The following is a 60,948-nucleotide window of genomic DNA, read 5'->3' as shown; positions in this document are numbered from 1 at the left end:
TATCCCATCTGTCTTTATTAGTTTTCATTTACTTGGAATTTTTTGTGCAGTTGTTTCTGTTGCTGTGTTCATATTTGTTTACTGGAAGACAGGCTGGAATATCAAAACCATATGAAGCCTTAGCAGAAGAAAGTACAAGGAATTAACATATCGCTAATTGCTGAAAAGAGCACATTGATGCATTTAGGAAAGCCACCAAACGAGACAGCTATAATATTGCTGCATGTTTGCACACCTAGCATGGAACAAAACGCATGGTACTTCTTACGCTTTTTTACCTTCTGTGATGCTTTCCACTGCTTCTCAAGTGCAGTGGAAAGACTCTGGATAGATCACTGTATCACGGTCTTGAACAAACCAAAATTAGATCATTGCTTTACTATGTGACTCCAGTAAGAAACTGCACAATGTTACGCTGCCCTCGACAGAAGATTTAACCTTTTCAGAATCACAAGCAACCACTAAGTTTCCTTCCTTGTCCCAGGAGGGACTGGTATTATCCCGTTGTGTTAATGGCGACAACAGTGCAGTCCAATACTGAAGTGCCATTGTGAAACCAAGTTTCCAGTCGTCGCCTCGATCTCTGCTTCTGCAGGGTGTATGGCAGCTCTGCAGAGTTTGCTTCCCTTCCACGCCGTGACCTCTCTGACGGATGGTCTATAACACCAGTATGGGACCTTGTACAGCTGGGGGTTAGGAGTCAGTCGAGCTTTTACAAAACGTAACCAATTGCATTAGCCATTAAAACTGGGCTTGATCAAATTGTTTTAGCCACTTAGGCACAGAAAAACACACTACTTCCTTCTTTACAACCTAATTAGCAGCACTGCAGAAATGTATGCACGTTGTTTGCACCAGCATGTATTGATATGCATTAACAATAAATTCTTACACTGTTGTTGTAATGGAAATTACAATTTTTGCTTAATTTTGAAGGGGCACCAGACCAGATTCATTCTCAGCAGTAGCAAGAGAAATTAATCAGTTGCTGGAGCGTGTCCAGAGAAGGGCAGAGAAGCTGGTGAAGGGTCTAGAGCACAAGTCTGATGAGGAGCAGCTGAGGGAGCTGGGGTTGTTTAGTCTGGAGAAGAGGAGGCTGAGGGGAGACCTTATTGCTCTCTGCAACTACCTGAAAGGAGGCTGTAGCGAGGTGGGGGTCGGTCTCTCCTCCCAAGCAGCAAGTGACAGGACAAGAGGAAACGGCCTCAAGCTGCGCCAGGGGAGGTTTAGGTTGGATATTAGGAAAAACTTCTTCACCGAAAGGGCAGTCAGGCACTGGACCAGGCTGCACAGGGAAGGGGTCGAGTCCCCATCCCTGGAGGTATTTAAAGAACGGATAGATGTGGCGCTTAGGGACATGGTTTAGTGGTGGACTTGGCAGTGCTGGGTTAATGGTTGGACTTGATGATCTTAAAGGTCTTTTCCAACCTTAATGATTCTATGATTCTATGAGTTATTGCGTAAAAAAGATGTTGTGCTGAAAAACAATTACTTCTACAGACAATGCTGTTGCCTTTTTTAAATTCAAACTACCTTTTAAAAATAAAGGAGAAGCACACGGGTCTCAGACCAAAATATCACTTTAACCAAAGATCCCAGAGTCAAATCCAGCTACATGTCAGACATTCTGCTGTGGGTTGGACTAATTTGTCTGTTTTCTCCTTCTCTTTATTCATAGTTCCACTTTCCAAATGTTAGGACCCTGACATGAAACAAAAAATGATTAGGGTGGTATGAAAAATGGAATTTCAAAATATTCTGGACAAGAAAAAATTTAAAATTTCATTTGGACAGTTAGGAAGTGTTCTTAAGTCTGTCCTGGCACCTGAGAGGCTGCATATCTAGAAAATGGTTATTAGGCAGCATTTTCTGGCCAAAGGTTTTGTCAAGAGCCTTCCATCCTGCTCCAGTATGCCACGAAGCCCAGCTGTGTTTGGGTTGCATGGGACTGACAGCAAAAGACTGTTGCCACCCTGGCGTTATCTTCAGACAGTGTCTTCAAAACAAGTTTTCCTTGCCGTTCTGGGAGAGCATTGTTTAAACAGAACTACACGTGCATCTGTTGCAACCAAACTCAACCTTTATTTCAACCACTGGTTCGCCTCACACCAGATACTGTCCAGCAAGCCAAACCCCCAGCCTTCACTCTTCCCTCCACCTCTGCCACCCAGCAGTGCCTCGCTTCCAGGCTTCTACCGCAGCCCAAGTTGTTGTGGGTCACAGCTCTGCGTCGGAAAGATTTCCCGAGTTTTCCTAGCAGAACTGATCACTTTGTTTATTTGTTCCCATCGACGGACTTTGGAAGGATCTTCTAACACTGCGTTAATCTCGGCCCTGGAGAGCTGAAGTTAAATCATGCCAAGTTCCTGGAAACTGAAAAATTCCAGCTGGAATTTAACCAGGAATGCCTCAGAGCTGGTCAAACCACTCTATGACAAAAATAGAAATACTCATATATGCCACATTAATAAACCACATTCTTCACCAATTAAGGATAAATGTCCATTAATTGTTAGCCGACCTTCTAGAACTCTTGAAGCTTTCCACGTATGAAGACATCTTCCTACTTAGAACTTCTCTAATTCTCACAGAATGAAAATAATTTAAATGATAATGTTCTGTTCAAAAGGAAGTATAACCATGGCTATGAAGTTGTTACCTCAGTTTTTAGAGCACATCGCTTCATTTTTATGTTACCTTCCCTGATCCCTGTCTTTTCAGGCTCATCAGGGACAGAACCAACCGGTTTCTGCACATAGCACAAACAGTAAAGATTCTGCACACAGAATCAAGGGAAGGTGAAAGCAGAAAACCATCTTCCTGTCTGCTGCGTGGACATCCCAGCAGCGCTCTGCCCCCTACTCAGCTCACATTATTTGCAAAGTTCTCAAAACCAGACAAAGCAATAATAAAGATTACTGGGCCTCTAAATTGCCAACGCGAGCTAAGAAATGAGCAACCTGAATACCTAAGTTCCTGGTATTTGCTGTGAAGAGTGAGTGTAAAATTCCTCGGTGTTACAGGCAAGGCTGTTCCACTATCTAGCTCCATTTACCCTTTGAATAAGAGGCTGTTCAGTAATTTCCCCAACAGTAACTCAAAGCCATAACCTTTTTGATTTGAAAGGCCATCTGATAACCGCACCAGAGAACCTGAATGTAACTGGAGAAGGCAGAACAACAGGGAAAGGATATGAAAGATGGAAAAGCAGCAGTACTTCATAGTTTCTCTATGGACTGGTCTGTGACAGTGTAGGAAAATAAAAGAAAACTTCTCCTTGCTAGCCAGATGCTGTGATGATTCCCTAAACACACACGTTTTCAATGGTAATTTTTGAATGAAACGGGGATAGACATTAGATAAACATTAGGAAGTAGCGCGCTCCCAGTGCACTCCAAACTACCTTGGGGAATGACACTGCAAAATGAATGAGGTAGCACTGGAACAGCTGCCCAGTCGGATTACTTGGGATCCAGAGGGAATTCTGAATGAAGTACCACACTATGCTACAAGATTTCCAGGCTGCAGGACCAGTTGTTCGTACACCCCACAGCACTGTTTTAGACTACTCTTCAGCACCCGAGCCCATCCACTTCAACTGAGTGTTTTGGACAGTACTTGGGTGCCTGCAAGGGGGCAAAAATAAAGAGGATTAGGAAGGAACTGACAAGAAGCCAAACCAGCAAATATTAGAGCTTGCATTAGAAGTGATAATTGCAAAGCAAAGTTTCAATCCAATTTGAAATGGATTTAGAGAAGATGGAACAAAGATAGAAGATTAGAAGTAGATTAAAAGAAGATGGAACAAAGGATATATAAACAAGATTGACTTTATTTTTATTTAAATTTTACATACAGTAACTTTTATTCCGGCTACTGGGGCCAACTGACCATCTTGCAGAACAGTAAATTTTAAATTCATTACACCTAAAAATGCAGAGAGAATCTCTGAGAACAGTCTACACTTGTTTTAATCCCGAAAAGCATATTAGGAACGACAGTAAGGAAAAAGCATATAAAAAGGTATTTAAAAATGCAGGTTCATTTGTAATAATATGGTTATAGATTCTCCAAGAATCTCCCCATTATCAGCATTTTAATGTTTCTTTCAACTACAGATTAGCCATTACAGCAGACATTATAGCTTAAAAAACAGAAATAAGCAGTCTTGCAAGTAGCGTGGCAGGCTCAGTGTCAGAAAGTGAAACGTCACAGAATACTGGAAACATTCACGATGGAACCCACATATTTCCATGTGTATCGGGGGCATTAGTGTAAGGAATATTCCAAATCCATGGTTGATCTGTAAACGAAAACAAAACAGGCTCATGACAAACTCAGTTATTAAATGTAAAATTTTGATCCTCCTCTCCCTTTGGAGGAAGAGGAAGGTCAAAATTCCCACTGATTTTCACATAACCCCATGCGCAATTTCAGTTTACTCGAAATTTTTGTTCAGCTATTTTTTAAAATGGTAAGATTCACAGGTTTCAAAAGGCTGTGCTTTCCCCCCAAATATTATTTTAAATATAATTACCATAACCCAAGATACTCCTCACCAGCTGTAGAAGATCTGTATTTCAGACAGTATACAAGAACAGTAATGCAGCCAAATTTGGTTTGGCCCATAGGCAGCAAGTTTTGTGCTGCGTATCTCTTAACCCAATGGAATTATAAATAAGTGCTGTAACATATTAATATTTTTCACACGGACAGTAAGAATTCAGTATCTAAGAACGATGCTGCCTGAACTGATGTTCACGTTCACACCTCACTTCTTCAAACATCACATCTTTAGATGAGCAACAGGTTTGCAGCAGACAGTTCCCTCCCTCCACTTCTCGGAATACAGCAGCTATTCCCACTCGTGGGAAGGAGAAAAGGCAATGCAGCAGGAGCCAACTGCTAGCTCTGCAACCTGCTCCAGGCTCTTCCTCCTACCACATACATGTTGCAGAAAAGCAGCTGGCCTATGAAGCCAAGCTATTATTCTATTTCTCTCAGGCTACTCCTACTGAAATACAGAGAAAACTCCTTCAAACCTTCCAGTGATTTTTCTCAAATAAGAAGTTTATATAAATCTAGCCTGCTTCTTCTCTCCATCTACAAAATGAGCCCTGAAGGAAGACAGTGACATTAATCTGTACAATGCATAGATTAAACTGAGTTGTACTGAGGATGATGAGTAGTTCATTTATCAAAACCAAGCTACTCATCTACATGCTATACTATGTGTACTTGCTGAAGAAGATTTGCTACATGCTCGCCAATTGAAATTTTAGATAAGCTATTATGATTACTGTTGTCCAGTTTTAAGTTTACAGGATCCAATGCCAGCTCTCACAATATATGAAGGGAGAATTACTGTAGCAAGAAGAGGAGAGTAAGAAAGTGACAGAAGCAATAATGAAAGGACGTATAAATTACACAACAGCACACTGCGACAAGTACCGCGCCAGTTAAACACGGGGCAGGGAGAGCATTCCTACCAAGTGCTCGTTACTACTTGCCACTAGAGTGCGTTTGATTCTAGTACTGTAGTTCGTATGTCGCAGTGAAACATATCCCAGCTATGCAAATGTTTTACAAAAGTGTCTGTTTAGAGTAGTAAGAGGGTAATAGGAAAATGTTTTAAATTACAACAAAATTGAATCTGCTTGACCTGAAAAAAGACTTTACGTTTAGAATTTATGAAGACTGATAGGGATGTTACAAGTCGCAGGAATGTGATCACCAGAGAAAGAACAGGCTGTGCAGTAAATGCCATCTTTCACATAATGTTATTACAAGAGGACAATAAAAGCAAACATCCATGTCTTCCCCTAATTTAAAATCATGATACAGCTTCTAGGTGGAAGAAGTAGTTGGCTAGCTTTTGGTTACAATGGATATGTGATTTCCAAGCACAAAAAAATAAAAGGCATCAGAAACCAGAAGAAACCATAGCACTTAACTCACAGTGCACTGCCAAAAAATGTCTCTAGGTTTCTGGGTCAACTGCAGGATATCCAGACTTTGAGTGATCTCTTAAAAAAAAAAAAGCACCATTATTTCCCTAAGCTGCTTGTATCAGTCTCCTGCTTGAGCGCCATGTGTACCTTTTGTATTTTAGGTGAATACCTTACCACACAGTAAACATTAATAGTTATAAGAATGAGTAGAGAATAAAGCAAATGTTGGAAAAAGCATTGAGGATTTCAAGCATACATTCAGATTTGATCATTGACCTCTATCCATGACGTCAGAATAAACCCAGTTCCACTCAAGCGCTGGAATCTGTCACTTGGAGTACATTATGCAGCTTGGACCTATCCATCTTCGCTACCATCTGCAGTTACTCTGTTTAATTCAGCAAAACATACAGGCAGAGGAAGACTTGGATGTACAGAAATAACTTCGGGCACCCCTTAAAGCACCCTGAGAGGCCTCAATACCTAATTTAGTTCTTATTTATTGTGGCTGTCTTAATAAAATTTTCTTAAGGTAGCTATTAACGTACTTGAAACTTTGTTCTATTAATGGGATGCTGTTGGTTTTATAAAACACCTGATACTATTTTAATAAGCCATGTGTAAAACTGTTGCTGAAACAAATTATAATTCAGTTATTTTTAAAATGTCAGATCCAATTTAAAATCATTTATCACTTTTAAAAGGAGCTATAGCAGCAAGAGAAAGACAATGACTGTGTACAAACACTGTATGACCATAGCTGCTTACTGTTGCACACTAAAATGATTACCAAACTTTAGGAAGTTAAATCCTTTGATCTTCTGGGGGGAAAAAAAAGTTAACTGCTCCCTGTTTATATAGCCCCACTATATATTTTTAAAGTGTGCTCAACACACCTACCTTCCACACCTTTCAAGTTCAGTTCTTCATTTCTGATACCCTAATTTGTCTCCACTGGACCTTATTGGAATGAGTGTTATCTAGTGACCCGGTACCACTGCTTCCGTCTTGCCTCACTTATAAGCAGCAGAACTCTAGCACTGTCGTTAGCGCACAGTAACATGAACGGGGCCATTCCTACCCAATGCTACTTTACGATTACCTGAAATCTCAGACAAAGCGCTATCGCAGTTATACTCAGGCACTTTTGAAGATTCTCTCACAACTGCGTAGCCTATCACATTTCATTTAAAGACAGAGAGGCCCTGAAGAAAAAGACAAGTTTTTTAAAAAGTACACCTGATTAATTACTCTAAGAATCCCTCCCATTTTGAGACCATGTTACAGAATATGAAATCCTGAGCTGACAATGGTACAACAAGGTTGTTTTGCAAATTTTAACAATAGTATTTTACAAATGCAATATATTGTGTAGGTCAAAAACATATCGGCAAGCCATCTCAAAACCTCATGTTCTCATAAGTATGACAGATGGCAGTACAGTATGTACAGCCAAACCCAGAAAAGTTTGTGAATTACAGGAACATGCAATTGAATAGTAAAGTATAAAATACAATTAAAGCATCTTTGTGATCCTCTTCCTACAGTTTAAAATATAAGCGTCTTTTGCACTGTGAGTGGAGATCTGGCTGAGAGCTATTCCTGGTTGGTTTCTTAACACAGAGACTGGATTCTTACATCATCTTTCACAATACTTCATGGGTCTTCCAACTGAAAAATGTAGCTTTGAAGTAGTAACTGTTCACATATACAGAAAGGTTGCTCACAAATAGCCAGAGTTCTTCAAGTCATTCTACATATACATTCGAACGCGGCAAACTTACTCCCTGCTGCATGAGGCTGGAAAGTTCTCCCTTTCAGCATCTGCAGGAGGTGCACACTGTACTTCAGTCCCTTTTCTCCCCTCCCTCTGGATGAGCATGGCATTTAAAAAGGAACTCATCTTGTTCCTCTCAATGCAAAAATCATACCTGAAAGATCTCAAGAAGGGGGAAAGGCAGACGGGGTGTAGATGTGGGATCTATAATAATATTCACAAACAAGGTAATAATTCCTGAAGGCCAGGACAATGACCACTCGTTTGGGAAAAAAAGAAGAAAACAAAACCCAGTAGTGCAGTTTAAAAGCAGGATCTGCTTTGTTTCTCAAAGTATTGATGTGATGAGAAAAAAAAGTCCTTTGCACTTTTCTGAGGCCTTTCCCAAGTTGTTTTAAAAAAATCCCTTGATATACTTATGTATTAAAGTTTCAAGGTCCTCCCATACAGCAGATGATTTCCTTAGTCAGTAAACTGTGTAATATCTAAATCACAAATTAAGTGATATTCCTCAACTACAGCAAGCATCTTGTACCTTTTCCCATGCAAAGGTAGAAAAAAACCCTGGGGCTGTATCCCTTTGTGTAATGTAAGTGTTGTAAGAAACTTCTCAACAGGGTGAAATGAAAGCGATCCGTCCTCAAGCACTCTAAATGAAATGCTGTGCCTTCATGAGAGGATCAGGTCAACTTGTATTGGTAAGGGAGATAATAGCAATAATGCAACTGAGGTGTGACAATGGAGCTCAATGAGAAGATAATTTTATACAACAAAATAGAAGTACTCATCTGAAAGATTCTAGCGGGAAATAAAAATCTGAATATTATCAAAGGCACAAAGAAATTTTATTTATAAAGATATCTTGCTAATAAGATTGGCTGTTGTGTGCCTGTTTCCCAAATACCAGACTGGATCACTTTCTGTTTTCCTTCCAAGGAACTCTCAAATTATATTGCTGCTCTATAGGTTTCTTTTATCTTAGTATCATCAATACATTCAGCTTTGTCATAGTCTTTTTGGTTATGAATGCCTGAATCTGTTGGTTAACAACAGAGGAGTTGAGGAGATTGTTTATCTGTCAAGATATTAAGTACTATCAGCCACCAGATAATTTTATTTTTTAAAATTCTTTAAATGTTTTGCCCTGAAGATGCATCTGCTGCCCACAAATGGCCTTCTGCTGTTCAGCTGACTATTGGAGGTGAACAACTGCAATTGCTCAAAACAGCAATTTGCAAAGAGTTAATAACGTACACGTTGCACACAACAAATGTTATCTGCTAAAAATTAATGAGGTCCTTTGTCACTTCACAGTAGGAATGATCTTAATCTTTATTTTAAAACGGCCAGATGTAAAACATGCATGTTATTCCCTGCAGCAAGAGAAAGATGCAAGCTATGTATATCATGCATAATAAAACTGTTTTGTGCTGGTAATTTAAAGCAGCTGGGAAGAAATAGGCTAAAGGAAAAATGACCAAGTAGAAGTTCTCTGTGCAACCTTAACTCTGATCTGTTAGGATGACATATTGTTACATTTCCTCAGACAACAAATCTTGCACTCTGCACAAGATGGATCAAATCACATATAAGTTCAACAACTAGACCGGGCATCATACATCTATCCTGAAAAAGAATAACCAAAATAAGGTGCTTTTTAAAATTCTTGGGTTGACCAACTATTGAAGCAAAATATTGACCATCTGGTAAATTGGCCATCTCATGATGATGCTCTCAACTAACGATCTGAAGCATATTTTGGAAGATCCCTCTTAGCCAGACACAAGCTTTGAGCTCAAAGAAATTGGCTAGTAATACGTGGCAAATCAGATCAGACAATCTAGTGGTTCCTTCTGGTCTCCAGGTCTGTAACTCTATCAAAAGAATATATAAAGGTGGTAATTTAGTAATGGTGACTCCGTAACTCAAGTTTCCTCTCGTACAAAGTGTTAATTTCTTCACAGTCATTATAAAGAGCTTGAATAAAAACAGGTTTTGCCGTGTACTCAAATGTTACACTTGGACTCTGGGAGGCCATCTGAGGAAGCGTCTGATGTCAAGCTGTCTTAAGAAAGTTTCAACCTCAAATTGCAGGTTTACCAGTCAATAGTAACGCTTTTGGTTCCACGTAGGAAGGAAATGGATGCCAACACAGACTGAGATTGGTTCCAACCCTCACTCCCTGCCACGGAATATGAACTACAATGACAATGTATGCTTGCTGCTTGAAAAAATTGAAAACTAAACTTCTAAACATACTCAGGTTTATATTTACCATTGCTTTGAGTGTTAAATAAGTGAAATATTTTCTATTCAATATTTTAGTATCACTAGGAACAGGACTAGCTTCTAGTTGTCATCTTCTCAGAAGAAAGGGTATTCTCCTAAGAGTTTGTATCATATTGAGCATGCTGAGAGGACCTGAAGTCTAAAAATTCATACAGGATGCTGCCAGTTGAGTTCTTTCAACCTCTAGAAGGTACACAGATTCCATGTAGCTATGCAATATTAATTAGAAAAAAAGAAGGTTATTGAAAAACGTCAATGACTTCCCCAGAAGTATTCCTTCTTAATTTCTTCAAAAATATTTTAATTACTTGACAGAGAAAGTGGAGAACTTTGGACAGAAAACAAAGGTGGAGAAAGGTAGAGACCACATACAGGGACATTTTCCCAGAACTTATCTGACCTCCTGAGGATACAGCAGGTCCCTGTAAGGGAGCTCAGAGTAATAAAGGATTCCTCTAGCTTAGCTGGACAAAACACTGTCACTAGCACAGGGCAGGATAAATGACAATTATCCCCACTCTTTAAATAATAGGATAAACACAAATATCTAAACCTGCCAGAGCTGAAGGCAAATATGCCATGAAGTTTTTCTTGTTTTTATCCAACATAACAGCAGTTTACGTGTAATCAAGGAGACGGAGTGTTACTAGTTTCCTGAAATCACTACAAATATTTGCCAAATGTACTTTCACCATACTCCCAGTTCCCACTCATTGAAAACCAGACAAAATATCAAGCACTGAATATGTGCAGTTACAAGGAAAAGGTCAATTTGCTCTTCCATGTAAGTGTGGCAATGGAATATTGGACAGTGAGCAGGGCCCTTCACAAGGGAGAGAGCTGTTCTTGTGAGATATGTTACAGATCCCTTTGTGCGTCCTTAAGAAAATGAAATCACAGTTGTCAGAGGTTGAAAACTCCAGCTAGAGAACTAATGAATTGTTAAGTGGACTGTTCATTTCTCCACAATGCTTCAACTTGCATTAAAGCAAATTTCCATCTCATTTGCCCACCATTCTTCCAGCCTCTCATAGCATGAGATTTGACAGCTTTAGCCCCCAGTTACCAAGGGTAAAATAGATTTTCCTGCTGGAAAATAATGAAATACATTTTAATACTTTTTTTACAAATTGTTAGAATGGCTCAGGAAAGAAATCTTCAACAAAGAGCAAAATAACCAATGACGAATGTAATTCATATAACTGGCATATAGAGTAATATGTAGTTTCACTCTAACTTTAGATTAATCTGAACTGAGCTGGAACCTATCTTATTTTCTTGTACATACATATATTTTCTGTACACTATTAGTCAACTGAACAGCCAGTTTCTTTCCTTGATTTAAATACATACACTGAGGAGAAAACTGAATGAGAAATAACTTGTTTATCAGAAATTACTTACCCCCCTACTTTACGGGGTTCTCTTCCAGAGGGTTTAAGCAGTTCCAGAGCATTTTGAACTAAGAGCTCAGAAAAAGCTTATATAACTTCCTACCTTGTAACCCAGTCACAACTCAAAGAACTGCTGATAGATATATTTTTAGCTCATCCTCTTTTCAGTAGCATTCTAAGAGAGTTCTGTAACAAGTGCATGAGATTAATAAATCTGAAATTTGGCAGAGTAACAATGCAGAGAAATGTTTCAGTAATGTTTCACCTGCTGAGGTCTCCCTAAAACCGCAGAAAACAGAGCCAATCAAGCAGAAATCTAATCTCACTTAAATGTAATTAGAAAGTTAAGTGCAACTCACTAGGAAAAGCAGTATATGAAGTAGCCCAAAATACTGAAGCTTACTATAATACAACAACAATATGGTTTACAATACATGTAAACCATAGATTTACTGATTCATTGAGCTAATCAATCACATAATCATTACTTTCTGACAATTTTTAGGTCCAGAAATATTTTTTTCAAGCATTACAGTGTCATTTGTTGGTGGCTTTTTGTTTGTTTGTTTGTTTTGGGTTTTGTTTTTCATTTTTTTTTTAAATCATCCTATGTAGTTAAAATGAGCTACTTGACCTGAAAATATTTCTGGTACGATTTCTCTCACAGAAGAAATCTTATAAACTCCTCATCTCAACTTGAAGTGACTATGCTGCTACCAGCTATGGTTTGAGACCCAGTTAAATTTCATTCTTTGTTCCCTTCAGGAAAATCAAATGACTCTGGTTGGCACATGCAGATGGAGTTTATCTGTCCATGTATTATAAAACGTGGCTCTGAAAGCTAAATGAAAGCAATGGGAAAATTCTAAATATGTTATGTGTCACAGAGGTGATATATCATAATTACCCTACCAGCAACATCTTAAAGCGCATCAATACATCCTTCAGTGACTACAGCTTAGTCTATGATTACATTTCAGTGAAGGATAATCCATCTCTCTAGGAGAGAAAAACAGTGCAAAACCAAAAAGTTATCTGTCTCACCATGATCTCAACTTATAATCTTTAGAAATCTTTGGAAGAAGAGGAAGAAGAAAGTCTTCATGATTGTTTCTCCAAGAGATCCTATTTTTCTGTTTTGCCTAAACTTGAGTTTTAGAATGAAACCCACTGACTAATGAGGCAAAGCAGGCAAAGGTGGACAAGTCTTCTGCATTTTTTTTCCTCCCTGTTAAATGGGGTGAGAGAAAAGTAGGACAGGGACTAAATTATTTCATTCTTATTGAACTTAATGGACTTTAAAAGACTGCAAATCAACCTCATGAATTATTATAGCTGAAACTAGACAGATTATTTACATCATTTACCAATGAGTTTATCATTGTATGTCCTGAGATGCATTTTATCGCTTTTCAAGATGCATTTACTTCACTGTAACAGTTTTCACGCTGGAAGTCCAGTCTCATCTGATAAACACCAATTAATATGACAGAAAGCCATTGTGACAGAATGACAAAGAATCTCTGCAATTAAATTATTTCCACAAACTAAGGAACTATTTTTGTTTCACTTTGTTACATTATATAATAATATAATTCTGTAACATTAAGCATGCCTGATCCAAGATTCGAATTTGCAGAAGTACAGGAAAAAACAATGTATTTTGGTATACCTATCTTCTACTTAGAACTTTACATGGCAAATGTATGGTCCTGCTCCTGACCATCTGCTCACTATTCCTGCCGCTTCTCCTCCCTCCTGCTTGTATTAGGATTTTTCTGATTGTATGAAAGTGACATGTACTTTGTTTTCCCACAGTTAGAGAATCTGAGTTCGTGGAAAATCCCCCAGAGCCTTTTTCCCTTCATTTATAGGGATCAGTCAATATGGTTTCTTTAGGGAAAGGATAATTACTTGCATTTCTGCTTCTCAAGACTTCATTAAAATAAATCTATTTATATCACTCTCCAGAGACTTTGGGAGTTGATAACTGTATTGTTAAGGAACAGATTATTTTATGAATCCATCCCATAACATGGGAATTCTTTAAACATCTTTTCCACCGGGAGGCTGAGGAACTGAAACAGAATATTCAGGAAAGAGATGTAAAAAGGCACAGGCAGCTGACTTTGCTTCCATTGCCAAAGCCTAGACAACTTGAATTCTGACATCTGTTCATATCATGGGAGAAAGCTAAGACCCAAAAGCTGAACTACAGACAAACGAGTTCTCTACAGAAATAAGCTTTCCTTGAGAAAAGTAAAAAGAGTTATTTGGAAAAAAAATTTTTACATTTAGTTGAAATATGCATACAACTCACTGACACAGTAGGTTAAATGCATGAATTAAAACAATATTAATTATACAACTACATTTTTGCACAAGGAAGATAATATATGTAACGCATTTGAGAATACACACGGATTCTAATTTTTAATCTTTAAAATTTCCAAAAATTTAAGTATGACCTTTTAGAAAAACCTTCCAAAAACCATCAGTTTGAGCATTAGTTAATAAGCAGACAGTGCACACACGTCCCAGAGCACAACAGTTGGTTGTAGTATATTCTTACCCTTTAGTTAGCTACTAACCCAGACACAACCCCTGCCGCCACTCCCCAAAACAACATTAACAGTACTTAAATGGACAGTGTGTTTTATACTAAATAAAACAGTATAATAGGTAGTATTATCATTTCTACGTTAAGCCAGATTTTTTTCTCTGGGAAAACTAAAATACCATTTAAGAATTCTTTTAGGTAAGCAGTAAGCGCTTGAAGCAGAAAAATCATCTTTGCAACTTACAAAAGTAACATGCATCATATTGAACAGGTGAATGCCTGGTTGTGTGGTGGGGGCGATACTCAAGGTTTTGGCTTCTATGATCGTGGATCTACCTGTGAGAAGTAAGGTTTGTTGGGAGCTGGTGGGATTCACCTCACCAAGTGGGGCAAGAGCCTCTTTGCCAACAAGCTCGCCAAACTTGTAAGCAGGGCTTTAATCTAGACTCAGTGGCGGAAGGGGATGGAGTTTTGAGCAACACAGAAGAGCCAGGGGCTGCTGATGCATTAGGAACCAATAGGGAAACACCTGTGAAATGTTGCAAAGGAATTAGGGCTTGCTCCTCTAAAAAGGTGACACTGTCAACAGCCCAGCTGACATGCCTCTATACCAATGCACACAGCATGGATAACAAACAGGAGCTGGAAGCCACTGTGCAGCTAGAAAGCTGTGATCTAATCGATATCACTGAAACTTGCTGGGATGAATCACATGAGTGGAGCACTGCAATCGATGGCTATAAACTGTTCAGAAGGGACAGGCAAGAAAGAAAGTGGGGGGGGTTTGCCCTCTATGTAAAAAAAAACAGTGGATTAACTGCACAGAGCTGCGTTTGAAAAACAGTGGTGAACAGGTTGAGAGCTTATGGGGGAAAAATCAGAGGTCAAGCCAACAAAGGAAACCTCATGGTTGGTGTTTACTACAGGCCGCCTGATCAAGAGGATGCTGCCAAAGTAGTCTTACTTCAGCTACAGGAAGCATCATGCTCGCAGGCTCTGATCCTGCTGGGGAACTTCAGTCACCCTGAAATGATGTGTCTTTACTTTTATTTACTATGTAAGACTCTGGAAGTCTATTTACTTCTTTGCTTTTAAACATTCTTTCTCCCCACATCGTTTGTTAGTTCAAAAATCTACAGAAAGATTTGAATTGCTATAAACACTATCTTTCCTGAACTCTTTGTTACTCTCTGTTATTTCAAGCTCTGTTGTAGATGACATCTTTTTTAGATCATGGCTTCTTAAAAAAAGAAGTTAGTTACAATCTTTTGACATTAGTTTTAAGAACAAAAATATAAAAATTTACTCTTCCTGAATATTGCAGGTTGCGCATCAACATCATTATCCTCAATGTATTTTTAGGTTTTCGAGCCATCATCACCCCATAGCAGCACTTACTTATCACTTTCCTGATTTGCATATTCTAGAGATAGTCTTAGAAGCTGAGAAGGTTGAGATTTTGTAAATCTCTTTAAGTGTTATGAAATATATATCCCCCTCCACCCCTCCAAGGAGGATTCCAGCACAGATCTTCAAGAAAATGAAGCCTGAAACTGTGAAATATAGAATGGACCAAAAGCAACTCTTCTTTCTTCTGATTTGCAGCAGCTCTTTCAGATTTGCTCTATGGCATTTCTTTCACACCCCACTTCCAGAGAATTGTTTTTTCATCACAGTTGTTCTTTTCCACACATTCCTCTTTGAACACTCCTCTCCCCATTAGTTCTGCAGAAAAACATTTTGATTCCATAAAGAATATCTATTTTCCTAATATATACAAGAATCCCAGAAGAGGAATAAAAAAATAATACTTAGGTTGTTGATCCAAAACTTAAGCAACAACAACGAAAAAAATAGAACCAAAAGACTTTACAGTTGCTTTCTTTGAAATTGCAAGCAGAATGTGGGACTGGTATCATCTCAAATGCAGTCATACCACAAAAATGTTAAAATAAAGCTTTGGAACATAGCAGTGTTCAAATGACTCAGAGTGACTCAAATTAGTTTGCTCCATATATAATACACCTACTTTTCTTCTGTAGTCACACCTTACCTTTGCTTCCATACTGTTCTGGTGGCAGGTCATAAGGTACAGGAAAATATGTTGCTGAATCATTACTTTCTGAAAGCATTTTCCCTCTCACGTGAAAGTAACCTTTATCCAATCCCTACAAAGGAAGGGAAATGTAGAGAAGAAAGACTTATTAGTTTGGCGGGGGGGAAAGACAAACCTAATCCACAATAGATTCTTTCTCAATAAGAGTTATTTTAACAAACAAAATGTTTTGCCTCCATTACTGAGATTAGATACTTCCTAAAGCACCTTTCTGTCTTAAGAACTCAGCTTCTCTTATTACTACTATTTCAGGCTCTTCCCTTTCTTTTACATTCATTGGTTTGGCCCCACAGGTGGGTCCACATTAGATACACTCTACATCCCCAGTCCCATACACATATACCAATTTATTTCCATGTTCATTAGGTAAACACGCTTGTGACCTTGCTTGTGTGAGCAATTCTACCCAAATTGCCTACGATCTTTGCTAGTACCATATGGACAGCATATCTCAATACAACAAGATGGTGCTTCTTTTGCATAAACGCTTACAGACATTGGAATCAAGTTTTAATTATTAAACATAATATTAATACCTATGGTGTTGAATATTTAACTAAAGGAAAAGCTGTAAAAATTTTCTCTTTAGTTTCATCTTGACCCTATTAGTTAGATGCTCAGTGTGTTTCATGAACTGAATTAAAATTCAACTTGTGATACAGAAACAAGTCTTCAAACTTATGCTTTTCGGATATCTTGGGTAACACCATCCATGTACAGTAAAAAAATTTAATGAAGATTTGAAACCGCTTGCATAAAAGTTTCAAAGACTACACTCATATTAGAATGACAGTGGATTTCAAACAAGGTTAAGGACTACAAAAAAAAAAGCTATAATACAATACAATACAAGGGCAGATAGATTTAAAGCAATTCAAGTAACTCTGGCAGATAACATTGCTTAGCCACTTCTCCAGCAAAATTGGATCCGTTCATCAATTATAATGAGTTATACAACAGCAAATCTCTAATACTGAGATTTCCAATAGCCTATTGTCAATTAAGTACAATTTGATTACAATAGACTAAAAGTTTAAAGGCTATCAAGCTTTTATTATTTATTTCTAAGATATTACTGAACAACTGTATTTTTCTTTCTAAAAACATAGAATAGTTTGGGTTGGAAGGGACCTTTAAAGGTCATCTAGTCCAACCCCCCTGCAATGAGCAGGGACATCTTCAACTGGATCAGGTTGCTCAGAGCCTCATCCAACCTGACCTTGAACGTTTCCAGGGATGGGGCATCTACCACCTCTCTGGGCAACCCACTCCAGTGTTTCACCACCCCCATCATAAAAAATTTCCTCCTTATATCTAGTCTGAATCTCCCCTCTTTTGGTTTAAAGCCATTACCCCTTGTCCTATTGCTACAGGCTCTATTAAAAAGTCTGTCCCCATCTTTCTTTTAAGCCCCCTTTAAGTACTGAAAGGCTGTAACAAGGTCTCCCCCAGCCTTCTTTTCTCCAGGCTGGAACAGCCCAGCTCTCTCAGCCTTTCCTCATAGGAGAGGTGTTCCACCCCTCTGATCATTTTTGTGGCCCTCCTCTGGACCCACTCCAACAGGTCCATGTCTTTCCTGTACTGAGGACTCCAGAGCTGGATGCAGGACTCCAGGTGGGGTCTCACCAGAGCAGAGGGGCAGAATCACCTCCTTTGACCTGCTGGCCACACTTCTTTTGATGCAGCCCAAGACATGGTTGGCTTTCTGGGCTGCGAGCATGCACTGCCAGCTCATGTACGAATATTAACTTATACTTTATCCAAGCTGTAGGATCCATCAGTCCAAGTTTTACTTGATTACTGTTTTGTGATAGTACAAGAAAGCTTCTAATTACCACTAAATAATCCCGTTTTATTCAAACATACATGCTGGCTGAATTGATAGTCCTATCTATATACAGTGCTTTTACAGTACTGTAAGTTCTTCTTTACTGAAGTTTTACTTCATCAAATGTTAGCATAGTTAAGTTGGAGGAAGCAACATTCACATGACCACACAAAGCATGGGAGACAAAGCAGCCTTACACCTTTTTCTTTGATATTCAAGAAGCATAGTAACAGAGAAAAGGGATAGCTGACAAAGAAAAGGTCAAGCTGTGTTACAGCTGTTCTGGCAAGTCAGTTCAATAAACTTCTTTAGAATATAGATGCTGCTTTTGTCTCGTGACCCAAAGTAACAAGAAACTACTAGTTATGATGTAAGAAACACTGTGTATTATTTCAAGGACTAGGTAAAAGCCACTGCCTTTTAAATGAAAGAAGAGGGGAAACCAACAAACAAGGTCCACGCTAAAGGACTGTGTGAATGAAAATCCATTTTAAACTTTGCCGCCTTATACCATTAAAGTCAGTAGAATTTTGATAAAACTTCAGTAAAACCAGGCCACAGATTTTTGTAGAGCTTAGCCTTTAAGTAACAAGCAATATGTTCAAAATAAACCAATGCAAAGATATAGAATTCTTTTTAAAAGCTCATAAATATCTAAGGGTTTGAAACTGACAATCAAATTGTACAGCTTTACTTCCAATGAACTTTAATCACTCAGGGATTGATAGAAATTTCATGTAAAAATGCAAATAACCATACTTATGTCTGTAGTAGAAAGAACATGAAATACACCAGGGATGCTATAGCTCACAAGGAACGGGAACTGTGTGGTGGTGGCGGTAAGAGCTTTTTTCACAACTCACAGTAGTCGGGTCTCTTTTAGTTTGCAACTTAAATGTCACCTAAAATGGCTTGTATGAGGTTTGATTGCCCCAAGCACCTGTGAGCTTTTCTCATCTTCTACATTCAGCTATTAGAGAAACGTTGAATGGCAGAGAAGGCTCCTCTGCTGTATCATGAGTTGGTTCTTGTTCTACAGCGAACTTCATATGCATGCCTGATCAAGAGCGCTGAAATTACACAGCTGTTGCCTGGTACCATCCGAGTTTGAAAGTCATATAACCATTACTGTCAAAGCACATAGTGTAGAACAACACCTACTTAGGCCTCTACATGCATACATAGTAATCTCAGTTTAATTCAAGTATCAAGAACTATGCCACATGTATTCCACTCTGAAGTTCACAGCAGCAGGTGCTTTTCACGCAACATGAAAGAAAAAAGCACCACTTTTAGGACATTTTAAAATTAATTTTCTTTCCTGTTATCCATCTTGTTTTCAACTCAGTGATGTTTTTGTTTCTGCTTCATTTCTTCTACCCTCTGTGCGCTGTTACTACTTCAGTGTGTTTCTTTTCAGGCATTTTGCTTCCTTCTCTTGTTCTACACCTTCACTTTCCTCTTCCTTGTTCTTCCTCAGTAGTCACCAGTTATATTTTCCTCTCCTCTGAGAGTCTTATTTCTTCTCTGATGCTGTCCTCCAACCCTGCTGGACTCTATCAGTTGATGCCAAAATTGTTTTACTTGTCCATCAGAATTTAACCTGTAGACATCTTCCATTCAGGAAATACTTATCTAAGAAAAGATATTTACTTTTCCTCAAAACATCCTGGAGTAAGAGTCTAGGTTATGGAATACATTCTTTAACAAGGCTCTCTGAGGAGATTCACATGCTTTTAAAAATAACTCTCATGTGTCTATCTTCACACAGAAGATCACACAGAAATTGAAATAAGTCACACATTTTGTCTGTTTTGAGCATTTCCTGGATGTTGACAGCTCTCACTGCCGTTTCCAAAAAAACCAGCAGCATCTTGCCTAAAAAAATTCTGCCTGCCTTGTAAATTTTCCTCAGCCATATTCTATTCTTTCAGAACTTTGCCCTCTGCAGCTATATTTTGTTCTTTGACTGCTGCTCACAGCAATACATTTTGAAATGTCAAGAAATATATTTCTCAGTTGGGAAAGCATATTTTTTTGGTACTTATGAAACTTTAGATGCTGTTGTGCGTTCTATTAGTGTCTTAGCATCGTACATTGTAAAAGTAGCCATTGGGAGGAAGAATGGGAAAAGGAAGTAGAAGAACTTTTAAAATTCTGCTTTCCAGCCTTTTGCCCCAAACACAAGGCAGATTGCAGACTATAAAAAAAAATAAAAATCACACAATATAGACGTAAGAATTGCTATCCCTACTTGAGTGAGAATTAACACTGATATCAATACAGTATTTTGATACTACTGAAGTAACTCCTACAAGAGACAGCTGATTATTCCACTGGATGATTTACAGGAATATCCTTTCCCATGCCAGTAAACAGAAAAAAAGCCTGCTCTTTGGCAAAACTATTTTAAAACTCTCTATTTTGGGCAATAAAGAATTGAGGATGCACAGAAACTTTACAGTGACCATGCTCCTCTGGCCAGGAGAATACACAATGAAATCCTTCCTCAACATTGAGGCACATTTATTCAAAACAGATTTCCTCAAGTGTATCAGAACATTTCTTTGTAAGAAGCCCACAGTGACAAATTCAGGTAACTAAACCCAAAGTTCCTTGACCCGGAAAACGTGTCTCTGGGTGTCTTTACCACTGGAGTTTGAAAACCTTGTAGCAGTTCTGTGAACACTAAAAGCAAAGTTTAACATCCTGAAGTCCACATATAAAATCTTGTTTTACCTACATTGTATTTATTTCCCCACCCCCACTCCATTTCATACAGGATAAAAGACTTCATCTGAAACTAGAGAAATCAAAGAACAAAGTGGTACTACATTAGTTTGGAAGTTAATGTAACAGTCAAAGAGCTTAAGCTACTTCATTTTGGTTCTGGTCTAAGTTGAGCTATGACTGAAGGTGCTTGGTGCAGTTGTTTGAACTCAGCAAAAATTTAAGCAGTTCAGTTCTGATGATCACACACATGTAACGTGCTGCTCTCACATGTTCAGCTCATACACCCATCCCCACAGACAACTGTAAAAGGGTATTTTACTCATTACCAGTGAGTATTTACCATCAAATACAGCATTTCAGAATCTGAAATACTATTGTTAGTTGTCTGTGACTGATTATCTAGATATAATTGCAGCATCTGATAGCACTAAGTAGGCAATCATGGGTAAGTTCTCAGTTTAATAGCAACTACTCTATTTCTCTGAGTTTGTATTTTCAAAATATTTTGGTATTCCACAAGCTTTCATGCCATTTTACAGGTCAAGCTCAGTTTATCTTACAACCTTATCACACACAGCAGCTGTGAAGAACTATTTATTCAAAAATCTTTCCACTAGACACTTCCAGGATTTTTCAAACAAAATAATTACTGCAACATGCTTCCCAGAACTCCATACTGTTAAGCAATGGGGTTCTCTCAACATGTTTTACATGTTAAAGATGTAATTATTTCAGCCTCTGGAAAGGAATCCCCAGCAGCTGAAAGAGCAAGCTGAACACAAGTGAGAGTAAAGATGTAGGAGGTGAGAAATAGAAACAGAGATAGAATGGGAAATGCAGTTCAAACGCAGGACACAATCTTTTTTTATAAACATTATTTTTTAATCAAGAGAAGCTTTTGATCTAATGTCAGCATCAGCTGATTTTTCCCTAAACACTAAAATTGTAAATGATGACAGCTGCTGCTATGTTGAGAACAACCATTCAACATATTTCTAAGAGTCTGTATTAGCACTCCAGGCCAAGACCCAGCCTCAAAGCATAAGTTCTGGAAGCATTTTAAAAACCAGACAAAAATTGGCAGTCAACAGATGGCAAGTGAGGAACAATCCACTTCCAAATTTGTATTCAGCAGAGAATAGAAGGCACAAACCGCAGAGCTAGTGGAGTTTTTAACATTAGGAACATTAAGTGCATGCTATGCAAAACCATCAGGGTAGCGTGGCCGAGCGGTCTAAGGCGCTGGATTAAGGCTCCAGTCTCTTCGGGGGCGTGGGTTCGAATCCCACCGCTGCCAGGAATGTTTTAACAGCTGAAGTTGATGATATTAAAGCTCTCTTCCAACCTAAATGATTCTACGATTCTCAGTCTTAACTTCTACCAGAATAAGTGTCATTAACTTTGTGAGCAAACTGCATGAAACAACCCAAAGAAACAGAACTATCAGAAATTGGCAGTATTAAATCGGCATTCCAATAGCTAGAGCATACCAAGTCTCTTGAGGCCTAGGAATACTCAGTTATGTTTCAAAGCACTTCATCTAGTTTGTATTCTGCACATTTTTAATTGCAAACAAACTTTAAAAAATTAAGTTTCTAAAAATTACTCTATTCCTAGTTCTCCATTATCTTCCCTTAAGATTGATCTGCCACATAGTATGTTAAAACTGAACCAACAAAAGTCTTGACAACCAGATTTAAGTTTGCATAAAACGTGTTTCTTTGATGAGTTAACTGCAGGGCATACACATAAGAGAGATTCACAAGCTAAGCATTGCAACTTGAGTATCAGACGACCGCATGTACATAAGGCAAGCGTTAATACGGGTCTCTCTGGCTACCTCCTTGTTATCAGGCGTCTCTGCAGGCACTTCCCCATGAAGAACGGAAAGAGCTGCAGTCCCTCTCCCCACTTTGCGCCCGTATGCACCATATCATGCGACTACTGACAGGTGACTTGGGTTTGTCTGGTTGCCAGTCTTCACCATGAAGTATCAATATTTAGGAAACTGGAAGGAAAAGCACTAAGTGTTCTCTTCCAAAATATATATTAAATGTAACATTCTCACAAGTTTTAGATGAGCTTCAATTAAGTTGTGTTCCGAGAGGTCTGAACCTCAAACATAAGACTACCTCATGCACACTGGCAGATTTCAGTACAGCCACCTGTATAGGAGCACATATTTGCATGCTTTCTGTAATTTACAAAAGACAAATAAGTTGTGAGGGCTGTGGAGAAAGCATTGTACTTACATAAAGCTTGTTTATATTGCATACGTTTTAATTATGGTATTTGACAAAATCAAACTAAACTTTATCATGAAGTGCAATGTATTTGAATTACATTTCTCATGTATATACATTTCTCTCAATTCTGAATGAAAAACAATCAGAAGCTATCCTATTATGTATCACTTCGAAAAATACAGCAGGCCAGACTCATCAAGTGAGGAAAACCTTGAGAACATCATTGTGTCACAGATTATATCTGGATCTGTTTCTCCAGATTTATACCTGCATCTCGCATGCACCTTTGTCCCTCCACTCACTACCCTCCCAACCCAACTGATACAGAAGGAAAAAAAAACAAACAAACCAGAGAAAAGCAGTAAGAACGATCAGTCTCCAACCTAGGAGCAACTGAGCAGGCTAAGGACTCTTCAGCCTAGAAACACATTAAGGTCTATAGAAAGAGTGGTATGGAAAAGGTAAGTAGGGATCACATCGTTATTGTGTCTTTCAATGCAATAAGGGAAAACTATCAAATGAAACTAATTTTCAGAACACTGTGCTTCATGTGACTTTGCTACTTGTGGAACCCAGAGCAGACTGTGAATGATAGAATTTAGGAGAAGACAGAGATGTTCACAGAAGACACTATAGCCTCTAAGTGAAGAAATCTTCAGGGATAAACTACGTACATGCCTGCCCATTATACTTTTCCATAAGAATCTGCTTTGAGTTTTGAGATGTGCCTTTTATATGACAAAGTAAAGCCTTCTACTCCCCCAACAGTGGCTACTTTAGAGTAACCAATGCAACAAAAAGGGAAACATCTTGGGGCTTGGCTCTACCGTTTACAGTGCACAATACATTTTCCTCAGCCAGGTCCTAGCCATTTACGCCTCTTTTCATCCAAAACTTCACTGATCAGCCTTCTCCATAGGCTCTGGTTCCAAAACCAGGCCAAAAGAAGGTTATCTCAATGTGATCCTACACTCGCCTCCCTGCTTTCTGCCCCCTTGAACTCATCCTTCCCGTTTCTTCCCTGCATTAGCACTCACCTGATCATGTTGAGCTGGTTCATGGAACAACAGTTTGAAAACTTGTGCAATTTGGTTTCAGCCAGTCTGAGATGGTTTAAAGCACAAGGAATCCACTGAGCTCCAGTGCCAGATAAAACTAAGGGAGTGAAGACAGCCTCGGACAGGCTACAATCGCAGTAGGGCCAACTGATGTAGTTCCACATGTTAAGCTAATCTATTGCTTCAACATGTTTGAGATAAGCCAGATTCCAACCTACCTTATCAGGTGGTTAATTCTCTAATAAACTGATCTGCTGAGTCAGACAGGTCCAGCAACCTATTTGTCACCAGAAAATGATCTTGAGTTGCAGCAAAGCTTCACTATGTATTCTTCCTAGGCTGAGGGCCTAAGCCTGCAGCAGTTGGAGGTTTAAGGAAGAGAGGCCTTGAACATCAAACAAAAATGACTGCCACAATCCCAAGATTGTCAGCATCCTTTCTGCAAATCTGAACTAGCCCTACAACTACTCAGTGAGATCAAGATCTTGGCCACATTTGTAAGAGTAACTTTTGTTGTTTTGATCTGCTGTATGTATAGAAATTGGATTAATTTACTCTAACTACTTCAATTCCTGCTGAAGGCTTCTTTTTTACCAAATACAGTTACAAAATTTCCATAGACTTAGATGACAAAGGATGGCCCAACAGACTAAAATCTCTGAAGGTTAATAACCCCTTTGAAATGAATGATTTTTGACAGATTGAGATGCCAAGGGTCAGATCCTATCACTAGAAAATCTACTGCAGAGTATCATTAGACTGAAACACAGCCTTAGAGCAAGTTATCTCAAGTTATGGATGCTAAATTAAGTCTCATTTAAAGATATCTGGAATCATCTTCTTGAGATGCTGACTCCTAAAGCTGCATACAGGAAAAACTTTGCCAAAAGCATTGATGTCTACTAAAACATTACAAATGTAATTAATGAAAGGCATTTCACTGTAATGACAGCAGCTGTACAGATGTGCCTGAGGAAGCCTTAAACTAATGTGGACACTGCTAACGCAGTAATTATAACATACTTACCATGGCTCTGTATTCGCTCCAGTTCTTGGACAGTTTTGCTAACTTGTACTGAACTCTACTGCTATAATCATCAACTGGTAATTCTCAAGAAAGAAACATCTTGTGTGCATTAAACTATTTTTGGTTTTCAGATATAAGATTACATTATGCATGCATCATAAGGATAAATTTACACTGCAATAAAAAACATCAGCCATTCAAATCCTTGATGCCTACAGTTAAATTTGATTTCAGCAGTACTTATTCACTTGTTGGCAGTGACTCATCTTCCCGATATGTATGTTTCTGCACTCTCCGAAAAGCCCTTGGGTTCCCAAACAACCCCACTCCACACCCCATCCCCACTACAATGCGGTTTACTTGTACTTCTATAACCATGTTAGGGGTACAAGTGAAAGTTCAGTTTTGAAAATACTGGCCCCTAGCTTTGCGTTTGACACTGACTATAAGTTGTGTTTATTCTCAACTTCAAAAAGAAATCACAAAGTAGCACAGAAAATGTGTTTTTCATGGCAATTTTTTCTTAAGAGAGAAGGTGGACACTCCCAAGATGAAAACTAGAACTTCATTATTGCTGTAAGGTTGACAATTATACAGGTGTTGGATAAGGCAGCACAATAACACTATTACAGTCAAAGCCTGCAATCTTTTTCTAGGGGATGGTCACAATAATCAGAGTAGGGAGCAGTGTAGTAGACTGGCAGCAGCCAAATACTACTTCTCTCATCTATTATCATCTTGCAGGCATACTATACAAGATAACAGCTCTTGCTCCCAGTGTATGAAACATATTAATACTCCCTCCTTTTTGCTACTACAAATATTAAAAACAAAATAAACATTTTTCATCTCCTTAATAGTCAAATTTTCAGCAGTGACTCTTCTGAACTGCGGGAAGTTTCCACACTGCTTGCCGCTTCAACTAATATAACATAGACACCAAAATAACATAGAGCTATATAGCAATAGGTGAATTTGATCTTTTCCTGAACATAGTGGGGATTGGAACACCCTGACTGCCTTTTCCAGAAGGCTGATCAAAAGGAAAAAACAGAATGCCTAACACATTTAAAAATCAAGTGTTCTCTCGGGTTCATTTCATAAACAGATTTAGAGTGTGCATATGAATGTAGAATGCAGCAAAAATTACTGAAAAGCTTTTAAGATTCAAAGCAATGCAGCCCCCTCCCACACCAAGCAGAATTACCTCTGGTCCCTAAACAGAGGTTTGGCAAAGGAGGGAGAGAAGAGGTCAAATTTTTGCAATGTTTCAGTGAAACTTTTCCTCTCGTGAGAGCAGACCCAACCAATGTCTTTTTTGCTTCTCATCCTGATGACCACAAGGCTTGAGCTTCATTAGGAATTGTTTACCCAACAGTGTTTACCAAAACTGTTATTTACAGTTGTCCTTGCTAGTAGAGTACTCATATTTACAGCAGAATCTATCTCTAAATTTTCTTGTGTACACAGGCCTGCAGGCTTCTGCTAAAGGCTGGAGCAGATGCTTAATAAGTATCCAACACGTTTTTAATCGTCAATAAATTTAGCTTAGACACTGCATTTAAATTCCGGTTATTTTGATGACACAGAATTATAAAAATACACTTCCATTTTTAATAATTCTCCATCTCTTAAATGGCTAAGTGGATTTTACTCCAACTGCTAACAGTGGACTGCGAGCAGAAACAAAACACATTAATAATTTTTGTCTAAATCAACACCCAGAATGATGAAAAAGTCATTAATAGCAGAAAGGTCTAACATAGTTTGCAAAAAAGGTAAAGTTTTAACTTCTGATTGCTGAAATTTTCTAAGGTTCGAGTGCTTCAGAATCTTTTATATTTCTGATAAATAAATGCTCGTGAACAAGTAATTCTGTTGATCAAAATGAAGTCTGATTTTGGAGTGAAACTTAGTTATAGAAAAACTCACAAGAATGAGACAATTTCAGGTGTGGGGAAGAAATTTCAAGATCTTTTTACGTAAGTTCTGGCCCTCTGAAAAATGTTCTGGTGATCCCCCTCCCCTGCTCCACATGCAAGAAATCCTGTGTAAAATGCAAGATTCAGGATGGAATGCAAGCCAAATGTTCTCACAGGGGGTGGTGGGGGTGTTACTTTTTTTTTTTTAAAGTGAAAATTTTGCAGATTGCTCAGATCTGGAACAGGTATGGTCACTCTAGGCAAAAAGACTAACTCAATTATTCCTGATTTTCCACCCATTTGAAGTATGTTTCCAAAACTAGCAATGCATAGAAAAGCCAGAGTCAGAACAGGAATATTCAAATTATGTAAAATGACTGTGCAATCTGGTGATCAGTTATGTTCATACAAAAAACTTTAACCACTAAGTACAATCATACCAGCACCATACGTAAATTCTTTGCTTGGCAGCATCTGGAGATAACAGTAGCCACCTTCTCAGAACATTATTTCATCCCTTGAGGTCAATTGCTGTTAAAAGTAAAATCTTTTTGCACAATTTTTTCGCCCAACACTTCATTATTCTGTTATTAATAGTTTACGCAAGCAATGTTTGCTTTTTTTTTTTTAGAGTGCAGTGATATCAAAACCAATGCTTCCTACTATAGGAAGTTGTAGGATTTTTCTTGTTTCAGTCTCTAATCAACACATTTTCTCTAAAAGTTTTCTTCTGCATAAACCATGCTGGAGAATGATGTCTGAGATTGTCTCTAAGGTTCACAAAATCAGAGACCACACTACTATGTAAACTCCTTAATAAATGTCAAGAGTGAGACATAGGAGTTCTTTAGCTCCAGCCAGAAACGATCAATCTTAACATTGCAGTCTTAGGAAACTGCAATTATAGTTATTGTAGGTAAACTTTTTTACGATGTCATAATATCAGTAAATACTCATTTGGGAGTACATTACTAATCAACAGAAATGATGAGACATTATGTGAACATCTGTGACCATTATCTAGGAAAGATGTGGTCTTCATCAGAATAATATTTCTAAGGACTTTTAGCTTATAAACACCTGGAATTTCTTCTCTGGAAAAGAAATTTCACACAGGAATGATTTGAATGGTTTCTGATCATAGACTAACTGCTGTTGATAACATTTTGGTACTACTAGGTTCACCAGAGAGAAGGAGGAATCAACAACAGGAACAAGAAACTCACATCTCCTTATTATCAGGCAGTAGATCTAAATAACAAAAAACAGTCTAGACAAAGAGAGAAAGCTTTTTTCCTTAAATACAATGCACAATTAAGTCACAGGACTCACTACCACAGGATTCTGTAGAGAGCTAAAAAACAGCAAGAGTAGTTCAATAAGGAACCTGATGTGTTAAGAGAATAAGCTGAGTCGTGGCTACTAACCATCATGGTCTGGACACAATTTTCATCCTAGAAAGCCTTTAAAATAAATCATAGGGAACATACGCTAAAGAGATATCACATACATCCTGTTTATTGTGCTAATCCCCATGGCATCTGCTACAACTGCACTAAGACTAGACTACAAGCTAGATGGACCTTAGTCACCAAGAAAACATTTTACATCTAGTCCTCTGCTCCACACGCTACAATAATACTTATTTTGGGTCAAACTTGCCTTCTCCATACCTAGACTGCTGTCACATCGGTTTGGAAGATACAATCCTTCAGCTTTTAAACAGCCTTTTATGAAGATGTCCTTAGATTTTTATCGGAGATTTTAGAAGATGCATTTAAGAACTCATTCTCAAAGCAGAAAGTTTGAGAAGAGACAATCACATGACTTTGCAAATGCATTTCAGGGAAAGAGCAAGAACAGCAATCAGTGCAACATCAGGAACTGTTTTTCAAGTTACAACCCATACGCATCAATTCAATGTGAACATGCACTCACAGCCTAGTTTTGAGAAGCATAAAAGAAGAGATTTGATCATCCTTTCCGGCGACACTAGTATATATTACAATTTTAAACTATTATTGCCTTTCAGTAACACAAGAGTCACATCAACACCAAATCCATACTTGCTGTGTAGGAAAACAGACTGTTGCTATTTTAAAGAGTATCTTGTGTAAACTCCACTTGCTATTAGCTTTCTAACCTGGCAACACAGAACCCAGTAAGCAGATTATTCAGTCACATTTGTATTCATCAACATTTGCAGATTCTCAAGGTATTCCAGGATTTGTACTTGAACTACAAACTTACAAACGCTGAAGGCAAGAAAAGGACTCCAAGTTCATAAGAACGAATCATCAGTTGGGTACCATTTTTCTCCAGAGCTCCCCAAGCTGCTTTAGATAGATTGGCACTGCAAAGAGAAACAAAGCATTTCAGTAAGGCATAATCTTCACAGCAGAAAATGCTTAAGTACCACAGCTGTAGCAATGCACTTCTAGCAGGAGAACTTCACTTCAATCAGGACAGTCTTTTCATAAAGAGTGATTTGCGTGGTATTCCTTATTACTATTTTTACAGCACAGTGGGAGTGTCGGAGACAATATATAGAAGGGTATTCATAACATGTATGGATAACTACACAAGCCTACTTGTGTCATACAGATCTACAAGACGAGTTCAGCCTTTTGCATCTTCTCTGCACATTTCAGAAAGGAACTTAGTATTGGTAAATAGCTTCAATTTGATGACTTAGGAAGATTAAAGGCTAGCTCAATTATAACTAGTTACATTATAACACATTTAGTACTGAGCATTTTTACAAGTGTTAAACAATATCTTTTGCTCCTGGCATTTTGTTCTTTGCTATATTTATGAAAACAAATATTTATCAAAGAGGCATTTTTGTTTTCACATGCTGTTCAGCACCATACTGTAGTTGATACTTCATCAGTATCTGTTATGAAGTACATCAAGCTGGGACTCAAAAAATAAGTGCAATTCTGTTGTAAAAACCTACTTCTACAGCAAAACACAAAGCTTAAACATTACGTTTTAACCAACAGAGTTACTGGATGCTTTTTGATAGTAGCAAGTGGTGGAATAGAAGAAACATGAGAAAAAATAAAAGCAACCATGAATTTCTGTATTAGAAGGACTCAGCATCACATTTGAATGACTTAAATCCTTTAAAAAGCACCTTAATCACTACTACTATTGCAAGTAACAGTATCAATGAGCAATGAAATCTAAAGAGCCAGAACCTAAAGCGGAAAAAAGATTCAAAGTAACTGAGTATTTAAGAGTAAGGATACAAAGATCATGATCTATAGTATATAGGGTTGCAGAAGAAACAGTTTTGGCAAAACAAACATATCTGTATTTCTCATTCACAAAAAAGACATTCTCCCCTCATACCAAGAAATTCCTTGCTCCCTCTTTTGACTTCTTTAAAAACCAAACCATAGAAATACAAAGCTCAGACTACAAGCTAGACTGCTGAACAACTCAATCTGACAAAAGGTCAGATTCCAAATGTTAGGTATCTACATGTTCTGTAATAAGGCAGCACAAGGATAGATATGGGTTAGGCCTAATTTTATTTTGTACAAACCAGCACATTCACATACAGCACATGTTAAAGAAACCCAGCCCAAGGTTCAAAAATACTCATCACTTCATTTGATTCTGAACCCCAAAATTGGCAGTTACAGCTCAGACGAGATTTTGGTGCAATTGCCAACAGTTCCTGACATAATCACTTCAGCTTGCAACCCCAAAAGGGGCAATGCAATGAAGAAACATTAAATATGGACAAAATTTCATATCGCTACTTATAGTAATATGAGGATTACGGCAGTAATTCACCTGGGCCTGCAATTGACAAGAACTTTGTATGACTGTTTTTTAAGCAAGAGCTGTATGGTTAGTTGTTTACCTTGTAACTAAGAACCATGCAATCTTCTGGAAGTCAGGAGAGGGTCTCATGTATGTCTTAATGTGAGGTATAGCATGACTTCGACCCGAGATTTCTGCTGACCATTTGCTGGAAAAAAAACCAGGAATTCTTTTCATATACGGTTTTATTTTGAGGTCTAAAAATACTCACCATACTACAGTGCCATGTTTTTGGTAACACTACCCTATACTTGTAATATTTTATACTTTTTTCCCCCCTACAGAAAGGCTGAAAATACTTTAACTGAATTTTTAATCCTGAAATCCAATCTTACTAGAAGCCAGAAGGGCAGGATTTTTTTTTTGTTTATGAGCAAACCAGACAGATATTCTCAGTGTATCAGGCTCTCCTAACAAGTTTTTCCATCCCTCCACTCCAGCTAGCACTCAAGAAACTAAGTCCAAACTTCCAGCCAATATTTCTTCTTTGAAGACTACCAATGGTTATGCCTTTAAGCAAAGGAACTTGGCACCAAATTAAACCTCGCAAAATTCCCCAAGCTCATTACAATTTATTATGCATGAAGTACAGACAGGGAGCAACTGATAGATTGTTGACACAATCCTTCCTCTTGCCTTTTCTGTGCCCCTAAGCCACGGAGAAATTTGAGGGCTTAAGAGAGTAGAGGTCATATCTATGTATATACATAAAAACTAGTTCAAAGCAACAAGCCATTGCCAGGGTAATTCAGCATCAATGTTACAGAACTAAACTGTAAGCAAGCAGTAAATATATGTACATATCTGAAGGTATGTAATCATGGTATTTAGAAGCACTCTCCACTCACAGCTATTAGTCCTCATTCAAATACAGGAAGGCTTCCAAATACACCTTCCTCCAGCCAGAGACTTTTTTTTCCTCAGTTTAGAATATAATAGGCTCTGGTTTTGGTTATCACAATCTTGTTTCCCTAATTTAACATTCTCTTTCTAAAAGGCAAATAAAAAAGAATCGATCAGCTCCAGAAAACCTCTTAAGTGAACTGTGTTCATTTAAAACCCAAGAAGATTGAAGTGGAAGGGCTGGAATTATTTCCCTAAGTTGCCTTTCAGGCCTTTCACATGAGTTAAATCAAGAGACTTTGCAGTTCAGGGATCAAGACCTACTTTAACAACCCTATCCTCCGATTAAGGAAAGAAAACGGTTTGAGAACTGGTCCTATATTCCTAACAGCAAGAGCTGAACACTGTATGCATGTTTGGAGCAAACTAGACATCTTTATGTTTAGATGCAAGCCACACTGCAGTCTGTTTTTGAAGAACAGACTAAGATACATATGATACAGAAACAGCTAACTAAACTTGTTTTCTCCTACAGAACTCTACAGATACAGGTTGTAAGGCTACACCATAACTCAACAATTCTTGTTAATAGCTTTTTCTCTCACAACTGACATTTAGGCAAACACTATCTTTAAGTTTAAGGCACAAAAATAGTTATGTAACTCCAGTAACATTGTAGAAATGAAAAACAGGAAAAATAGTAGAATTGGGAATTGAACGGATTTTCTTTAGATCCATCTCACTGCCTTATTTGAGGACAAACTTCTCCCCCCACTACAAACTGCAATAATTGAGATACTATCGCAGCCTACTGCCTTTTTGCCTCCTTATCTTTGACAGATACAATTAAGTACTGTGTTTTAGCAAGAGTACTACTGCTTCTCTTCCATTTACATTCTACAGTAATCTAATTGCAGTTAGTTTCAATTACAAGTGATTGGAACTGGTATTCCAGAAAGTTAAAATCAGAAAAGGGAGAATGCATTTTGGCTGTATTTTCTGTAATAGGACAGCACAAATATGTAACGACAAAAAAAGGAAAGAAAGTGATTATATTCTTCAAATCAGCTTTGGTTGTTTTGGTGGTGTTTTTTTTTTTTTGTTTGGGGTTTTTTGTGGGGTGGGGTTTTTTTTGTTGTTTGGTTGGGTGGGTTTTTTTAAAGTAATTACCTCATTGAAAAACTCAGATGCTTTTAGTAAATGTATTATTAGCAAAGAAGTATTTAAGAAATGTTTTCCCTTCAGCCTAAAAGTCAGCTTATCTCCAGACTGCATAGTGGAATGATAAAACCCAAGAACTGGAAGGGGTTTCACATGCATACAATACGATTTAATCTATTCTTAATAAAGCTAAATTTCAACTTCACCATGGAACTTTCCTGACATATTTTAGGAAAAATAAAAAAGCCAAAACAGATTACAAAAAGCCTAAAGTAAAATACAAGTGCAGTTGCTTTGCACAGCAAGGATGAGAGCCTATGTCAATAAAACAATTTCAGGCTACTTCTAGTCCAATTGGCTTAACACATTTTAAGCTGTAAACTTTTCATCAGAATGCAGCTGGCAAAGGATGTACACAGGACTGATATTTTGCAGTAAACTCCAGGCATATTCAGTCTCATCAGAGATAAATATGGTAAGTGAAATGAAACTAGCTTGGAGAAATTTTATGGAGCAAAACCACAGCTTGAAGTAGGTTTGGTTTTGGTTTTTTTTGACAGTTAGAGGTCATGGTACCATGTAAACTAAAAGCTCAAGCATAGGGTGAGGAAAGAGTTCTGTGAGTAGGTATTATCAGAATTCGAACAGTGAAACATGAAAGCCTTTTTGCTATTTTTTTATTCTTTTATGCTCTTAGGACTAGAACTCCTTATTGCTAATACAGCTTAACTGACTTCAGACCACTAATCCTGACATTTTTACCAGTAACTTGCTGCAAAAGACTGGGAGGGAGGAAGTAGCAGCACTTCAGTCAGCAGCTATTCTTTTTTCTTTTTAATTACACAGCTTCTAATGCCATGATTAAGTACATTGCATTAAAGAAGTAATCTACTTTCCAACTCTTAAAATGCAACAGCTTTTGCCCCTCCTACCCCTCAATTTTTCCAACAGCTATTTCAGTTTCACATAATTTGGGGTTTTTGGGAAAGGAACAGGGAAATATGTTCTCTACCATGAATAAGGTATCTTTTGCAACATAGAAAATACTTTGCACTCACCTGCACTGCACTACAAACGTGAATGTTTACAAGTTGTTTCTTTTATATGTACTTAACCACTTCCAAAATTTCAAAAGTAAGGTTTTTTTAAATGTGTGATAAATATTTATTTTACTCTGCAATGAATTTTGGGTTTGAAAAGGAGACTACACTGCAATCACAGTGCATTTAGCTGGAAGACATACAGCAAGTATCAATTGCCAGCAATGTCTGAATTTCAGGCATAAATGAGGTAAAGGAGCAGATACAGGCCCCTTTACAAGTGGAGCTACTGAGACAGGGAAGCCAGATAATCCTAACATCCTGAAAATTAATCTGTGCAGACACATTCAACCCATAAGCAGAGCTAGGAATAACTCATTTTCTGTACCACCAGAAATCATTCTGGTTCTGTACCACCAGAAATCATTCATCATTTAGTTCTTACTTCAAATACTGAATGGGCTCTCCATCTCAAGATACTGGCAACAAGGCTTGAGCATAGATAAACAACTCACACCATTAGTCTCAACCATAAGAGAACAGTAGGTCCTCTGTGTAAATGCTCCATCTCTCTCATCTTTTATGGTGTTAGGGGAACAACACTGTAGTTCTTCGAACTGAGAAGAAAGATAATTATTCTTCAAAACTCTACAGGCCTAAAGAACACAATGTGCTAATACAACTACAATTATGGACTTGTCAACAGCAAGTCAAACAAACTCTTGTCAAAACAATTTCTTCCATTCTTTGAAAATAAAAATTTGACAAACATAGGGCACATGGTATTAAAACGCAATCAATTAAAACGAGCATTAAAATACAATGTTTTATGTACTTCTAAAGCTGATCAACTGTTTCCAAAGCAGCAATTAACAGAAATCATTAAGCATTGCAAATGTCTCCTTATGAGTAATACTGAAAGGAAAAAAAAAAAATCAGCAACCCTACCAGAGAGAAAACTGAGCAGATTGCACCATTTACACAGTAGCTTATCTAACAAAGCAGTCTAGCAATCATTTGCTATGATCAGAAAAGTGAAATCAATATTAAGTTTAGTCATCTTATTTTTTTTTTTTTTGAGAAATTACTTCAAGAAATTTGAGAAATTACAATTCAGCGCTGCATTACAGGTTAGTTAAATACACTCAACTGGCAGAAGAGAGAAAAGCAGGCCACAAACATTTTAAAAATGATATGCCTGGGGCAGAGGTTCTGCCTTTTTGGGGCGAGACTATAGGACACCATTTTCCAACTCCATTGATATCTCTCTACTTGTAAAAAGGAGCTATTCCTTCCCCTTTACAGTAAGCATGAAGTATTTCTCTTCTTTCAATTCTGGTAGGATCTCTAGGTTCTTGCTGGTTTTGTGTTATTTTCCAGCGATGTAAAGACAAATTCCTCTAATGCTTCTACTGCCAAAGCTTTGCATTATGGCAAGTCTTTAAAATAGCTCATCTTATATTTAACTCTATTGAAACAGAACCCACCATTTTCTGTGTCTCTTGGGTTACCACGGATAAGAAGCTGCTATATGTCATCTGCTCTATGGTAACAGCTTACATGCAGGCTCTCCTCAAGGGCTAGTGTCTTGTATTACTGCAGGGTAAGAATCTGCATCTGGGTAGTCACTACAGAGCAACTGCAGGGCCACTTGTCATCTGCAACCAATTCGACAGATGAATTTAAAACAGCCCTTTTATTGCCAGAGCAGGACCCTGATATGCCCAATGAGACACATATGTGGGTGTTTTCTCATTAAACAGGAATTAAAAAAAATGAATGGTCTCATTATCAAGTAATGTTCTGTGCACTAAGAGACTAACTGGAAAAAAGGTTACTTTTTTTTCCAATAAGATTCTCATGAGATATATGCTTATAGAAACCTGAATTAAGGCTGCACAAACACCCCCAGTTTTATGACCTCCTCACTTTCTGAATCATGACTGAACAACTTTGAAGTCTTGAAGGTGTTTGTAGCTTTCTTCCTTTGCTGAATGTGCTCAGAGGGCACACTTCAAAGGCAGGAGAGACAAAGCCTCACAAGCTTTGTGTTCCAGTTCCATTCCGTGGACATTGACCAGCAAGGCTCACAGCAGCAATCACGTTCACTCCAGAATGGAGGATGCTCTCTGCAACTAGCAATTGTATTCTCAGCCCTCTGAATACATACACAACTTTACGAACTCTTACTTAAAGTATCTTACCACCACAACTTCCACCTGGAAGAGTTAAAAGTTACTGGTGAATGGAATGGGGAGCTGTGGTCTTGTAAGAGGTTACCGGATTTAATTTTTTTGTTGATCTGCGCAAAACAACTTTTCCGACTGTTCTCAAAACACGCTTAAGTTTTTAAAGATCCAGCCTGAGGGAGACATCTGGCACGGAATGTGTTAGACTGTTAGAATTTGGCAATATTAGTAGCAAGTGAAAATAGAAGTTCTTAATGGAAAACATCAGGCACCTTTAACAAAAGATATTACCAAAAGGGACTGAGAATTTTTGCAGGAGGACTGCTGCACTCGAAAACAAACAAACAAAAAAAGCCTTCCTAACACTGTTGTGGCTCAGTTGAAATCCTGTTAATGCTGAGGCACAAGTGGGAAAGAAAAATACAACTTTAAAAAAAAAAAGAGGAGTAACATTATTCCAGTTCAGAGAAGGACAGTTTAAATAGAAGTTTATAGAATCTAAAATCTGATAGTGTCCTCCATTAGCAACAGTATCCCATATAATTTTTACAGGTAAATAGCATGTTTTGACTATGTTTGGAGATAAGGCCAGCAGGTAAAGAACTAAAGGCTTTTTTTTTTTTTAAGGAGTTTAAGAATATCATGTTTCTGACCACTTCCCCTTAATTTGCTTTTAACACTCAAACATTACAACATTGTAAGTTTAAACATACAGTCTAAGAAAAAAAAAAAAAACAAAAAAACCCAAAGAATTGAGTTCTACTTACTGAAAATAGGAATGCAACCACAGCTGTTTCTGTGCTGTCTGTATACTGTATGGAAGTGAGCCACCAGCTTAAGGAAAAAAAAAAATAGAACATGTACATTTGTTTTTTGAAAGACATTCTAAAAGCAGCAAGCCTCTTGGGGAATAAGTTATCTCTACTATCCTCATGACTTATTTTCAGAAAATGGTTAAATGCTCCAGTAGTATAAGATGGTATATATGTTTGGGTTTTTTTCATTCTTATAATTTAGCAAGTTGTTAAAGACTACATAGCAGATTTACACTAGGAAAAAGAGAAACAGTATACAGGCTATAGAATTCAGTCCTCTTAGAAGACAGGGTAATTTTTTGTTATGATACCACTCGATATCAACAGATTAGAATCATTACCCATACAAGCTAGAGGGAATAAAACAAGCAGCTTTCAGGAAAAAAAAAACAGCAACACCACCACCCCACCACCAAACAATATTATTTTAAAGAGCAAAAACTTCTCTGATGAAATTGTATTTGTATTGATTTGGTCTTTGGCTAATGCATATTGTGATTTTTTGAAATTAATTTAACAAAGAAGAATCAGCCATACAATACTGAGTTATATTAGTGTTGTGTATTAGAAACATGATGCAAAACCTACTGCATTCAACCTGTTCTAGAAGACACCGTAAGGACCTGTTACAAAAGCTTTACTACTCTCAGGGATGCACTAACTGCAGGAGTCCACGGAGCTGTTCATTTGCACAAAGTTATTTCAGAATACAAAAGAAATGACAGAAGTCATTGCGCAGATTGCATCTCTGACTTTCAAGAGTATAAACTTTACTAAATAAATGCTGTAGACAAGCAGAAGTATTTCAAAAGACCCTGATTTACTTGTGAGAACCACAGATACCTATAAACTCACTGGCTGCAGTTTCTACATATGTCCAAACACTGCTCAATTCAGAGGAAAGCGAGAGTTGAAAGCATTCCTGCTAGTCCTGTGTTCAAATTGCACCAACTGTTAGAAGAGCTCAACAGCTACTCTACTTCATACTACGTGGGAGCATAGGTATCCAGCTTGGAACAGGAACACGTTTATGGATTCAGCAATGCCAAAGAATCACTGAATCATTGAAGTTGGAAACACCCTCTGGAGATCATCTAGAATAACACCCTGCTCAAAGCAGGGTCAAACAGAGCACACTGCTCAGTACAGTATCCTGTCAGGTTTTGAGTATCTCCAAGAACAGAAACTCTACAACCTCTCTGAGCAACCTGTTCCATTTAAACATCAGAAAACATTTTTGCTGTAAGGGTACACTGGAATCTCCTGTATCTCAATTTATGTCCATTGCCTCTTGTTCTTTCACTGGTCACCATGCAAAGAATCTGCCTCTACTTTGCATCCTCCCATCAGGTATTTATACACATTGATAAGATCTCCCAGGAAAGTTGTCTTCTCCAGCTCTCTCAGCCTCTCCTTGTATGACAGGTGCTCCAATCCCTTATTTGTCTTTGTGGCCTTTTGCTGGACTTAGTTCAGTATGTCCATGTCTGTCCTGTAACAGACATGTAACCATGGAAGCCAACAACTGAACACAGCACTCCAGAGGTGGTCTCACCAGTGCAAAATAGAGGGGACAGGTCACCTCCCTCAGCCTGCCGGCAACATGCTTCTTAATGCAGCCTAGGATGCTGTTGGCCTTCTTGCCACAAGAGTGCATTGCTGGCTCATCTTCAGCTTAGTGACCACCAGCACTTGCAGGTCTTTCTGGAAAGCTGCTTTCCCCTGGTCAACCCCCAGTGTGTACTGGTGCCTGGGGTTATTCTTGCCCCAGCACACCACTTTGCATTGCCCTCTGTTGAACTGCATTAGGTTCCTGCCAGCCCATTTCTCCAGCCTGTATAGTCCCTCTGAATAGCAGCACAATCATCTGATACATCAACCACTCCTCCTGAGTTTGTATCATTTGCAAACTCACTGAGGGCATACTCTGCCCTGCCATCCAGGGCATTAATGAAGATATTAAACACGTGGCCCCAGTATCGATGCTTGGCACACACCACCACTAATGGCTGACCTCCAGCTGGCCTTCGTGCCACTGATCACAACCACTGAGGCCTGACGGTTCAGCCTGTTTCCAGTCCGCCCCACTGGCCCCTCATCCAGCCTGTACTTCATCAGGTTGTCTGTAATGGTGTTTCAGGAGACTGTGTTGAAAGCCTTATTAAAGTTAAGATAAACAACATCGAGTGTACTCCTCTCATTCATTGAGCCAGTCATCTTGTCACAGAAGGACATCAGGTTAATTAAGCATAATTTCTCCTTTATAAATCCATGCTGACTACTCCCTATCACCTTTTGTCCATCATATGTTTGGAAATAGTTTCCAGGATTCTTTGTTCCATCATCATCCCAAGGATCAAGGTGAGGCTGACAGGCCTATAGTTCCCCAGATCCTCCTTCTTATCCTTCCTGAAGACAGGAAAGAATTCCTTTCTTTCAGTCCTCATGAAGCTCTTTCAATTGCCTTGACCTTTTGAAGACTAATCAATAGCCTCGCACAGACATCAGCCAGCTCCCTTAGCATGCACGGGTGTAACCCACATAAGTGCTCGCTCTTTCAGGCTGGCTGGGGCTATGCTTTCTATACAAATATACTGACTTCAGGAACACAAACACGGGAAGACTGAACAGAACAATTACATATTACAATATTAATAAAATGACTAATGAGTAGTGAAACTCTTATTCTCCATTGTATCTGATGTGCAGGATGACATTGCAAAGAAAACACAAGGAGAACTTGGCACACTCAAAGCTGAATTTTCTGCCAAAGTGAAAATATGACTGGAGTTAGAACAGTGGGCAAGACCTGTTTTTTCCTATACAGTGACATATGAACATGGCTACACAGACTTAAACATTATATACCAATGCCCACAAAGCTTCTTCTATTCAATCACAATAGGAGAGCTGGAATCAGAGCTCCAGTAACAGTAATAAAAGGATTCTACTGCCACCTATTCTACCAAGGGCTCAGCAAGATGACAACTTCAGGCTCACTCAACATCAACCACTGAAGTGATTTTGCGGGACATTATGACCACAAAAAGCTAATAAACAGGGGTTCATCTGCTTACCGGGATAGCCTTCCAGACTTTGTCTCACATTGTTCACAGTAGGATAAACCTTCGGGGGGGGAGGGGGAAGGAAAAGTAACTTTAATAATGCAGCTCTAAATACACAAGCTGTCAAACAAAAATTACCTTAAAGAAAACTTACTTGAGAAAAAAACATATTAAAAACTTCATTTTTCGGAATTAATAAAATTACACCGCAGCTTAAAACCAGTCATGTGCCAGTAACAAACGTATTTTTACCTCTCTTACAGAGCTTACCAAAATTAGCTAGCAAGACTCAGACAACCCTGCTTCAACCGCTTCCACGGTGGTCAAGGTAAGCTCTTAGTATTACTTTATGAGATTTTAGACTCATGTCTCAAATACAAGTATGCAGGGGCAATTAGTACACAGTAATGGCATAATTTGACAGCATTTTGCCCTCGATTTAACAAGCTCCTGTCACAAACTTGTTCCTGCTCCTTCCCTTAACTGTGCTAATAACCTGACCAAAATAACCAGGACAGAAAAGAATTTGATTTAGGTATTAGTCACTCAGGATTCAGTTATATCTCAATAGCAGAAACAGCTGCATCTACAAAACTCAATGGCTAAGACAAGCTATAGAATGAGAATATAATTTTGATTAGATTATATATACACTCCAGTGTCACACAGATGGAAATTACAGTAATTTTTTATACTATACCATACACAAGCGAGTGTCATTAAGCAGCATCCTTATGATTTCAGGATGAAAACTACATTACTGTCTTCCAAAAGTTAAAAGCAAACCAATGACTAAGATTTAAACAATAAATTAATAAATATTAAATAAAGGTCACTAGCATCTAAAAGACATACCAAATGAATTGGAACATCACATTTAAGGAGAGTTGTCACACTGCTGCCTGCAGCCACCAGGCTCTCCTGGAACTCTGAGCACAGCCATTTGGACCCATCAGCTCCCATTGAACCAATGCTTGAGAACTGACCAACAACAGGCCAGGATTCCCGTGCTGGTATTGATGAAGCGTGCTCTTTCAAAAGCTAGTGAGGGAAATTAAAACATTGTTACCAGACTTCAACAGGCAAAGAAAACCTGAATTAGGGGTTTGATATCACTTCTGATATAATAAATCCTCTATAATTCATTTCTGACAACAAAAAGATATCAGCATTCATACTATTATTTAACTTCGCAGTTAAAAAAGTCATCAGGCTCTCCAAATAAACCCGCTGTTCCTTCAAGAGAAGATCAAACATCACAAGTTTCATCCAAAAGCACCAAAGCCAACCACTAAATAATGGGTAAAAAGAATGCTAGCAGCTCTTCCTAAAAACATGAAACATTAGCTTCAGAAGTCACAGTAAATTAAACAACTAAATCTTTTTATATTTGATGGTTGTTGGCCATAAAATTCCTCTCATATCCTAAAGCCTCAGCTACAATAGAAGCCCAGAATAAGAGGGGAAAAGAGAACAATTGAAGAGAAAATTGAAATAATACTTTTAGAGGAGTTCTTTAGATGTGAATAAAATTTAAAGTCACATTAAAAACAGATGGATATAGGCACATATTAAATTGTATGTAGCGGCTCCCCCCCCCCCGAGAGGGCCTGTAACTAAATGGCTTCAGTCATCAGTGTAATGTCACCAGGTCTATCTGTATTGTTGCTAAAAAAAATTTAATCTTTTTAATCACAGAAACATTTGCCACAAGACCATCTTTATCCTTTACAGACTTTTTCTGTGTTATTTTGTTTTCATTCAGTGTCTTACTAGGCAAAGAAACATGCAGACAACATACATCAGAAAGGGCAAGCTCTTTACAAGCAAGGGGAGGTCTAAGAGAAAAACCCTGTGTTGAAAAGCAATGTGATAAATAGACTTTTTGTATGTCACTGAAGTTTGCCATGGACAGCATTAGAATTCCATGTAAAATTCACGATGGAATTTTAAATAATGCCACTTCAGCAGGAGATGCAGGTTAACAATTCCCCAATTATGAGAGGCATTTAACAGATGACATGAAATACCTTACCCGATTCTAAATAAATACTGAAAAAGAAGGGGCCCTATGAACTTGAGATATGTAATCTTGTATGAAGATTTACCATTATGGCTTATCTAAATAATGCAGGGGGGAGGTGAGGGGGAGTGGGGGTGGCAGGGTACTGGTGTGAAAAAAAAAAATCCTTGTTCTTAATTATTCAGTTGATTAGAAATATAATTAAAAAGAAAATCAAGATCTTAGAAATGTAGTAGAGCAAAACTAAAAACCTCACTGGACAGATGACATCAGCTATGTGCAAACCAGTTTTTAATTTGATGGTTTTTTTGCCAGGCCATTAGGGAAAAAGAAACCGTAATAGCCCTTAACATTTAAGTAAATAAAATAAGCCTGTTCTCTATGTGCAGGCAAGCCTGTACCAACACATCTTTCCTCAGTGAGTGCCTTTGAAAAAGGCTTTATTTGGTTCCCAGCCACAGAAGACTGGATTTTGATAGCGTCACACTTGTTAGAAACACCAAGAGCAGACAAAGTCACTGAGTGATGGCACCTCCTCAGATATCTGTAAGCACACGACAATTCAGACCATAAGCTGACCATGGTAATATTACTCAGGAATATTATGTGCAGTCTGTACTGTCATAAGTTGCAAGCTTATGTTATTGCTAACTTAAACTGTAACAACATATTAAAACATTGCTGATCATAGCTGGAAAAATTGAAAGGAACTAAAGAATGCTCTTCAAAATTATACTTACAGTTAAAAGGATATTAACAAAAAAGGTTACAGTTTAGTACCTTTCTGAGCCTAAGATGACCCCACTTTTCTTTATCACTACCTTGATATCGTCCAGGGGTAGAACCAAGCAGATACACTCTATAGAAAGAAAAAAACACCAAGTTATTTGCAGCTCGGGAGTGTTTTGGTTTGTAAAGTATTAAGGTATTTAAGTAAAACCTATCAGCGAGGTTGAACATAGAAGTGCAACCAGAAATATTTTACACTTTTATATCTTTTACACTTAAGATTTACAACATAAAGAAAAGTGGATTTTCAGCTGTATAATTTATTATTAGCATCCTAAACAGCTGTCACACACCACCAGGCTGTTCTATAGCATAGACAGGGACTGCATCTATTTCTGTGTACAGAAATGGAGAAAACAGATGATTAGCAATAAATGCAAACAGCTCGTTTGGCACAGAATTGGGCATGTAATTTTGAGTAGAACCAATCTATTGCTACATCCAAATCAGCAGATTCAGGTACGAGATTTAATTTGGGCACCTTATAGCTCAGATGCAAAGTACAACCTTTTCAACTGTCTTCCTAATAGTAGTTTAGTAACTTGTTTGACTTTGCCCTGAAAACAAAGAGACTTGCCCAGCATCACAACAAACAGATGGTTTAAGCAGCTGTTCTTTACTGCATCTCATGCCTAACTTTATCCATGAATGAATGTTCCCTACATATTTTATATGGCAAAGAACTGATCCTTATCCCAACAAGTGACTCCTCCCTAACCTATGCATAAACTCACATCAGCTAGGGCTCAGCCAACCTGTCCAAGCTCACGCAGATGACCAAGTGAATAAGAACAGCAGCTCAGGCTGTTATCTCACCTGACCTTAAGGTACATACTTTCCCTGCTTCCCCCTCCGCTCTTGTAAGACTCCGTGTAAAGAAAAAAAGCACATAATTGATTTTATACATTAAACTAGACAAGGTTTCAGTCTCTATTTCCACCACAGTTTATGATCTTTCTTAGCTTTTCAACAAATTTTGCCAGCTTATAAAACTGCTATTAAGCAGCCAAGAAGATTTACGCTTTCTGAAGTAAATATATTTCAGTGGAAATGTGGGATGTAGCTATTAGAATTAAGCATCCTGAATTATTTTAAGTAATATCAGCAATGTGGTATTAGAGAAAACTGTTTCAAGACAAAGTATATTATTGCTTGACATAGCATTGCCTACCAGACAAGATCTATGCCTGCAACAGGCAAAATTCTATACATTCATATACGGATTGAACTTTGCCTTAAAAGTACAGAAGCCTGTTCTTAATAAAATCCCCATTACAATAACCTCTGCTTATATGATCTCTCTTACATGACAAACCAAATACAACTCAGTTTTTTCCCCACTGGTAATTCTACTGGAGCAAATATTTAAGCCAGACTGACTTAAACGAAACTCTTGAGTCCCTATTACTTACAGCTACCTTCTGTCAAGTTCCTGCTAATGCACCTTTCATTCCTTTCAAATGTACGTTCATAAAACTAAAAGTTGGTCAATTCACCATAATTTGCATAAGATAGATTTAAAAAACTGCCTAAAGTTAGACTCATGTTGGAACACTTACATCTGAAACAAGGTAAGGTTACAATATAAACCCATGGTCTAGTAGATCCTAACAGAGATGTTTAATTTTTTTGGGAAAAAAGCATGCAAGTTACTATAAACACAAGATAGCATATACCTGGTCTCTGATAAATCATGTTCTTGAATCAGATCTATCCATTCCTTAAGCGCAGGAGAATTGTAAGCCATCAAGTAACTTATTAGGTCAGATTTAAAATTAGTTTCCGATTCACCAGCAGAATCACTTGATCCCTGAGGTAGCCTTGGATATAAAGGGCTTAGCCATATTCTAAAAAGCAAGCCACAAAAACAAGGACAGCAGACATTAACACATGGTTTTAGTAAGTGATTAAAGCACGTCTAAAGGTCCTAAATGAACACTAGACAGATTTATTGTGATACTAACCATAAAGTGACTTGCCTTTATTTTACAATTACAGAATCGTCAAGTCTTATACTCAATACCATAAAACTAATACTTTCAAATGAAAACAATCTTAACATATTTATCCATGCATACGTTTACAGCTTTCATCACTGTTAAACCAGTCAGGCTCAGACTTACCAACCAGTCGTACTTTCATCAACATTTTCTGTATGACTAGAACACTGCAACGCGTTCTAAGCTACTAGTTTGTGTAATGGTACAGAAAGACAGCAGTTAAGGTGCCTGAAAGTTCTGCATAGTATGAAGAGTAGCCCACAACGATAGCTTGCCTCTTCAGAGCTTCCATCAGAATAAAATAGGGTGGGCACTACGCAGGGAAAACATCTAGCATTTCTTTCCAGTCACACATTACTGTAGCCATGGAAACCAAAGGTTCTGCATTATCAACTTTACAACATTGATACTATCCTTTGTAATTTAGAAGCCTATAAAACAGAGAAGCCAGTGAACCATCATATTGGTGATACTGTGTATTATTGTGGTGTGCAAAGCTAAAAAGAAAAATGTTTTTCACGTTTGGCAACTTGTTAAGCATCCCAAATAGATATTTTCATGCCTTCTTGGCTTTCTGAAAAGCTAACTGCCAAAAGATACTAAAGCCATCCCTAAGTAAAAGATTTAAAGGCAAAAAAATCAGCAGTTATATTTTTGCCACTCAAAAACCCTTATGACAGCTTGCCTCAGACAAGTGAAAAGCCTCAAAACCTTGCCATATTTAATGGCAGCAAAATGGATGTCAAGGTGACAGAATCACAGAACGGTTTGGGACAGAATCACAGAACGGAAGGGACCTTAAAGATCATCTGGTTCCAACCCCCCTGCCATGGGCAGGGACACCTTCCACTAGACCAGGTTGCTCAAAGGCCCATCCAGCCTGGCCTTGAACACTTCCAGGGAGGGGGCATCCACAACTTCTCTGGGCAACCTGTGCCAGTGCCTCACCACCCTCATAGTGAAGAATTTCTTCCTTATATTAATCTAAATCTACCCTCTTTCAGTTTAAAGCCATCACCCCTTGTCCTATCACTACGTGCCCTTGTAAAAAGTCCCTCTCCAGCTTTCCTGATGGCCCCCTTCAGGTACTGGAAGGCTGATATAAGGTCTCCCCAGAGCCTTCTCTTCTCCAGGCTGAACAATCCCAACTCTTTCAGCCTGTCTTCACAGGAGAGGTGCTCCAGCCCTCTGATCATCTTTGTGGCCCTCCTCTAGACTTGCTCCAACAAGTCCATAGCCTTCTTATGTTGGGGGGCCCCAGAGCAGAACACAGAACTCCAGGTGGGGTCTCACGAGAGTGGATTAGAGGGGGAGAATCACAGTAACTTCCAAAAAGCTATTTTCAATTAGTTTGATGAAGAAATCTTACACCCCGAGTCACTGTGGAGATCTAACTAAAAAACGCTCCCATAAAAATAACCAAGAAAACGAGGTTGAGAGGCCTTATATTAACACGTCTCTTAGTCCTATTTTTTGTGCTCTAAACAAAACTATGTCCCAAGCCGGCCGCTAAGTTTAAAAACTTCTACCAAAAAAAACGGGAAGAAAATTCCTTTCAAGGAAAGGATACTGGGTCATCTACTGTATTAAGGAACCAATGGTGCCCAGCATTTATCAGGTTACATTCTAGATACAGCCACAGCAGAAGCAGAACATTTCCACATTCACATTATTCTTGCAGTATTAAGATAATTTTTAAACAGCTGCTTCAGATTTGTATAAAGACTACTTTATAGCTAGGTAGTTTTTTCATAAAGAGACAGCATGGCAGAGTAAGCGATCTTAAATCAGTCAGACTGAGTTTAAGGTAACAGCCAGCTCGGGACATAATTTTGTTTACAGTAGAAAGCAAGTGGAGTCAAGGCTTAGACAGCTACCACCATTCTAGGTTTGATTTTTTTTTTTGCAGGATAGCTCTATCTTAGGAGTGTAAGACTTGTAGCACTGGATCATCTGACCTAGTATCCGGTCTCCAGCAGCAGCAGATACCTACGGACAGTATTAAAGTAAACATACACCTGCTAGAGGTTGTTGCTTACCCCTGAGTCTTCTGGTGCCAATCTTCAGCAATAAGATTGGATGTATGTATCACAACTCTAAGACCTTCTTCGTATGACAACAACATCATTTTCCTTGAAAAAAAAAATATATAACGCTTCCTCTGTTTCAAGTACACCGAGAGTAGGAGAGAAATTAACAATTCATTAAAATGCTCCAAGATAATTATTTTCAAACGATTTATTCTATGTAATGCAAACACTTAAGACTTCAATCCATGTGCATGCCAAACTCCCACCGCAGTCATTAGACTATCCTCATATATTTTGTCAGCAGCATCATACGATATATTCCAGAGTACAGCTTAACATCTCATGTAACTGATTTCCCAAAGCAAAAAGGAATAATTGCAGAACACCTTTCGATATTTGCTATGTCCTTCACAAACTTATTCCTTTGCAGATAGAGAAAGCTACAGCAAAGGAGTTTTAAAACAACTAGTAACTGCGTTTAAAATAAATGTCTGTGTCTTTGTAACATAAGTGCTCAAATTTTCATATACAAGTTTTCAATAGTTGTGTAAAGACAGCATATCCATGTGACCCTGAAGGATAAGATGGTTTCCATAGAAACCAATGCTCCAGAATGAAAGCTGTAAGGAAATTTCATTTATTTTCATTGCTGTCCCATGGCAAGATAATGCTACGCAAATCACATCAGGGTCAAATTTAGACAATGATTTATTCAGTAATTTCTGCTTTTAGAGTTCAGAAAACTAACATTCAAGTACCTGCACATGTTTTCCTGTGCTTACTACATAGTTTATGCAATATGCAAGATCCCTTAACTATAAAACAGTTCCCCACATCTGTGTTATGCCTTGATCTAAACACAAATTGAGTTGACAGTAAAATAAGTATTTTACAGCAAAATGAAGTGCAAAATTAAGGTATATAAAAGTGATAACTGACCAAAACACTACTACCTCAAAAAAATCACTGATGTGTAATTTAAGTTTTGCATCATACAACAGGAATGACATGAATTTAAGTCTTTATATTTGATGGGGTGAAATCTGTTAAGTTTCTCTTGGAACAAAATTGTTTCATTACCCACCAAGATCCAATTTACTGGTCTGCGACCCACTTGTTATGTTCCATCTGCAGTGGAACATGCATTCAGAGATACACCACCTAGAACAACCCTTTAAAATATAGGGTTAAAGTACTCTAGCATTTAACTTCACTATCACTTATTTATCCCAAACTGTGGTGGAAGAAAAAAAATTTAGAGTTGAGCATACAAAGGCTGAGAGCTGGTGTTTAAACTGCTTAAGTGAAAATAAACTAAAGCTTTAAGAATTATCAATTTGAAAAACAACCTCAATTCCTTCTATGTCCGTCACTAAACCTGAGAGAGATGCAAGACTCATTTTTAAAATGCTGATTTATTTCCTTTATTTGCACATTCTCCTCCAAACAGGCAATGAGGAGGAGAGTATGCTTTCTACCAGAAACACAGATGTACCTTAACGGGACATTTCAGATCAACGTTTCAACATAATGTCATGTTTTATAAAATGAGTTATACAAAAGAATTAATTGGTTAAAAAATACTGCAGTGCCCTGAAACCAAAGAGCTTCGCTACAAGACATAAGATGAGATCTGTTCTTATCTGCGACTTGCAATCTACAAAATGCCCTTTGTGACACTTCTATAATACCAAATAAAAGTTTTTCTTTGAAAAGACCCCAAAATTCAGTACTTATTTCTAGATCATCCATGTTAACTGCAAAAACCAAGCAGTAAATCAGTGTTATGTTGACTCATCAACGACTGATCAAGTCTGCATTACGGTTTTGGTATTAAGGCATGAGCTAAGAGCCAGGACCTGCAGTTCACTGATTTCATTTGTTTAACTTGCACATCTGGTATCTACCTAATGGTTGATTTGTTTCCTTAAACTAGAACAATCCTATCATCTATAAATACAAAGTTATTATGGAATTTTTTCTTTAAGACTCAGCAATTTCTATGAAACTCAGTTTTATGGCTTTAAAATAACTTGCAGATAAATGAAACTGATACACATAGAACATGAAAGATACTACTTTTAAATTTCATCAATATACATTAGGCCTTCAGGATTATGTTTTCACAAACAGTAATAACCTATCTTCCTATCCCATAAATGCTTTAAGACACTGGACACTAGTTACTAGTCCAATTATGGTACCACATGTACCAACTCTGTGATCATCTTTAGAAGTGAAGCTTTCTGCTTTATAGCTGTTACTTACGTATGGTGAGTTCCAAATGCAATATCCAGTTTAGCCTATAAAAATAAAAGTTGATCATTAAAAATTTCTATATGCAAGAATGTTAAATGAAGAGAGATGCTTCTTCATTTTGTTTCATTTCACTGCTCTCTAGTGGACAGCTCACAAAATACATTATTTTTCCCCTCAACACCTTTAAACGTACTCTCTAATTTCTAGAAGTTAGACTTTAAATGGCAATGCAACTCTTTGCTAGAGCTGCTCCAGCAGAATTTGTAGTCTCTTACCAGCATTATTTTCAGAAACAGTCAGCCTTACAGAAAAGGACCTGAGGGTCCTGCTGGACACCAAGTTGAACAGGAGCCAGCAACATGCCCTTGCAGCAACGATGACTAACAGTGTCCTGGGCTGCACTAGGAGGAGCGTTGCCAGCAGGCTGAGGGAGGTGATCCTTCCCCTCTATTCAGCATTGGTGAGGCCACACCTGCAGTACTGGGGCCATTTCTGGGCTCCCCCATACAGGAGAGATACAGACATACTGGAGAAAGTCCAACAAAGGGCCACTAAAACGACAAAGAGACTGGAGCATCTCTCCTCTGAGGAAAGGCTGAGAGAGCTGGGACTATTCAGCCTGGAGAAGAGAAGGCTCAGAGGGGATCTGACCACTGTGTACAAATACCTGAAGGGAACGTGGAAAGGAGAGGGAGCCAGGCTCTTTTCAGTGGTGCCCAGTGACAGGACCAGCAGCAATAGACACATACTGAAACACAGGAGGTTCCCTCTGAACATCAGGAAACACTCTTTTACAGTGAGGGTGACTGAGCACTGGCATGAGTTTCCCAGAGCGGTTGTGGAGTCTCCCTCCTTAGAGATATTCAAAAGCTATCTGGACATTGTCCTGGACAACCGGCTCCAAGTGACCCTGCTTGAGCTGACAACCTCCAGAGGCCCGTCCAACCTCAACCATTCTGTGATTCGGAAGCAGACAATGACTGTTACAAGCAGTTTAATGGCTAACATTGCAAAGAAAAGGACAGAAGCCAGACAGAAACGCTTTTTTATCAGTGCTCTACTCTTATTAAAGAGTATTTACAGCACAATTTCTAGGGAGAGAATGAAACACGAGTTACAGATGTTAAGAAAATACTTTTAGTCAGTGATGGCTCCAACATTGTGTCTAGTTAATACGGGCATGGAGGAGAAGATTAAAATACTTACATTTCATTTTGGGGTACTAACATAATGGAATGCATGTAGACTACCAGAAGAATGTGAAGCAGTATACCCAAATAGGAAAATCATCACAAATGCCATTTTCCCCTGCTACTTACTATTAACTACACTGACAAGCTTATCATATGGGACATATGACATTCAAATTCTTGTTGTGTGTGAAAAGGAAACGTTATATGCAAAAACATGAATTTGTTGTCAGCATATTTGAAATCTTCATCTAAAATTGTTGCTACTCCACAACTTAGCGCAAACATCTGATTAGTATAGCACACAGCAGCCCAGAAATCCTGGCCCTGAGAACTCACTATGCTTGGCATCAATACAGCAATCTCTAGGAAGCTCAGGGTTACCAGACTGCCTGAGAAGGAAGAACAATTCCAAGATCATCCTCTTCCTAACAAAGAGTAAGATATCCCCAGATCAACAATATTCCACCCAGCAAAATCCTGAAATGCTGGCAAATTGCCATAATCACACCTCTTCCCAAGGCTGAAGCCAGTAACTATGACTCAGGGACAGCAGAAAACTGAGCATAATATTAGAGAGAAAATGGCATATGCCAGGAAGTGTGCTCACAGCAATTTAAACAGTATTATGGAGACTATTTGTAACAGCATTTTCTTGTGTAAAACATACTTGGACAAATAATAATTCTTGATGAGATTTAAGATTACAGTGACACTAGGACTAAGTTCTGCACTTTACACAAGAAGTGCCTCCTTTTCAGCCATTACAAGAATTTGAGTGCAACATGTCAGCGGAGAAGGTGTGCAGCTCTTCTGTGAGCCCCATGACATTTTTGTGGGCAGCTGTTCTGTGCAAACCTTTTGCAGCTGACAGATTACCACAATCACAGAAGACCAGGAACATAGCTACCACATTCCTATGGTCCTGGTAAGTATATTCCTTAAAGGATAACAATAAATTCTTGATTTCCCATACAAGATGTGTCACTCTTCATCCATAAAAATTTTTTTTGAGTGGAACAGGTGGCTTAATTTCAACCAAAGGATGACACAAATGTTAATTACCTGACAAAAGCTAATGTTCTCATAAGGGCGTGCTTGTGCAAGCAGTTCAGCTTTGGATTCTCTCTTTTCGCCATGAACTATCAACAATGGCTTCTTCCTTAAACAAAAGGAGATTACTATTAAAACATGAAGCGAATTAGTAATTAGTCTAAACCACTCCTTCATGTAGCTATAACTTCTGGCCCCTAGATCTGATAGCCCAGCAGGAAGATGGCACTAAAATCTATATGCCTTAACTAACTCAAAAAAGCAGTAACTACAATAGAACCTTGTCCTGGTTTCAGCTGGGATAGAGTTGATTTTTTCTTCCTAGTAGCCGGTATAGTGCTGTGTTTTGGTTTTACTATGAGAATAATGCTGATAACACACTGATGTTTTAGCTGTTGCTAAGCAGCGCTTACACCAGTCAAGGGCTTTTCAGCTTCCCATGCTCTGCCAGGTGCACAAGAAGCTGGGAGGGGGCACAGCCAGGCGGGCGGACCCAGACTGGCCAAAAGGCTATGCCATACCATATGATGTCATGCCCAGTATATAAACTGGGGGGAGCTGGCTGGGGGGCAGCGATCGCTGCTCGGGAATGGGCTGGGCATCGGTAAGTGGGTGGTGAGCAACTGTATCATGTATCACTTGCTTTGTATATTATTATTGTATTATTATATTATTATTATTACTACTACTACTACTATTCTATTTCATTTTACTTCAATTATTAAACTGTTCTTATCTCAACCCACAAGTTCTCTGACTTTCACCCTTCCAATTCTCTCCCCCATCCCACTGGGGTGGGGGGAGCGAGCAAGCAGCTGTGTGGTGCTTAGAGGCCAGTTGGGGTTAAACCACAACAAACCTCTAAAGAAAGACACTAGAAAACTTTGGGGGGGATGGGGGGGAGGGAAACAGGAAGCATGGAGTAAATCAGACAGTAAAATAGAAACTGATAATACAAGATCTTGTAGGGAACTCGTCTGTATAGCAAGAAACAGACAGATAAAAGCTCTCAAAAGTATTTATATACACAGTGTGTATCTAAGACAATTTAATCATTGTTACTTTATGGAGAAGATGGGAAGAATGAGAGGGAAAAGGAGAGGGTTACATCTACTCTGGCAGTAGTTTCATGTTCACTTCCCAATACTCCGTTCTACTGCATTTCCAGCAAAATACAAAAAAGGAGAGAAAACTGTACATCACATGCTCACTTCATCTGCAGTATATTGCAATTATCAGAATGGAATTTCAAGCAAACATAAGAACGGCTTTCATGACAATATCCAGCACCTCCAATGGTATCACATCCATGACGTATCATCCTGCTCATTTTCACATAGTTTTCTTGTGCCCTTTCTACATTCCCTCCTTTCTCTTGGCTCAGTAAACTGTATGGCATTTGTCCATTTTTATAGGTCATCTACTGCATTGTTCTCATGGCCCACAATGGGACCTCCTAAGTGTTAATTAATAAAAATCAGAAACCAGCCACACTGAACACTGACTACTTAACAGTCTTCAAAAGAGGCAAGAAATCAATAGAGGACTACAACTGTGGAATAAGCGTACAAGGAAAACAAAGAGTCTACACATACACAATTGGTAATAATTTCCAACTGCAAACAAGTGTTTATCATTCAGTTATAACAGCAACTTGCATGAATAGAATAATTTGGAAACTGTATTATTTCATCTTCATAAAATAAACATACCTGAATTCCTGTGGATACTGTCTTACAAGCCATCCCACATCTATACAGTAGTTAAACTTGTACATAAAAAAAGAAAACAGACTCGTTAAATAGAAAAATCAGAGTTTGTCAGAACAATGAACTACAGCAAAAAAACTTTCTATGTAAAGTCATCACTCAATACCACTTACATCATACACAGTATGTTTTAAAAACAGGTGTCTTTTTGAATTTCATATGCTTTCTGTCATGTCTCTTCTATGCAATAACAAAAATACCATTCCTAGATTGCAAAGCTTTTTTCTTTCAAAAAAATGAATTTACGTGCACAGAAATACATATTTTTCAATTATGCATTCCCCAGGAGAGAGAAAGCAATCTTATAATTGCCTGAACTCTAAGCAGAACATAGGATGATTTTTATATTTCAATAAATTGTTGTACAGTTGAAAACATTCAGAGCTCCCTGCCAATATCGGCTACATGGCACAAACATGGATTATCAAGTTAAGGTTAATAAAGTGAAATAATTAAGTGAAATCAATTTGGCAAACAGAAAACTCACCTGGGCAGAAGACATGAGAGTCCCAAAAAGAGGAGACAAAATATCTATTAAAAACATTAAAGCACAATTGAGTAAAAAAAGGTTCAAGCACACGTTTCACATCTTGAACAGTTTGATAACTACCACTACACAAGTGCCAGATTGTTCACAGACTTGGCGTAACAGAGACATTCACAATTAAGTTTACTGGTTTGAATATTCAAGTCACTGATTCCCCTTATGTTTACAAAAAGCATTAATCCTCCCTCAAAGCAGAAAACAAATTTTAAAAACTCATTAGAAGAAAGACCAAGATCATATGGAGAAAGGGACATCAAACTATTCTCTCCCCTATAGAGAGGTGGCTTGAAGAACTGTGGCAGAGTAGAAGCAACAAGGGCATAGTTAATGCTTAAAGACTTAACTGTTGCAGACCAATTGTAAGATATGCATATCCTTAGTTCATTCACGGCAACGCAGAAAACTAATCCAACTGAGGATTTATAACCTCAATAACTCAAGCACAGCAGCAACTTGAAAACACATCCTACAAATATCTTCTAGGATAGACAAAGTATTTCATGCCCTATCTCTACAGAAATCTGGTTTTGTAGGTTAAACAAAGACTCAGCCCTTCCACCAGCTCAACTAATCCCTAGCAGGACAATTAGTCCCAAGAGAGGACAAGCCAAAAGCCACAATGAATTCACAAAGCAGATAAAGACATCCAGCAGTAAAGCAAGTGAGGTCTCTTGACACGAGGGTGCCATCAATAATCAATGCTCATAGGGAGCACATGAGGTTGAGGAAAAGTTACAGCCTAATTGTATAGGTCTTCAGTCATTTGCTCTCCTCCAAAGAAGTACAAAATTTTTCTGCCTCATTTTACTCTATTTATGTGCATAAATCTCTTATTAATGCTTGTTTCTGACTCAGTCTTGTAATGTATGTGATTTCATTTCTGAATGAGGGGATGTTTACAGGTGCACAGAGCTGTTCCCCCTTACATCAAACTACAACTACACAGCATTCCCCCAGATTAACTCACACAGAAAGCAGCAATAAGAAGCACCATATGAGCTGCCTTGGCTAAATGCACATTAGATTTGTGTACCATAACTTAGAAGTTACAAAAGAATCAGTATCAGAAAATTAATGCTTTATACCGTATACTTCTAAAAGAGAAAGGCAAAGATAACAGAACCAATTTGTAAAACTGGCACATTTAGAATATGAAGCCTCAGTTACACCGAGGGATATTTGTATTTAAAAATACCCACAAACTAAAGATAAGTATTCTCTTGCAAACAAGTCTCCCAAAAGCCCACTTCTGTATAAGTCACCTGTTTACCTTTTATGTGCAGGGCTCCAGAATTATAGCTCTGTTCAATTCCTCTGACTTTAGTGAGAAAAAACCTGAAAGGGTTTCCTCCATTCAACAAATCCCAGGTATCTTGGGTTTCACTGAGTGTTTCATCATACTCCTCTGCTTTCTGATTCTCTGAGATTTCATCATCTTTGCAAAGATTCAGAGGATGTTCTTTGGGTGCATCACATTTTTCTTCTTTCAGCGTTTCTTTGTGGGCATGCTTTTCCTGATCTTCAGGCTCTTCATCACTACTAGAAAGACACCAGCCTAAGCCTTCTTGGCTAGTTCTCTGTTTTTCTGCTGGAGGTATTTCTGTAGAAGTTTTTTTATCACTGAGCTTCAAGGGAGAAGCTTTTCTCTTGTGAGCAGCTTTCCTAGCTTCAGAGCATGGATATTGTGGCTCGCTTGTTCTGCCACGTGCAGCATCTGATAGCAAAGATGTAGAGGGTTTTTCACTGTCAGAATTTTCCTCAGTACTTTCATCACTGCTAGATACTGTCCATTTTCCGTGTGCGCCTTCCTGAAGCATGTTCCTAGGGATTAAAAAACAAAACACCAAAAAATTTGTGTATTTTTGCTACGCTCAAGCCCGTTTTCCTTCCTACTTTCCATTTGCTTATTACTAGGGAGGCTTTGCCTTTCGGCAGAATCTCCACGCAACTTCAGTCTCGGGAAAATTTCATAGCACACACGGCTTATTCGTTTCTGTGCCCAGGAAACAAAGAAACACGTGCAACGGGAGCAACCATCGAGTGGGAAGCAGCTCATGTGGAAATCTGCACACGGAAAACCTAGGGACACGTACAGGAAAGCATTTCAGAGGTCAAAAGAGTAATCGGCATCACACAAATATGGCTCATGCCGACCCTAGCGCCTAGAGCCACTCTTGCCGGCTGCCTCTCCGCGACCACAGCCTCCCTCCACCGCCCCCCACGCCGCTGGCGAGGCCCTCAGCCGCGCCTCTCCCGTAAGCCGAGAGCGGCGGGAAGCCTGGCCGCCGCCGCGGGCCGCGCGGACGGGACCGCTGCTCCCGCCGGCTTCGACGCCGCCCGGGGAGGAGCGCAGAGCCCGCGGCCGGGGAGGCGCCATCCCCGCGGCCGCCGCCGGCTGAGGGCGCGAGCCAGCGCGCGGGCCGCGGCGCCAAGGGCCTCGGCGCCAAGGGCCGCGGCGCCAAGGGCCCCGGCGGCCGCTTCCGCGCCGCAGCCGCCGCCCGCGCCGGAACCCCGCTCGCTGCCCCGCCGCTCGCCCCAGCCGCCAGCGCCCGCCCCTTCCCGCTCCGGGCGGGCAGCAGCTCACCCCCGAGCCCTACCGCCCCGCCGGCACGCCCGAAGCCTCAGACGAAGAGACGGCTGCGGCCCGCCTTCCCCCAGCGCAGCCCCGCCCCGCCCCGCCTCCCGAGCCAATGGCGCGCGCCCGATTTTAGCCAATCAATCGCCGCCGGCGCTGCGCTTGCCGCGCGGGAGCGGGTGGCGGCGCGCGGGTTGCGAGGCGGCGCGGGGTCTGCCGCCGCCGTGGGCGCGCGGCGCGCGAGTGGGCCCCCGTGGGGCGGGGCGGGGCCGGGCCGGGCCGGGCGCAGCCGCCGCGGCCTGAAGGGCGCCGCCCCTTCCGAGGCGGGGCGCGCGAGCAGCCGGAGGGGCAGCGGGCGCGCGGGTGCCTGAGGGGCTCATCCGGCCTCCCAGGTGCGCAGGGGGGGGGGCGAGGGGCGCGCAAGCAGCTGTGGTATCGCTCGAAGCTGCTAGGCCAGCAAAACAGCCGCGTCTTAGTGACCTGAATTAATCTAATAAGCCTTTATTTGACCTTAATATTAGTTAAGGGCAGGTGTAGTATTTGCATAATCGTCCATTCAGCTCGGTGTTAATTACTGTGTCTGAAGTGCCCCGCTAATGAGATAACTGCATGATGACTTCAAGAAGGGAGTGGGAGGAAAACAGGTGTAAAATTAATCAAAGTGAGAGCATGGACTACATCAAAGCTTGCTCTGTCTACCAAAGTGAACTGTCTTAGCATTTGGTTCTCGTTACTCTAATTTATTACAAGCTTATGACTGCCGTTAACAAATGATGTGTCTTATATCAGCATGCAATAAAATCGGCAAGCTACACCTAGAGAAATATTAATGAAATTCCAATTTGTTTGTGTAATTTTATTAGTACTTTTCTGCAGACGTCCATGTAATGCTTCTTCCTGAAACAATCTGTAGATAGACTCGTCGCTTCTGTGAGATTAAATGTTATGTTATCAACCCTTGCTGAAGGTCTTCTGTGAGAAAAGCTCTTAGGAGAGTTACATGTTTTTGTCTAAGTATAGACTATGGAAACAGTATTTGTTTTCTAAAAGTAGAAATTCAGAAAATTTGATGGCTTCTGCCTATGCTTACATTCCACTCTCTCCTCATGGTGCCTGTCTATATAGTGTCTTAACTGAGAGAATTAAAGATGCCTGGCATTTTTCAAGAAAAAATTCAAGGTCTTGCAGAAACCAATTTAATGTGATTTGGTTTCTAGAAGTCTGTAGCACATATTCTAAGTTTGCAAAAAGCCTTTTCATAATAAGCACATAAAATGTAGAGTTAGGAAAACTTTACTTTTAACTTAACAAAAATTTAAAATTAAATTGACTCAGTCCATTTTCAGCTACTGTACCAGAGCAGATGAACAGAGTTCTGACAGAGATGTCATTAATCTTCAATATTTTTTTAAATAGTATAGTTTATTCAGCAAGTGCCTATTTTATTCTTCCCATAGCAGTTGTTCAAAGTAAAAAATATTAGGTCAGGTTTATTGTTTTTTAATGCAAATCACTTTCTTTCTCTAGGTTTTTGACGCGTGTGATGAAGATAACAAAGGCTATTTAAGCAGAGAGGAATTTAAAGCTGCTGTAGTAATGTTTCGTTATAAACCCACAAAGGTATATATTTTTTCATTTACGTTCTAAAGATCCAGCTTATATAGATGTCTCACTATTGAGAACTCTGTGTACTAACTGGTCTGCACTAATTGGAGTGGATTACTGTAGGTATGGTAAACAAAAATACCTACAGATTTTTAAAGTAATTTTTTTATCTGCAGGTATTTATTTCAAAAGAAAATAATCAAACCTCTACCTTTTCTACTGTAGACTGTGATGAGCAAAAGGATGCATTGTATTTCGTATGTGTGCAAAATGTATGAAATAAGTAACTTACTGAGCTTGTTATTGATCAATTACTGGTTTTTATTAGTGGTACACTCCATTTCTTTACTCAGTGGTTTCAGTAGATGTGAAACTACCACATGTCCTAATAATAAATATATATTCTCAAAAATATAGCTATTTTTGGTTTTAAGTAACAGTTGGGCATTTTCAGTCTTGACTTCTCTAATATAAATCTATAGTTGCATGAAAATCTTAACAAAAGAAAGGTTTATTGAGAGAAATCATGTGTTGCATACTCACAGGAAGATACAGGATAAATTGTATGGCTTGATGTAGTTCTGGAGGTTATGTTTCTACCCTAGTATTACAAATGATCTCAAAAGAAGAACACACATGCAAGATTTCAGAATAAATACATATGTGTCTGAGAGTTTGTCTTTCTCATGGCATGTCGATACAAGCTTGACCAATATACTATAAATATGATTAGCATAGAAATTGTGATTCATCTTTCTTCTCCAGTTTGAGCAATCTTCTTCCCCAAGGACCACTTGTGACTAGTGTTTGTTTTGGTTTTTTTTACTTAAATACGTATTTTAGGAAAATAGTCTTAACAAGGTCATAAACAAAATTTTGTCTATGATAATTTGAAGTAAAAAACGCAGAAATGTTTTATTAAACTGTGAAAGTAGTCATCTCATAGATTTCAGCTGTGGGTAAACATTTTCTCAGTGAGCTAGGGCCAGATCTAAAAATAATTTAGACTTCTAAAGTGAGTCTTAACTGCTGAATTATGAATCTGAAAATGGTCAGCTGCCCCTTATCTACCTTCTATCTGTTTTTACCTTCATGTAAAAATTAGCTGTTCTGTTAAATTCCCAGAATGTTTCTTCCAGTAGGAGTACTCAAAACATGCTTAAGGCATTCAGACAAGAGCAGCTGCCGTGCATGTCACTGATGGCTCCTTCTTGGAAAGAGAATAGAAGTAGAGGACTCCTGGGAAGAAAGAAGGTGGAGGTTTAGTGATTTCTTCCTGAAAAGGTGCCAAGTCACACCTGCTGTGTCTCTAGGCAGTGCTGCGACCACCTGGCTGTAGACCATTTTGTCTGTGCAGCTGCACAAAAATTAATTAAAAACGTTTGTTCCAGGAGTGATTCTGTCCTCTAGTGGTTTTGCTAGCTCCTTAAGTGGGCCCAGTTCCAGCAACTGTTGCTCTTTACCCAATGACTGCTCATTGTGAAGTACTAAAAGATCCCTGGGTAGACAGATACTTTTCTTTGTGGCTTTTGCTGACATGCATTAACTATGGTTTATGGCACAGCCGCACCTTTTGCTTTGGCTGATGGCTAGGCCTTGTAAATGTTCCTTTCAACATTTTGGTAGTTTTTAATCTAGTTCTGAGAAACAACTTTTGCTGTGCACCAGATAGGAACCAAACACAGAACTTAAAATCCTTAAAGGTTGATTGTCAAGATTCTGTTCTTGAGCATATTATTGTGCATTTTACTTTGTTGTCAAAATGATTAAAATCAGAGACGGTGCTAACAGCCCTTGTATGTCTTTGGAAGTCACTAAGAACAGCCCTGGCAAGGAAAGTACTTTCAAGAGCTTTTCCAAGAAATAGGGAATAGTGTGCATGCATTACTTCTTAAGTTAAGGTGAAACTGCTTCCTCAGCTACACTACATACTACAATATTTTTTTTCAGTAGAAATGGCAATTACTTAGCATCATCAACTGCAATCAAGCAACTGCATTTTTAGTAAATTGTTGCTGCATATTTTTTTTGGTCATGTTTTCATTTATTCTATAAATTAAAAGTAATACTAACTTTACCCACTAGGTGTCATTAACGAACTCTTTACTGGAGAAGGTGGGACCTAAGAATTTGAATCGCATTCCTACTCCACTTGCTTTTTCAAAATAATTTGTTGTAACAATTCCATATTATTTTTTATAAAATTTTATTTTTGTGTGGTTATTCATAGAGATTCTGAACTTACTACTGTTTAAAATTAAGCCTTCTGAGACAAATAACTAGGAAAACATGAAAATAGAAAGAGATTAACCTGATTGTTGGACTGATACTGTATGTGTATTTGATATATTAGCATATTAAAATCATCATTTCTGGGAACTAGCAGCATTGTGGGAATCATGTTTGTGGGACTTATACCTTTTTTCTCTGAAATTTTGGTTCAGTGATCCCCTGTCCCCCAAAATTATTTGAACTGATCTAGAATGCTCTCATATTTCAACAACCATTCAGCTGGCTAACTGCACATTCAGATGTTAAGTGTTTCAAATGAGAAAGGTACTGCAGGAGTAGTAGTCATGAAAATATGTTGTTTTCCCAGCTGAAGTTTCATTCCTGGTACTGTTACATTTAGATCTAACTAAAAGCACTCTCTGCACGGTGCCTAGGAGGCCAGGGCCCCCAAAATGTCCAGTGTTTTCCCTGACCCAGCTCTGTACCTTCACATCAGGACACCGGCAGGTCAGCATCTGCTGCTGAACAAGATGCCAGCAGCAGGGCACCCTGACATCCAGAGTACAGAAGGGCACTCTGAGCTCAGGGCTGCTTACAGCCTCCAGCTGCTCTTCTGGCACATCTTATCAAAGCTCTCTAAAAAGGACTCCCTAGTCTATTTGTATGCCTGACACAGTCTATGTGAAAAGTGTTGCAGGCCAAATGGAATATATAGTCTTAGGTCACGGCATGTTTGGCTTGCCCATTCTCCAGTATGCTTAGGTTGCACTAGAAGCTGCTAACATGTCTCCTCCCATGTGAGTTGTCTCAGTGCTGCAACTATGTGTAGTCTTCTATTCTAATAACATAGATGCAAGAATTTGGACTCATGAGCACTCAGTCATGCTAAAAAGCAGTATAAATATAGCCCCAAATGGACCTCTGTGCTTTTTTGACTATACCCTCCCTTTCTGTTCCTTGCATTGTTCAAAGATCTTTTCCAGTGATCTCTTGGTCACCTCCTAATTCAGTTCTGAAAAGTCATT

General features: G+C 38.8%; 1 protein-coding gene and 1 non-coding gene across 4 annotated transcripts; one reads left to right on the top strand and one right to left on the bottom strand.

Annotated features, from left to right (window-relative positions):
• Positions 1 to 3,814: 3,814 nt before the first annotated feature.
• TDP1 (tyrosyl-DNA phosphodiesterase 1) lies at positions 3,815 to 56,349 on the bottom strand. Of its 3 annotated transcripts, none has more exons than XM_087747494.1 (16): positions 56,109 to 56,349; positions 54,782 to 55,332; positions 53,452 to 53,495; positions 52,908 to 52,963; positions 51,208 to 51,304; positions 48,962 to 48,996; positions 46,703 to 46,795; positions 44,340 to 44,510; positions 42,655 to 42,733; positions 40,707 to 40,892; positions 39,864 to 39,912; positions 36,739 to 36,805; positions 30,779 to 30,886; positions 29,152 to 29,254; positions 16,025 to 16,139; positions 3,815 to 4,303 (listed from the first exon to the last, which is right to left on the bottom strand). In XM_087747494.1, exons 2-16 carry the CDS (start codon positions 55,326 to 55,328, stop codon positions 4,230 to 4,232), a joined length of 1,824 nt encoding a protein of 607 aa, XP_087603620.1. In that variant the 5' UTR covers positions 55,329 to 55,332; positions 56,109 to 56,349; the 3' UTR covers positions 3,815 to 4,229. The 3 variants fall into 3 exon arrangements, with proteins under 3 accessions (XP_087603620.1, XP_087603619.1, XP_087603621.1); XM_087747493.1 differs by having other exon boundaries at positions 56,096 to 56,348; XM_087747495.1 differs by lacking the exon at positions 56,109 to 56,349 and adding an exon at positions 55,605 to 55,624.
• Positions 21,864 to 21,945, top strand: TRNAL-AAG (transfer RNA leucine (anticodon AAG)). The gene has a single exon. It is a non-coding gene; the product is annotated as a tRNA-Leu (tRNA).
• Positions 56,350 to 60,948: the final 4,599 nt, after the last annotated feature.

The sequence above is a fragment of the Nipponia nippon genome, unplaced genomic scaffold (genome assembly GCF_047370975.1).
Source record: "Nipponia nippon isolate SJK-2023a ecotype South Korea unplaced genomic scaffold, ASM4737097v1 scaffold_11, whole genome shotgun sequence".
In the NCBI taxonomy this organism is placed as follows: Eukaryota; Metazoa; Chordata; class Aves; order Pelecaniformes; family Threskiornithidae; genus Nipponia; species Nipponia nippon.
The sequence above is the reverse complement of the archived record's forward strand: the minus strand, read 5'-3'. Positions and strand labels throughout refer to the sequence as shown.

Excerpts from the sequence above, each read along its gene's own strand:
- TDP1 (XM_087747494.1), bottom strand. The coding sequence starts at position 55,328 with ATGCTTCAGGAAGGCGCACACGGAAAATGGACAGTATCTAGCAGTGAT. Across the intron at positions 51,305-52,907 it reads CAGTATCCACAGGAATTCAG|GAAGAAGCCATTGTTGATAG; the intron begins GTATGTTTATTT and ends CTTTTGTTTAAG. Across the intron at positions 30,887-36,738 it reads TGGTTGCATTCCTATTTTCA|CAAATGGTCAGCAGAAATCT; the intron begins GTAAGTAGAACT and ends TTTTTTTTCCAG.